Below are 70393 nucleotides of genomic sequence, written 5' to 3'. Positions count from 1 at the left end.
CCCGCGGGAGAGCCTCGGGAAGCACCGGGACTTGCCATAAACTGGGAGAGGCACACTCCGCAGCCGCCTTGCCTCCAACCTGGTTACCTTCCCACCCCCTAACCCGACTTCAGGGAAGCAAGGTATCACAGGGTTCCTGGGGGTGGAGGGTAGAGGACACAGGTTTTCCTAGCGCCCCATGCAGCTCCCTCATCTGTGGAGACCCCCACTCCCACCCCTGGGTAGCAGTGAATTCCATGGTGAACTCCCCTCCCTATCTGCTTTGGACAGAGGCTGGGTCAGGTGCTAGCAGGCCCAACCCCTGAGCATCCTGAGAGGGATACTGCCGGAAACTTCCCAACTGAGCCCAAGTCAGCATGGACTCCCCCTTACCCCTCCCCACCCACATGGCTCTGGATGGCTTAAATCCAGCCACGTGATGGATGCAAGAGGGTATGAGAACACTCTGAGCCTCCTAGCTGGGGCCTGGGCCTTCCAGATGTAGACAGCTGTTCCCAGAGCCCCAGAAGGCTCCATAAGGTTCCAGAAGCCCGTGCTTCAACTCAGACGAACTAACCATATAACTGTGTTAGGGGCTGGGGCACGATAGAGTGAGAGTCACTGACGACACTTCTGGGAGCTGTGGGGAGTGGGCAGGACCCTGTGGCCCCCAGGATGGTACACCAGGGTATCTCCTCCCTCAGCTGGAGAGTACATGGGCTCTGGACAGAAGTTCCAGAAACCTGAATATTTTCTAACTTTGCCCAGTGGGGGGCCGGCCAGCAGGGGGGCAGGACCACAGAGGGAGTCCTTCCTCGCTCACTTCAGAGAATGAGGATTGTGACACCCTAGCACAGCTCAGTCCCCCTGTTCCTTGTGGCTCCTTCGTGCTCCTGGCCAGTCCATGGTGGTGCTCACTGTCACATCTTGCTGTCTGGTAGGCCTAGGGGTTCTGGGATCCCAGAGGTGCCCTCCCCCACAGGTTTTCCTCCTTCAGCCCCCACACCAATACCCAGAGCCCAGCCTGCCCTGGGGAACTCATGGGCCCATCACCCTCCTCCCTCTACACCTGTGGGCTACTCGGGTGTTGTATTAAATATTAATTACTGAGTCCTTGGGGTGCATGGAGTGGATGGATGGATGGTGCCTGCAGCTCCTTTGGCAAGTGGGTCTGAGGATAATGCCAGGATAATGGCAAAGAAATGATCCATAGCAGTCAGATTTCAAGAGACACGAAGCTTTATTATTAGGCCCTAACCGTCAGGTGTGGCTTCTAAGCTAAACAGCTTCTCTAGCCATGCTGTCTCTCATTTCTCTGCTGCTTTTTCTTGCCGAGCCTCTCATCTCCAAGAGCCTCTGTCTTGTCTCACCCTACCCCTCAGGCAACCCCTTAAATTACAACCAACCACAGACCCCTCCCAGCTATGGGAGGGTCTCCTTCTCCAGGTGAGATAGGCAGGAAGTTGGGGGGAAGGTAACATGTGAGTTCCCCACTCTACCCTGGGCAGCTGGACACTGGTAGGTGAGGTCAGCTCAGGAGCACTGAGGAAGATGTTTCTCAGCCCCCACCTGCTCTGTGCAAGGACCACCAGTAGGAAGGAGGCAGGTAAGAGACAAGGCACTGGCCCTGCTCTCCAACACAAGCACAGCAGTCCCTGTACTGGCCCTGGTTCTCCGCACAAGATAGAGCCCCATAAGATAGAGCCCTAGCTCCTTCCTCTCCAGTGATGGGGCCCCAGCCAGAGCCTGGCTCTGGGCACATACAAGAAAGCCCACTGAGGAAGCTGAAGATTGTGTTTCTTGTTTGAGGGGTTCATGCCATGGATGACTGTGGGCAGCTGATGCCTCCAGAGAGGCCTTCCAGAGAGGCACCCCTGTATTGTTCCCTCATCTTCAACCATCATACCCCTCTTTCTGGCAGTAAATAGGCGGGAGGGAAAAAGACTGCCTCCCTTCCCTTTGAAGTTTCCCCAGAAAATAACTTGACTTCGCTGCTTACACTTCCTTGGCAGGAGTTGGGTCATATGACCACCCCTAGCAAAAGGCAGTGGGGAAATGTAGTTCTGAGCTAGTAGAGGGCTTAGTCAGGGGGCTTCTGACCACCGTGTCATCCTGTCACCCTCGCAGTGTCCTGGAAGACTCACCACCTACCTAAGTAATGAGAGAGCATCGGTTTGGGGGCTGGGGTGACAACTCAGGACAGTGCTCAGGCTGCCTGTTCCCAGCCCTAATGCAGCAGAGCTTTCCCTCAGAGGACCCTGAGGCTTGTCCAGAGCCATCATCCCAGGTCACAACCTCACAACATTCCCTCTGGCAGCCCCATCCTCTGCTTCAATGCCTTCTGCTCCTCCTCTTTGAGACCCATTTTTTTTTTTTTTTGGTTTTTGGGTCACACCCGGCAGTGCTCAGGGGTTATTCCTGGCTCCAGGCTCAGAAATTGCTCCTGGCAGGCACGGGGGACCATATGGGGTGCCGGGATTCGAACCGATGACCTCCTGCATGAAGGGCAAACGCCTTACCTCCATGCTATTTCTCCGGCCGAGACCCATTTTCTTAGAGAGCTGACCATACCTTGGTCCGTACCTCAGTGCCCAGCAGCCCTTTCCTGCCCTCCAGGCACTCTTTCCTGGAATGTGAGGGGCCAGAAGTCCAGGTCAGGCATTCAGAGGCAGGAAGGGGCTCTTTGGGGGCTCCCTCTGAGCACTTCTCACTCTGGGAGCAGAGAAAGCCTCCCCTATCCCCTCTAGTGTGCCCCCAGGCCCCTGAGCCTCCTCTGTGCCTCTTCCCTTCTGCCCGGCTGCCCTCACACCCCTCAGCAGCATGGGTTGAAGGTCCCATCCTGGATGGATGCTGTGATGTATCACAGTCACAGGGCCCTGGGTGGCTGGCATCTGTCAGGTATCTTTCAAATGAGGGCATGGGCGGGAGAGGTGGGGACAATGTGGCTACTCCCTGCTTTGGTGGCTCAGCCCTGCCACTGCCCACCTGTCCCTGGCAGCCCTGTAAAGGGCTCCCTGGGGCTCTCATGTACGGTGACCTGGGGTTCCAAGCACTGGTCCCCAGATGACACAGCAGCAGTTCCAACCTAGTACAGTCAAAGGATTCTGCCTGGAGCCCTAGTGGTAGCACAGCTGGGAGGGTATTTGCCTTGCACGTGGCCAACCCAGGTTTGATCTCTGGCATTCCATAGGGTCCCCCAAGCCTGCCAGGAGTAATTCCTGAATACAGAGCCAGGAGTAACCCCTGAGCATTGCTCGGTGTGCCCCCAAAAGAAAACAAAAACAAGCAAACAGAAATGGCTCTCAAGGTCCAGAGCACAGCCCGGGTTCGATCCTCAGTATCCTATATCCTGATCATCTCCAGGAATGACTCCAGGAATAAGCCCTGACTGCTGCTGGATGTGGCCCAAAAATAAGCAAACACACACAAGCAAATAAATAAAAGTCTCTCTCTCTTTTTTTTTTGTTTTTTTTTTTTTGGTGTGTGTGTGGTTTTTGGGTCACACACAGCAGTGCTCAGGGGTTATTCCTGACTCCAGGCTCAGAAATCGCTCCTGGCAGGCATGGGGACCATATGGGATGCCGGGATTCGAACCAATGACCTCCTGCGTGAAAGGCAAACGCCTTACCTCCATGCTATGTCTCCGGCCCCAAATAAAAGTCTCTCTAACAGCCGAAGAGTAAAGGGATAAGGTAGAGAAATTATGCTGGGGATAAAGTAAACATTTTTCTTGTATGCAGTTGACCACACATGGTCCCTGCCAGGAGTGATCCTTGAGCAGCATTGGGCACGCACGTCCCCAACACAAACAAAACCTCTCAGGGTCCTATCAAATAGATGGTTAGCTGGGGAGTGAGTGAGGGCATAGGGACAACTACAGGCCCATGTGGCCAGACTCAGCAGAGTTGGTTCCTGCACAGGGGTGAGGTCTGAACCAGCTATGAAAAAGGCTGGCACCCCAGCTTCCAAGCCCGTTTGATGTCAGGACCAGAGAAAAGTACAGCAAGAATCTACAGGTGAACACAATGTCCATAAAAGAGAACATGAGGGCAAGGTGATAGCACAGGGAGAAGGGAGATGGGCTTGCATGCAGATGACCCGGGTTTGATCCTGGGCATCTGATATGGTCCCCAAGCACTGCCAGAAATGACTCTGACCACCACTGGGAATGGCCAAAAAACAAAAATAAAAGAAGAGAACATGGAAGGAAGTCCTGTCCAATAGGGCTACTGCCAGACGTCACAACAAACTCGAGGCTTCCCAGTAATGCTAGCTCTGCGACTTTCACTCTACCTGGACCAGCAGGCATCACTTTGAATTTGGGAGAAGTCACAAAACACTAATTAAATGTCATGAAAAATCTACATGGCCAGCAAGCTCAGATGGAAGGTGAGAATTCCTTTGCAACTCACCACAGATATTTCCTGCACGAAGAACTACACTGGAAGAAGAAATAGAGCAGAACGCCAAGAGAAAGCAAACTATAACAAACTGTGCCTCACAGGGTGACAGGATAGAGGATGTGCTGGGCTGGGCCCTTCTATTAAGTCCATTCACCCACAGGAAGAAAGGTATGCTATTTGGGAAGGGCAACATGCCTGGGAAGATAAGGATACGTGAAGGGAGGAGCTGTATTCTTGTGACTACTGAAGAACAAAAACTGATTCCTGTTCTCAGAGCTCTCTGCCATACTCCCATGGTGACTAGTCCAGACACACCCTGAGAAGCTCATATCATGGTGGAAATAAGTGTGTCCCAGGTCTCTACTAGTGTGGTCAAAAAAGGAAGCTCAGGAGCCAGAGCAGTGGTACAAGCAACAGGGCGTCTGCCTTGCATGTGCTGACCTAGGATGGACTGCGGTTCGTTCCCCCAACGTCCCATATGGTCCCCCAAACCAGGAGCAATTTCTGAGTGCATAGCCCTGAGCATTATTGGGTGTGGCCCAAAAAGCAAAAAAAAAAAAAAGTTGAGAGAGAGCCCAAAAGACCAGCCATCATGTCAAGACATCGAATATAAATGCTGGTGCGCTACTCAGGGGTTGCTCCAGGCTCTGCACTCAGGAATCATACCTGGTGGTGCTCAGAGAAGCCTATAGGATGCCAGATTGAAACTAGGTGAGCCCTGTGCAAGACAAACACTTTACCTGCTGTACATAACTCTGACCCAATTCTTTTTTTTTGGGGGGGGGCACACCTGAAGGTGCTCAGAGATTACACCTGGATCTGCACTCAGAAATCAGGCACTGGCAGTGCATGGGGAGGGGGGGGACGGGGAACGGAGGTATATGGGATGCTGAGGAATGAAATCAGGTCACCCACATGCAAGGCAAATGACCTACCTGCTATCTACTATCTCTCCAGGCCCTGGCACCCATGCCAAGAAAAAAACTCAGAGGAAATGAAGAGTACAAATCAATGAAATAAAGGATGAAAAACAGAGAAAACAAAACCCAAAGTTGTGTCTTTGAATGCGTCAATAATTGACAGCCCTTTATCAGAAAGAGTCTCAACAGGAGAGGGACCCAGGTTTATCTCCAGGCAGTGCATGGTACCCTGAGCACCACCAGGAGCCACACCCAACATATGGGCAGGGGCAGCCTCCAAGCCGGATGTGGTCCCAAAGTAAATAATGTTATATCTGTATTACATATCTTATACATGTACAAACCTTTAGCTACTGACCAAGTAAAAAAAAGAGAAGGGGCCAGGGGCAGCAGCCATAGCACAGAGGGAGGGAAGAATGTTTGTCTCGCATGCGGCTGACCCAAGTTTGATCCAAGGCATCCCATATGGTCCCTTGAGGCCACCAGAAGTAATTCCTAAGCAGAGAGCCAGGAAGTAACCCTGAGCACCACTGAGTATTACCCCCTCAAAAAAAAAAATTCAATAGCACAGTGGGGGTGTGCATTTGCCTTTGCCTTGCACAATATCAATCCGGGTTTGATCTCTGGCTCCCTGTCTAGTCTCCCAACCAACCAGGAGAGATCCCTGAGTATAGAGCCCAGAGTTAGTCCTGAGCACTGCCAGGTGTGGCCCCAAATCTAAGTAAATAACCAAACAAATAAATAAGGGGGGGCCTGGAGAGAGCACAGGTGTTTGCATTGCAAGCAGCCGATCCAGGACCTAAGGTGGTTGGTTCGAATCCCGGTGTCTCATATGGTCCCCCGTGCCTGCCAGGAGCTATTTCTGAGCAGACAGCCAGGAGTAACCCCTGAGCACTGCCGGGTGTGGCCCAAAACCTAATAATAATAATAATAGTAATAATAATAATAATAAATAAGGGGGAGTGTCTTTTGGGGGGGGCATACCTGGCAGCACTCAGGAGTTATTCCTGGCTCTGAGCTCAGAAATTGCTCCTGGCAGGTTCAAGGAACCATATGGGAAGCTGGAGATAAAACCTGGGTCTTTCCTAGGTCGGCTGCATGCAAGGCAAATGTCCTACCATTGTGCTATAGCTCTGGTCCCTGGGAAGTGTCTTTTTAAAATTGGTATTGAGAAAAGATGCTTGACCATCAACCTCACAGAAGTAAGAAGGATCATGAAGGAACAAATACTACAAATAAACCTCAGAACAAATGACTAGGCCAGTGCTCAAACTGCGCAGGCTGACAAGTGACAAGTCTGAAAGGCACCAACCACAGGGATTGGGCTGCAGGGGAGGCTGAACAATGGCGGAGAGACCTATAGACCATAGAGACAGACCTAGAAACATGCATATTACCAAATGCACTAGGAGCCTAAACTGACCTGGATAAGTAAAGATAGTAAAAGTAAAAAGGTGGCCAGCAGGAAGGGTGTTAGCCTTACATGCTGCTGACCTGGGTTTCAATTACCAGTAAAATATATGGTCCCCAAGCCTAGCCAAGAGTGATCTCCAAGAACAAAGCCAGGAGAAACCCCTGGGCACCCAGGACAGATGGTGGTTCGATTCCCAGCATCTCATATGGTCCCCTGAGGCTGCCAGGAGTGATTTGAGCACAGAGCCAGAAGTAACCTCAGAGCACTACCGGGTGTGCCCCCGCCCAGGAAAAAAAATTGTTGCAGTGAAAATGACACTACATGCGGGTCATCACTATGTAGACAGCCAATTGTGTATAACAGAAAAGCTAAGAAATACTCACACACACACACACACACACAGTGACACAAGACCAACATCATGAAATCAGTTTATTTCTTCACATTAATTGATAATCAATCAACAATTTAAGGGTCAGAGTGGGTGGCACAGTGGTAGGGCATTGGCTTTGCAAGTGCTGACCTAGGACAGACCTCGGTTCGATCCCCTGGTGTCCCCAAACCAGGAGCGATTTCTGAAAGCACAGCCAGAAATAATCCCTGAGCATCACTGGGTGTGACCCTCCCCCAAATCAACAATTTAGGAAAATTCAGAGAATATATAATAGCATTAAAAAAGGAACATAACAGGCCCGGAGAGATAGCACAGTGGCGTTTGCCTTGCAAGCAGCCGATCCAGGACCAAAGGTGATTGGTTCGAATCCCGGTGTCCCATATGGTCTCCCCCCCCCCCCCCCCTTGCCTGCCAGGAGCTATTTCTGAGCAGACAGCCAGGAGTAACCCCTGAGCACCGCTGGGTGTGGCCCAAAAACCAAAAAAAAAAAAAAAAAGGAACATAACTAAGAAGAAAACGTTTTGGTAATTTTGGGGATGCACCTATTGGTGCTCAGGGTTTTTTCCTAACTGCATTTAGGGATCATGGGGATCAAATCCAGGTCATCTGTGTGCAAGGAAAGTTCTTGACTGATGTACTCTCAGGTGCCCCTGAAATGGAATACCACCCCCTAAAGGGTTGTGTTTAAGTCAAACCTGCTGGTGCTTAGGACTTAACCTGTGCTCTCGGATTATTCCTAGTGGGCTCAGGAGATTAGATGGAGTGCGAGGGAACTCCAAGTCAGTTGCATGCTATGCGAGTGCCCTACTCACTCACTCACACACTAGCTCTCTGGGCCCAGGAATAACTTGTTTTTCTGGGCCATACCTGGCATACTCAGGCATTGCTTTTGGCTCAGTACTCAGAAATTGCTCCAGGGGCTGGAGAGATAGCATGGAGGTAGGCTATTGGCTTTGCATACAGAAGTGGTTCGAATCCCTACATCCCATATGGGTCGTCCCCCCCCCCCCCAACAAGCTGCAGGAGCAATTTCTGAGCATAGAGCCAGGAGGAACCCCTGAGAGCTGCCAGGTGTGACCCAAAAACCCAAACCCCCCCCAACAAAAAAAAAAGAGAAAGAAAAGAGAAATTGCTCCTGGCAGTACTCAGGTGACCATACAGGGTGCTGGGGATCAAACCTGGGTTGGCTGCATGCAGGCAAGCGCCCCCCCACTACTGTACTATCACTCCAGCCCCAGGAATAAAATATTTTAAAGTGCAGGACTTGGGAATCCTGCCTAAGGAGACCCCTACAACATAGGAGCTCTCCTGCCTTCCTCTCATATAAGTATCTTCTGAATTGGGGGCAAAATAGTACAAGACTCAGACACAAATAATGACAAACACTATTGAAATCAATGGAAGACCCAACAAATGAAAAGGTATCACAAATTCAAACTAGAAGAATATACATTTAAATAAGGCTATGTTATTGTTGCTTTATTTGTTTTCTATTTTGGGACACACTTGTTGGTGCTCAGGGGTTACTCAGGGATCACTTTGGTGGGACGTAGGAGACCATATTGGGTGCCAGATCAAACCAAAACAAACACCCTACCCCTTTAAAAAAAAAAAAAGCCAAAAGCCTTGAGGGGACAGAGAGATAGCACAGTGGTAGGATGTTTGCCTTGCATGCATATGGGGACCCGGGTGGGACTGGTTCAATTCCAGCATCCCATATGGTCACCAGCCTGCCAGGGGCGATTTCTGAGTGCAAATCCAAGAGTAACCCGAGTACCACTGGGTGTAGCCCGAAGACTGATAGGTCAATCAATCAATCAATCAATCAAGTTTTAGAAAAAAAGCCTTGAAAAAAGAACCAGATTGGAAGACTCCCAACCTTTCATTTCAAAACTTACTATAAAGCTACATCAAAACACTATCCCTGGGGGCTGAAGAGATAGCATGGAGGTAGTGCATTTGCCTTTCATGCAGAAGGACGGTGGTTCGAATCCCGGCATCCCATGTGGTCCCCAGAGCCTGCCAGGAGCGATTTCTGAGTGCAGAGCCAGGAGTAACCTCTGAGTGCCGCTGGGTGTGACCCAAAAATAAAACAAAACAAACAAACAAACAAAAAAATGGTGTGAAGCTAGATAAACCAGTGGAGGCAGCTCAGACCCAGAAACAAGCTTACATTTATGATCAGCTGAGGATTAATACAGGTGCCAAGAAGTTCAATGGCGGAAAAAATAAAACCTGTCTTTTTGACAGTTGCTGCTTAGATAGCTGGATAAGAGCTCACAAAAGAATGGTGAGCTCACCACATACAAAAATAAACTGAACATGGATCAGACTTCAACCTAAGAGCTGGAAATCTAAAGCTTAAAGAAAACATAAGTACATTCCTTTCATGACCAGGCACTGGGAAGTGATCACCTGGGGGGAAAATACACTGGCATCATCAGAATTAACACTTCTGTGTTTCAAAAGATAATATCCTGGGCCCGGAGAGATAGCACAGGGGCGGAGACTTGCAAGCAGCCGATCCGGGATCAAAGGTGGTTGGTTCGAATCCCGGTGTCCCATAGGGTCCCCCGTGCCTGCCAGGAGCTATTTCTGAGCAGACAGCCAGGAGTAACCCCTGAACACTGCCAGGTGTGACCCAAAAACCAAAAAAAAAAAAAAAAAAAAAAAAAAAAAAGATAATAAATATCCTTTGAAAGTGAAAAGATAAAATGGGAAAAATTCCAGTCACAGATGGGCCCGGAGTCCAGAATAGGTGAAGTCTATCTACAACTGAAAATGACTGAACCAATTAAAAATACGCAAAACAGGGGCCGGGCCAGAGAGATAGCTTGGAGGTAGGACATTTGCCTTGCATTCAGAAGGATGGTGGTTCGAATCCTGGCATCCCATATGGTCCCCCGAGCCTGCCAAGAGCAATTTCTGAGTGTAGAGCCAGGAGTAACTCCTGAGTGCTGCCGGGTGTGACCCAAACACAAAAACAAAACAAAACAAAAATGCAAAACAGGCCGGAGAGATAGCACAGCAGTGAGGCATTTGCTTTGCACACAGCTGATTCAGGACAGACGGTGTTTCGAATTCCAGCATCCCATATGGTAAGCCTGCTGGGAGTGACCCCTGAGTGCTGTTGGGTGTGATCCAAAAACCCAACACCCCCCAAAAAAAAAGGCAAAACAGGGGCCAGAGCGATAGCACAATGGTAAGGCATTTGCCTTGCACACAGCTGATTCAGGACAGACGGTGTTTCGAATTCCAGCATCCCATATGGTAAGCCTGCCGGGAGTGACCCCTGAGTGCTGTTGGGTGTGATCCAAAAACCCAACACCCCCCAAAAAAAAAAGGCAAAACAGGGGCCAGAGTGATAGCACAATGGTAAGGCATTTGCCTTGCACATAGTCAACTCCAGATGGACCCTGGTTCAATTCCCGGCGTCCTACATGGTCTCCCGAGCCTGCCAGGGGCAATTTCTAAGTGCAGAGCCAGAAATAACCACTGATCACCACTGGGAGTGACCTAAATTCCCCCAACCCCAAATAGGCAAAACATTTGAACAGGTACATCTCAAAAGAAAAAAAACAGACATACAAATGGCCAACGAACACATGAGAAGATGTCAACACCCTGGGTCAGTAAGAAAACCCCAAGCAATGGACAGCACTAAAGACCATGGAATGGCCAATACTACAGGCAAGTGTGAGGTTGGCCAACCAGGAGAAACCAGAGCCCTGTACACTCATGACAGGGCCCTAAGAAGCACAGCTTTGGGGTCAGTGATCGCATAGTGGGGAGGGCATTTGCCTTGCAAAGCTAGGCTGACCTATGTTCTATCCCTGGCATCCCATATTGTTCCCCAAGCCTGCCAGGAGTCATTTCTGAGTGCAGAGTCAGGAGTAATCCCTGAGCACCACCATGTATAGCCCAAAAAACCAAAGTATGGCTTTGGGATGGAGTGATAGGACAGTGGGGAGGGCGCTTGCCTTGCACGTGGTTAACTTGGGTTTGATCCCTAGAATCCCATAGGGTTCCCTAAGCACCACAAGAAATGGTTCCAGAGTGCAGTCAGGAGTAAGCCGTGAGCATTGCCAGGTATGGATGGACTCCCCCAAAAAATCAAGAGGTGGGGCCAGAGAGAGCATGGAGGTAAGGTGTTTGCCTTTTATGCAGAAGGTCATCGGTTCGAATCGCGGAGTCCCATATGGTCCCCTGTGCCTGCCAGGAACAATTTCTAAGCCTGGAGCCAGGAGTAACCCCTGAGCACTGCCGGGTGTGACCTAAAAACCACACACACACACACACACACACACACACACACACACACACACACACACACAAAAAAAAATCAAGAGGTGTGGCTTCCTTGGAAGAGTCTTGTAGTTTATCAACGAGTTAAAAAATAGGGCTACCGTAGCAATACTCTATCAAAGATCAAGGTATAAACTGGAAACTAAAACAGAATCATATACAAACACATACACTCAACCTGGAGTATCAAAGAAACATTTATTGCATAGTGTATGAGGAAGCCCAGTTCCATTCAGTGGTCAAATGAAGTGTGTGGTGTCCACACACAGAAACATCACTGGACAGTTATGTGACAAGGAGGAAGCCAGAGCCCCACCCCTGGCCTGCACACAGACCTGTGAATACACTGTATCTGGTGGGGCACCCCACCATGCCACACTGCTTCCCCGACATCATCAGACACAGAAGAGAAGCTGGGGGAAAGGGAGGTGGAGCAGGCAGAGAGAGAATGGAGGAAGAAGTGGAGCAAGTGAGTTTATGCAAAACCAGGAAGGCATGTAACACTCCTGGGCAGATCTTAAGGACAAATGGGCATTCGTGAATAATGAACGGGCACGTATATTAGGATGAGCACTGAGAAGACAGACATCAGGACGAGCAAGCACTCAGCCATCTCGTTCTCTCTCTCTCTTTCTCTCACACACACACACTGGAGCACTCCCTTTATAGTACAGGGAACTGCTTGATGGGGCTGGAGCTACGGGTCCCTGTATGTAGCCTCCCAGAGGTGTTCAGGGAGTAAGTGTGGGCAGTGCGTCCTCTACTTCAGTGCGTAGTTAAATTGGTTGGCGAACTTCTCGTGCTTCTTCTCATCCATCCGGTTCATGGCTGCCGCCACCCTCTGCACGGATGCCCTTTAGGGGGAATCATGAGATTAGCTAAGGGCCCAGGGGCCGCATAATAGACCCTCCCAGGATAAGATGACGTGGGGACAGCAGGTGGTTCTGCTGACACAGTGCCCCGAGCCCTGACAGCAGCTCCCAGATGACTCATCTCGCCAGCAGAGAGCAAGGCAGGGAAAGCCCATGAGCGGGCAGGCAGTAGGGCCCTGGCTTCCTATACTGTCCAGGAATCCGCCTTCCAAGAGCGTGTCTCAGGCCCCAGAAGTCACTGTAACAATGCAGGTGCCTCTGCCTGGTGGTCCCCACGGTGCTGGACCCCAGAGGACACTTTAAACCAGTGGTTGGGAGCTGCCCCTTTGGCTCCAGGGTGGGCAACGAAGTCACCTGCCAGTCCCAGGAGAACAGGCTGAGACTGCAGGCTGGCCACTCTGGCACTGCCCAGTGGGTGCTGCCCACCACACTCCCTCTGGCCCACAGCCCCACAGCCAGGCCGTTCACCTCAATCATCTTGTGGGCGTCAGCTACTGGCTCTGGGCTCCCACCAAGGCTCCTCTGGGACCCCAGACCGAGGCACTTACTTGGCGAACACTTTCTTGGCGATGCGTGCACGGGGCGTGTCAGCCTGCTGCTTAAGGTCCATCAGGCCTGGGTGCTTCTTCCTCTTCTTACGCTTGCCTTTGCCACACCGCAATGAGCCAAGGTCAACCCCTGTGGCTGCCTCCACATCTCGCAGGAACTCAGGGTCCTTCCAGTCTGTGGACAGACCCTTAATGAGGGAGCACTCGGGCCCTACCCACCTGGACCAAGCCGGCCTTGGCTAGTTGGTTGGCAGGAAGGCAACCGGGGCTGCTAACAGACAAAGCCAAGCACAGAACACGTCCCCAAGTATCTTTAGGGATGGGAGGTCAGTCCAGAGGGTCTAGTTTCAGGCTCTGCTTCCTTTCAGAGCTCAGGACACTGCAGGATGCAGCCTCAGGCACAAGCTGTGAGTGTGGCAAGGTGCAGGTATAACTCCACTGCCGGGCTCCACCTCTGCTCCTGAGCCCTAGGGGACCAGTCAGGCTCTGAAAGGTTGGGGGGTCAGCCTGGTGGGAAGGGCACTGCACCCAAGGCAGCCAGGCCAGGGACAGGCCCCCAAGTGATTTTCTGGAGTGAAGGGTGATGTGACTGCACAGTTCAGATACAGGGCGATTAATCCAAGATTAAGGAAAACTGTCTAAACAGTTTATCTCCCAGTAATAAGAAAGCGTCACAGTTTAGGAACTCAGTGAATGGAGCGATTGTTTAAACACAACGGAAAAATGCGGCGCCCTGGAGAGATGGACCATGAGTCTCAGGAAAATGAAGGAGCAATTTAAAAGCTCTGAAGAAAATCAATAGCCGTGGGCGGGGGGGCCTTCCTGCCTGCTGAAGGGCTGGAGCCCCAGGCATTGTCCCGAGGTGAGTGGTGGGGAAAAGAAAATTGCCCGCAAGCGAAGGCGGGATCAATACATAGTTAGTAAGGCTGCGATTTCACATCTGACTGGTCAGCTGGCCCTGCCTGCTACCTGTGTGTTAACAAATCACCAGGCCACCGCCAGGCTCGACAGGGGGCAGAGCCCCACCCACCGCGGCTCAGGTGGGGCCACTGCCAGTGAAGGGCTCCCTTGAAAATCAGCAGCACAGGCATCCCAGCGAGTCAGACCTTGTTCTTAGATGAAACCCCCTTGTCTGGGACCCAGAGGAGCCGGGCTGCCAACCTGACGGCCCTCTGGTCTCTCCCCACTTCCAGCTCTGGCCACAGACCATAGGAGGCCAAGGTTGTCGGCCTGCGGGTCCAGACATAGGCACCTTCACGTTACGGCACCCCGAGACAGGCTGTGCGAGCCTGTGATTCTGGGGGAGCTGGGGCCTGGGGCAAGGAAACATGATACGGACCCAAAGACTCTCTGGAGACACCCAGGACTCAAGTGGAAACTCACCTTTCTGCAGACACTTCCTGCATAAACATGCACACGCAAATGCACGAGATACATGCTCACAAAGCACTATGTGCATGTGCCGCCACGTACATGTACACACGCTGTCAAAAAGGCGTGCTACATAACACACCATGCACAAACATGCATGTGTATAGCATCACACAGGTGTGCCTAGAACCCCCCATCCAGTGCATACATCTCCACAGATGCGTGAAACTACACGGTTATGCATACCTGCATATTTTCATGCTCTCACACATGTAAAACACATCACAGGTGAACATACAAAACACCATGTGCACACCTAGTATGCCTGCAACACTCAAGTATACACACAACACACCATGTGCCCAGGCATTTGCCACACCATGGTATGCACATGGTGTATGTTCATGGAGCTGTGTCCATGCCTGTGGCGTTTCATGTGTGTGTGGAGGCATGGACACATGCCAGGTACAAACACACAAGCATCATAAGCAATATATCTTGTATACATAACACCATTGTTCATTAGGCACACACAATATGCATGCTTATCGATGTAGGCATGCCATGTGGAACCTGCCCTTGCACCAGACCATTTGTGCATAAAGATACGCACACCGTGTGCACATCCAACATACCACCGCTAGCTTATTTGTGTGTAAACAGAAGAGGAATACTACATGCCCACACACAGGTCAACCCACACGTGCCCAGGCCCTACCTGGCCGCTGGGCCTCTTTCTGCAGCCGCTGCTGCTGCTCCCGTGCTCTGTCCTCCTCACGGAGGGGCTGTCCCGTGTTGTCTCTTGGGATGATCTTCCCATGAAAAGGACACTGCAGCAAACAGAAGGCAGCCTCATGCGAACTACCCCCAAGGAGCTGGCTGCACCTTCCTCTATGTCCTCCAGGCCTAGTGGCTGGCAGAGTCAGCTTAGATCCTCCTCCTGAGCACCTTGACCTTGGAAGGGCCCTTCCCCACCCCCAGTGGATGGGGGTCCCCAGGAAACTGGCAAGGCTCAGGCCCCATGTCTCTCACCTTCAGCCTGTCCTGGCGCTCACACAGCCGGCCGTCAGGCCGTGGGGCACGGCACCGGTGCTGCACTGGCTCAAATGTTCCTGCAAACGTGATGCGCCGAGTGCGCAGTGTCTCGGTCACAGCAGCACTGTCCACCTCCAACTCTGCTTCACTGGGCTTCCAGAAGCGGTGCTCAGAGTCAGCTCTGCAGCACAGACCAGAGCCTCAGTGCTGTGCCTGGGACACTCTGCTTGGTTGACTGTACACTAAGGCTGAGTCCTAGGAACCTGCCAGCTATGACAGTCATAGGGCACCAACAGTCACACCAATAGGTGGGGCACACAGGGCTGCTTCTTCTGAATTAGGCCGGGCCCCAGATCGGCCTCATGAAGCCAGACAGGGTTATATGGAAAGCAACAGCAGGACTCTGCTCCCGGATGTCCCACTTACCAGATAATACTGTGTGAGAGCAAGAGAGCCCTACCTGGAACCCAGAAAAATGATGGGCAAAACTAGGGGGCACCACCAGTTCCCACAGGCACATGCTTCTCACCTGAGAATCTTTCCCTGTGGAGGTTGCTCCTGTCCCCAGTAGCACAGATCTACACCAAAGGGCACCACAGGCGCTCGGGCCCGCTCTGCCGCCAGCCTCCTAGACTCTTCCGACTCTGGTGGTGTCCTAAAGGTCCCATAGGGGGATGATTTGAGCACTCCAGTCTGGCCACACAGCCATCTGCCCACCATCCAGCTCCCCCCAACCCCCCAGCTGATGTCCCCACAGCCCTTCTCCCAGGTCTCCTGAGTAGCGCCTGCAAGTGACACTACAGTGATAGGTTGAGAAGCCTATGTGGCCAGATTCAGCAGAGGTAGAGGTCACCTGGGTGGCAGGGGACGAGGGTGACAATATGGCTGAGCTGCAGCTGTGGTGGGGTCACACGACTCCTCCTCCCTGCTCATTCTTGTCCTTGCTGCTGGGCCCTGCGCCCTGGGCTCCTCCTCCAGCCCTGGAACAGAGATGAGATTGCTGTGGCTGGCCCTGGCCCCAGGTGCTCCCACATGCCACAGGACAGTGAGTGGCCCACGTACTTCAGCACGTCCTCGGAAGGTGGCCATTGCATAGAGCCCTTAATGGTGCCCAGGAGCTCTGATATAGGGCTGCCACACTGGGCTGCTCACTGCCTAGGAGACTGAATTGTTGGGGCTAGGCCAATGGTAGCATTCGGACATCCCCACGGCCCAGCTGCTGTCCCGAAAAGGAACAGGAACATGGGACCATTACCATTACACTGCCACAGAGCTGAGCAGATTGAGAAGAGGCACAAGGGCCAGTAGCTGAGAGAAGCACAAGAGATGCCTGTATCCTAGTGACGGTGGGAGAGGGACAGTGTGGGACTGAAGAAAGGGACAGCGTGGGGCTGGAGACAGAGACTGCATGCCTCGGGAGGTCCTACGGGATTGCCCTGTCAGGTGTCCATTGCGGGTACATCTGTGTGAATCCCCTGCACCTAGGAGCAGGCTCACTCCACAGCAAGGAAAGAACCTACAGAGGATGGGGAGCTAGAGACGGCCAGAAAAGAGACACTTATAGTCCTGAATGCACGCCACCATGGAGGGGAAGGGCACAGCTGGTGGTGCAGGCCCCAACCCCGAAGAATGGGACAGACCCCCTCCTACCAGGACACTCCTACAGATGATGAAAGGCCCAAGGCCACTTTCCAGCTCATCATGTTGACCTGACTTTCACATCTTTAATCGGCCAAACTTGGATTACCCTAATGTGACAGGGAGACCATAAAGGCAGATTAGCCTAGGGAAATTGGAGATTGTCTAGGAATGAATGGAACTGCCTTGGCACATACTTGGTCCAGAGTGGGCTAACATGCTAACCTAACTACAGCTTGCAAATCAGCAATGACTTGTTTTGAAGTCATATTCCTCTGCTTTGCACTATTGGAACCAGTCACAGGTTAGCTCAGGGAACCACTAGGAACCCACCAAGAAGGGACAGCGATGACCCAGAGCTTGACAGTGTTTGCCCCATACACATGTGATCAGCAACATGAGCAATGCACACATATGCTCAGATCCCTACACATTACATATGCATAGCCAGACAGACAGACAGACAGACACACACACACACACACACACACACACACACGTGGAGCACAGCTGATCCACCCCCACCTACATATGTGGTCAGACTTGTACAAACATAATGCACAGCTGACTTCACATGCACATATGGTCAGACCCACATGCACACAATGTGCAGTCGACCTCACATGCACACATACAAATGTACAACCGACCCATAAACATACACATGGTGTAGAGCTGGCCCAACATGCATACACATAACACAGAGTGCAGGTGGCCCAACATGCACGCACACGTAGTTAGACCCACACACAAATACCATGCTCAGTTGACTCTACTGTGGTCAGACCCACATGTAGAGCTGAGCACACACATGTATACACACATACATGTGTGTATGCAGCAAACCCAACACGCATACACACCCATCTGTGGTCACTCCCACATACAACCAGCCCCATAGTAGCAGGCAGTGCTGAGAAGCGGACCAGGTGAGATCCACATGGACAGCAAAAGCTGTCCTCCTGACCTCTAGAGATGGCTATGTGGCCAAGGACACTCCTGCTCTGGGCACAACAGCATCTATCCATGACTACAGAAACCCTGAACATACTGGACCGGGAAGAACGAGGTACGTGGGGAAGCCTGGCACCCACCCATGGCTCCTCTTGCCGAGGGGCCCAGACCACCATGCTCAGTCAGGCTGAGATCAATGGCAGGAAGCACAGGCAGAGTTAGACTGCCAGGCTGACACTATTGATTTTCCCTCGTTCAGCTGGCTTTGTAATTAAAATGTAAATTTGAGAAAGAGATTATGTCCTGACAGAAGTGGTAGGATTAAGGAAAAGATAAAAGCCCCTCTGAAAATTCGAAGCAGAGAGGAAGACTTGCATCCTAGCCCAGCACACCTGGTGGGTCCCTACAGGCACTGAGAAAGGTGCTGGCAGGCAGGGTATCCAGCCACACACCTCAGGGGTATGCCCAATGCCCTCCAGCTTATCTACTTCCCATGACAATCCCACAAGGGTGAGCACCCTGTGGCCCTCATGTGGGGCAAGGGGCCAATAAGAGGGATGACTTAATCCTGCAACACGAGCACCTGACCCCATTTGCAGAATGGATCGGGTTAGAGACCTCATAAAGAAGCTTCCAGTGAAGACAATGAGGGGCACTAACTGACTATGCAGGCCCTTTAACTTCAGACAGGCCAACCCATGACAGATTGGACAGGGCATTATCACCTAACCCAGGCACCACCTTTCACCACCCCCAGATCAGGACAGGGTTCCCAGGTCTCATGTGGTTTCCCAAGGTATCACCCTTAAGGGCAGGCGAAGACAGAGGGCACATAAATTCCAGGGGGTGAGGGCCATGTGCAGGAAGCAGGGAGGTTGGAGGCTTTCGTACAGAATAGGATGTGGCCAAGGGGGTGTGGCGGCTAGGAGAACCCTGCTGTCCCAGCTTGACAGTGGACCCAGGGCTGAGATACAGAAAAGAATAGACCCCCCCCACCCCACTCCATTTCCTTCACACTCCACTTCCCCCTGGCCCACATGTCTTTTCACACTCAATCGAAACCAACATGTACTGGCATAGAAAGGGGTGGCTATTCTCTCTCCCTCCCTTTCCCATACTCTCCTGGGCCATGTATGGCATCTTCCCCAAAAGGACTGGGCTCTGCAGGGGCCAGGGGCAATGGAGGAGCCCTGGCAGCCCAACAGGGTGCAGACAGCACCTGGGCTCTCTGCTCCTTCCTCAGGACCATCCGTGCCATTCACCGTATTCTTGCCGCAGATGCTCAGGGATGTGTGCCTCGTATCCCTCCTTCTCTGGGACATCTACAAAGTCCTCCTCTTCGTCTGTGTCCCCCGTGGCAGCCATCTGTGGAAACACCCCAGTGTTCTGAGAGGGAACCCAGACCTGGGAGAAGGCCCCAGCCTCCGGCACTCATATTCCATATAGCTCTGCCTGATGTGGCCCCGCACCATATACCGAGGCATAAGGGCCTAGAAACCTAGAAACCTAGCTATCACCTCATGCATGGTGTTGTTCACAGCCCAATGGCTAAATTGCAACCATGTGGCCTGGCACCCCTGGGACCAGTACTTCCAGGTGACAGTTACAGACATTGGAGGAGGCTACCTTCTTCCAGTGAGGGGTTGAGGGGCTTCCAGCATGTCAGAGGGGACCCCTCCCCACAGAGAATTTGCACATGAACTAGAAATTGCACACAAATGCTGGTGCCACATGTGGTATGTCAGACACATGCGTATATGTGACATACATCCTCACCTGTATCCACATGTAACCCCCCCAGATACCTCCTACACTCACATATACTTTTACCCCCCTCACATCTTCACACGTGCCCCCTCGAGCGCGAGCGCGCGCGTGCGCACACACACACACACACACACACACACACACACACACACACACACTTAAATAACCTCACCCCCTCACCTTACCTCCATGCTATCTCTCTGGCCCCCTCTCACCCCCTCACATCCTCACACATACCTCCTCAGAAACCCCCACTCATGGGACTGGAGAGATAGCACAGTGGTAGGGCGTTTGCCTTGCACGCAGCTGACCTGGGACAGACCCGTGTTCAATCCCCAGAGCCTGCCAGGAGCGATTTCTGAGCGCCGCTGGGTGTGACCCAAAAACCGAAAAAAGAACTCACCCCCCCCACACACACACACCACCCACTACAGCAGCAAGGATTCCAGGAAGAAGAGCCTAAAAGCCCGAGTCCCTCAACAAGGCGACCAGGCACAAGGAAACCACCCACTATCACTCTCCTGCTCACTCACCTCAGTCTACCTGAGCCCGGCGCCCTCAGAGCCCACAGAGGCATAATCAGATGCAAATGCACTTTGTTTGGGCCCTGGCTCACTGTACATCTGGGAAGCAAGGGGCATTAATCATGGGAAACGGTAATTTTTGTTATCAGTGCTAACACTGATCAAAAGGGAAGTCTGCCTCCACCACTGACCTGTGAAACGTCCCAATTATGCTCTTCGGAAATGACAGGGGCACTTAACTCCTGGGCTGCGCAAATGACGACCATCAATCACGTTTGAATAACAATGAGCCACAGACCTGAAAATTATTTTTGTGTAGAATCTCCCCAGGAATTTATGAAAGGTGGAAAGCACCCAAGGTTTCGGGCAGCACAGGCCTCGCTGGCACCGTGCGTATCCAACACTAAACAGAATTTATGTGTTTTAATTTCCTGAAAGGTGGAAGGGGATTGGGTGCTACAATGCAGAACACGCAATGCCAGCTTTAAATATGGGGTCATTTTCACAAAATACTGCACTTCCTGTGTACCCCAACTTCACGAGGGACCGTGCAGAAACTCTCACCGGCCCCTAGAGGGTTCATGCCGCCCTGCTCCCGAGCCCCAGTCCTTCCCAGAGTCTTTGTTGCTGCCTCAGTACAGATGTCTTGTGGCTTTAGCCTCAGGGGACACACCCAAGGACCCTGCACCAAATGTGTTCTCGGAGGACCTGCAGCAGGCCAGGTCCTCTGCACCCTTAGCTCTCTCAGAAGCATAAGGGAAAAAGAAAGAAAAAATTTTAAAAAGAAAAGAAAAAAAAGAAGCTGGTGAGCCAGAAAAAGACCTTGCTGGTTGGCTGGTATCCAAGGGGGAAGTCTGGACACCGGGGTGGTGACCAGTACAATGAGGAGGTAGACAGGCCACTTTAGGACTGACCTGAATGGGCCTGACAGAAAGTGCCCTTAGAGCCACATGACGCCCAGGGAGGGGACAGCTACCTCTTAATTCAAAGGTCACAGGTGACACCACCACAGTGTAAGCAGGGTGGGTGAGAGGCTGGGCAGCCCTGAAGAATCAGAAAGAGTCACCATGGCAAGCCCAGGACAGCTGAAGAACATCCTGTCTGGACAATGTGTCTTAGGTCCATCAGGTCCATCTTCCAAATGAAAGCTTCCAGAGGCCAGTTCCACAGGGACGCACAGGCGTGGGGAGGTGCAGGAAGACTCAGGACCAACTTCTGCTAGCTTTCTACAAATTGATTCTCACCCAGTTAAAAGGATTTAGAAAAATGAGCCTCGGCCATAATAATTAAACAAGCAATAAAACGGCTAAAATATACACCCCCATCGTTTACAGAAGTCGGGAGCGAGTTACTAATTATTCGAGGACAGGAGAGCGACCTCGCTTAGAGCACAGGCCGAAGGCAGCACCGAGATACAGCAGAAACCGTTAAATAAATTTTGTACCATCTAATTAACTGGGTGCACAATCTCAATTACTTTTCACCCAAGAAATCACTTTTGTTCAGTTTTATCTGTGTCTGTTTCCCTTTTTTTGAAAAGAAAAAAAAAATGATGTAAGGCCTCGTCAGACAAGTGAGCCGCGAGCTGCATTTGTCTCTCAGAGGCTTGATGGCTATGCATTTAAAACCCCATTCTCTCTTATAAACTAAAAATTAAACGTGCTCAGCTGTGAGGCCCTCATTGCATCTGCTATTTATATGCTAATGCCCTCCCTGGAAGGCCGTGCAAATTGCCCCCCAGGCCAGTATCTCACAGCATCTCTGGCTGCCAGGGGCACCCCTGCAGAGGACCACAGACATGTGGACAGAGGAGAGGAACATCCAACACCCAAGACAACCAAGTTCCTGCCTAGCCAAGCTGATGGGACCAGGGAGGTTCAGGGCTGCATCTCCTACCAAGGGCGGCAGGCGCAGTCCTATACTGGTCAGGCCAGGTGGACGGGTAAATGGCTGGTGTGTGACAGTCCTGGCCCTCACGAGAGGTTGTGCATGCTCTGCCAGGCTGCATGCACACACTCACACTCATACACACACACACATTTGCACTCACACTCAAGAGTGCGCACAAGCACACACAGACTGTTTGTAGTTTCTCTCAGGTCCGCAGGGAGGGCCCTCTTTGCTCCTGGCCCAGATGTCGAAAGGGCAGCAGGGGTGGCCATGGACTGGCAGGGTCCCCTTGGCAGGGTCATGGCTCAGACCCTGATCTGTGCATCAAGAGTTCCAGTGCAACCCTCATGTGTCAAACAGTGGAAACCATTGCTCTAACCTTAACAATGAGTTGTGCATTTAGGGCAGAGAGGCTGGGGAGAGGGCAGGAGGACCCAAGGACGAGCCGCCACAGGCAGAAGGGTGAGCCGGCACAGTGGCCCCTCCTCCAGCTCTGAGAGCCACAATGGCCTTCAGCATGATGGAGAGTTGTTTACTGGCCCCGAACACAAGGTCCCTCCTTGGCTGATTTAGTTTCCCGGGCTCCTCTGGGCACCTGATGGCCAACATTTCATCCCAGGGGCCTTGCTCTATCCTCTCAGCACCCAGCTAGCCCGGGGTGTCAGAAGACCCACCAGTTGTCATAATAAGCCAGTCCTGATATGCCCCAGGGGATGAAAACATTCATGGGGCCTGTGGTCATTTAAACATCCAAGCCAATCACCATCAAAGCCACAGCACTCAGAGGGCTTCAACAGACTGATGCTGAATATGATTTTCTCCAAATTCCTGGCTGGCGGAAATTAATATTTTCTTAATTATACAACGCTAGATAATTGGTGATCTTCGCCACATAATTAAATGGTGAACAATTTAAAAGTTTTCCAAGGATTTTGATCCACTTAAAGAATGTAGCAGCCACGGGTTATTACACCTCTCCTGTAACAGCCTGGCTGGAAACTAAATCTACCAAATGATGCTCTGTATCGATCGAGTTAAGATTTATCCCTGCCTGCTCCCAAACAGAGCCGAGACAGAGACACTCTATAAAACAAATACTTAAACATATTTAAACCGGCTGGAATATTTTTTAAAGACAGAATATCTAGGTCAGAAGGGAAGCGGCAAGTGAGCCTGGAGGAAGATGGAGCGACAGAGCAGAAAAGCAAGTCCCAGCGGCATGAGCCGGGCAAGGTGTCCAAGCGGCTCCAGCCCCCCATCCCATCCCCTCCGCCCTGCCCCCAAGGGTGATGCGCTCCAGCCACAGCAACGAGCAAGGAAGACGCTGAGACCAAGGAAGCGTGTCCTTTTACCCTTCCACAGAGAGACCTGACTACCTGGTCCCCACCCCCAGTCCTGTCTATTCTGGGAAGTGGTATTCACCTGAGCTGGAGCCCCAATCGCTTCATCTCCGTGAGCGAGTGAGCCAGCCAGCGAGAGCAGAGCAGGGCTCCAAGGTAGCAGTCTCCAAGGATTGCTGCAGCTCTGTGGACTCGGTGTGGGAAAGCACTGACAGGAGAGCTGCCTTCCCTTCTTCACAGCCCCAGCTCAGCCCCTGCTTCCCCTGCAGCCCCAAGTCTGTGCTGGCCTCCTCATCCCACTTTGCCTTTTGCCCCACCAAGCCCACCTAGCACAGGCCAGCCCTGTCACAGCACAAGCACTGGGTGGGAGGATCCATCCAGGGCAGGCGTCACCCCCACCCCACTCCTCCCATGTCAACAGCCCAGCCCTGCAACAAGTTTGTGCCTGGGGCCTAGGCAACCCAACCACCCACAGAAGCCACTCAGAGCAAGTAGGTAGCAGAGATGTGCTCAGACAGTGGCCCTGGGGAGGCTGTGCTGCAGGGCAAGGGACCAGAGAGCCATCTAGAAGGTTTGGTGTCCAGCTCTGGTCTGGCGTCCTATCAGGGTCACACCACTGCTGACCCAAAAAGCTTGCACAGGCAATCCCGGTCTGATGGACTTAGACTGCACTGAAGCAGCTCCCAGCCCTCCCAGTCCCAGCTGCCCCTGACACACAGCTCTGGAAAGGAGCTTTCCTAAGAGGGTTACAGGCACCCAGTCATACTCCCCTTGGAGCAAAGAGAAGCTGGAAGCTGGGCAGGAGGGGCCTTATCCCTGGATATGGGCTGCACATTCATTGGCCTGCAGGCAACATTGAAGCACAGCCCAGGGAGCTTATTCAGTCCTCAATCTGGGAAGTCTTCTCACTAAGGGGTTGGTGGGAAAAGACAAGGCTGCCCTCTGCTGGTCCTGTGGGTTGCACAGCCACAATGCAGCTCAGTGGGGCAGGGACACCAGTGGGACATCTCTGGGCTCTTCTGTCAGCAAAGGACATTTCCCCATGGCCTCTGGGGAAAAGGGCCAATCTCAGAAGACCAGAACCCCTTAAAATCCACAGGCTCCACAGGGCCTGGGGACAGAACAACAGTACAGCAGATAGGGAGCTTCCTTTGCACATGGCCAGGGGGCATCCCACAGAGTACCGGGAGCAACACTAGGATTAATTCTTGAGTGCAGAGTCAAGAGTAACCCCTGAGCTATGCTGGCCCCCCAAAAAACAACAAAATAAAACAAAAAATAAAACCAAAGGACCCTTAGATCTGTCCCAGGCACTGCTGGGGATCACTCGGGGCAGCTGGGAATAGCTCCCCTGCTCTTAGCCTAGAACAAATGAACCCAGAATGAAATATGAACATGGAGCTGGAGCGGTGACACAGGGTGTAAGGCATCTGCCTTGCACGCATTAGTCTAGGACGGATGAACCGCGGTTCAATCCCCCAGCGTCCCAAATGGTCCCCCAAGCCAGGGGCAATTTCTGAGCGCATAGCCAAGAGTAACCCCTGAGTGTCACCGGGTGTGGCCCAAAAACCAAAAAAAAATGTATAGCCCCTTTAAAGCTTTTGGTTGCATGCAGGTATGATGGAGGAATAGAAAGACAATGGTCAGACAGACAGCAATTCTCACATAGGTTGGTCTCAGACCCAAGTTCAACCCTGTGTACCTGGCTCAGGTCAGGGCAGTGTCTGAAACTTCCTTGAGGTGCTCTGAACTCACTGGAAGCTGCCACTCCACATTCTGAAGCATCAGAAGCTGCATGACTGGGTCCTGCTCATCGGGACATCTGGGCCCACTGCTGCCTAAAGGGGCCCTGGTCTCCTCTTCAACTAGAAGTTACCCCTAACCCTACTCACTGACCCCAGCAGGGTCATCGTGCACCTCCCTTCCACCCCCCTCCCAGTTCTGGACCTAGCTGGGAAACCCTGGAAAGAGAGAAAGAAAGCAGGGGCTGGTGCGATAGCACAGCAGTAGGGCTTTTATTTGCCTTGCACACAGCTAACCCAGGATGGACCAGGCTCAATCTCTGGTATCCCTTATGGTCCCTAGAGCCTGCCAGGAGTGATTTCTGATCGCAGAGCCCTAAGTAACCCCTGAGTACCGCTGGGCGTAGCCCAAAAATCAAACCATAAAAAAGGGCAGAATACTCCAGAGCCCATGGGCCCCTGCGACACTCACCTGGGGTAGTCCCTGGGGTTCAATGGCCAGAACCCTTCCCCTCTGCAGGGCTGTCTCCAACTCCACCTTCAGGCTGATGGCCTTCTGCAGGAGTCCGCCCTGGACCCCCGCCCGGGTGAAGAGCTGTACGGAGACAGAGGTACATGCTGCAACAGGCCATGCCACCCCGTGGGCAACCCATGGAATGACCACTATGCTCACGCTACCTGACCTGGACCCAAGAGCACACAGCTGGCAGGAATGTATTGCGGATCAGCTTGAGCGCATCCCTTGCAGAGTATATGACAGCACTGTTGTCCTCGTCCTCCTGTAACTTCAGGACATCTGGAACAAATGCCAGTCACTGAGGCAAGCATCATGGACCAAGATGCCCACATCTGCCCTCCCTGCCCAGTCATCACTATGGGCCTTGAGCCTGATTCTGAGGTCCCTGCATCGTGTGTTCCTTCAAGCCCTCAGAGGGCCCGACTCCAAGGACCACCTCACAAGGACAGGCCTGGACCTTCCACCTACTGCTCTTGGGAAGTGGCCACATCTGCACCCCAGCTCAGCCCTGCAAGTTGACATCTGGTATTCAGGGGCCCCAATCCCACCCACAGCACATGGAGAGAGCATTGGGGAGCCAGACTAAAAGCCAGGACAGTGTGAACCAAGTGTGGGGAGCTCGTGCTCCACAAGTTCCTTCCCTGCATGGCTGCCTCCAGCACACCTTGCTTCCAAACACAAGGGGGCACTGACTCTAAGGGACTTCTGGCCTGGCCCTGCTGTCAAACACTGAACAGGGGTCAGGAAAGGTGAAGCGGCCTCACCTGTGGACAGGTCCACCTGCAGTGTGTACTTGTGGGAGCCCAGTCCGTGGCACCGCACAAACTCATCCTGGTCACTATCTTCGTCCTCGGAGGAGGCCCGAGGGGTGGCTGCAGGGGGCTTCATTTCTGGCAGGCTCTTGCTGCAGCATGGCTGCTCCTCCTCCCCCTGGTGCTCTATAGTGTTCGATGCTACACCTGAAGCCTCAGTGAGGTCAAAGGGCAGCAGCAGCTCAAAGCAGTTTTCCAGTTCTGTGAGACAGCGCTGGATCTCCACAGACATTTCTAGGAGAGCCGTGTCATGCTTGTGAGGCCCTGGGCCAATGAACCTACAGGCTTGGGGGGATTCCAGGGTTGGGAGTGGGGGGAGCAAAGGTGTCCTGAGGCTCACCCTCCATGTGGCCTGCAGCCTGCTGGGTACGGTCCTGGTAGATTCGGTCCAAGTGCCTCTGCCTCTCTTCGTCCCGCCGCCGTTCTGCTGGAGTCCGCATATCTACATCCTGAAAGTCCACCTAAGAAACCAGATATCGACTGGCTGCTAGAGCACAGCATGGGTAATGCATCCTGTGGCCCAGAAGTCCTGAATAGGCCAAGCCAGGCACCTGGTATCAGAGATCCAGGAAGGCACAATATAACCATGCTTGCCCCTCAAGCATTTCCATGCCCAGCCCCCACAGACCCTGATGGGAGGACAGTGGGCTAGACGCAATTCTAAGGGAGGGGATGCTACAGTCAGACCCAGAAGCCCATCTTCCTGAGAGTGGAGCCAAAATGCCAGGGCAGACAGGGGCCACCCACAACATGTTTTCCACTGCCTGATGGGCAGGCATGGAGGGTATAGGATGATACCCAGCTATTAGCCCAAGACAACTTCTTCTTTCCTTAAACCTCTTTGATATGTAAAAGCCCAATGGATAGGTACTTTTGTCTCACTCTCAACCTTCCCCCTCATAGTGAATGGATATTGGTATAATAAAGGAAAAGTGAGAGGGCCCGGAGAGATAGCACAGCGGCGTTTGCCTTGCAAGCAGCCGATCCAGGACCAAAGGTGGTTGGTTCGAATCTTGTTGTCCCATAGGGTCCCCCGTGCCTGCCAGGAGCTATTTCTGAGCAGATAGCCAGGAGTAACCCCTGAGCAATGCCGGGTGTGGCCCAAAAACCAAAAAAAAAAAAAAAAAAGAAAAAGTGAGAGGCCGGGGCCAGAGAGATAGCATGGAGGTAAGGCGTTTGTCTTGCATGCAGAAGGTCGATGGTTCGAATCCCGGCATCCCATATGGTCCCCAGAGTCTGCCAGGAGCAATTTCTGAGCGTAGAGCCAGGAGTAACCCGAGTGCTGCCGGGTGTGACCCAAACCCCCTACCCACCAAAAAAAGAAAAAGTGAGAGGCTAAAGAGATGCACAGCAGCAGGGCATTTGCCTTGCAAGTGGCCAACCTTGGATGGACCTGGGTTCAATTCCTGGTATCTCATCTGGTTCCTTGAGCCTGCCAGGAAGGATTTCTGAGCGCTGAGCTAGGAGTAACCCCTGAGTGCTACCGGGTATGACCCCCCCCCCAAAAAAAAAAAAAACAAGAAAAAAATAAAAAAGAAAGTTGAGGGGCTGGAGAGATAGCATAGAGGTAGAGCGTTTGCCTTGCATGCAGAAGGACGGTGGTTCGAATCCTGACATCCCATATGGTCCCCTGAGCCTGACAGGAGCGATTTCTGAGTGCAGAGCCAGGAGTAACCCCTGAGCGCTGCTGGGTGTGACCCAAAAACCAAAAAAAAATAAGAAATTGAGTTTTGGCTTGGCACTCAGAGACACCACCAGGAAGAAGCCAGGAGAAGCCACTGATTCCTTGACTTTCCTGGCTGGCTTAGTATAATATTTCTTCACCACTACCCTGCTTCTTCAGACCCATCTGTGTGGGGTTTAGAAACACAGTGCCTGGAAACTGTGGGTTTTTATTTTACAGAGGATACTACCAGAGACACTGGTCCAAGGGTTTAGCTTCTGCCACACATAGAGCAGCCCCACTTGCTCTATCCTCCCCGTTGTATGCCCTTAGCCCTGAACTGTTGAGCAGCTCACCTGCTTGCTGTGCCTCAGGAAGTGGTAACCCAAGTCCAGCTTCTTGTAAGCTGCGCCATACTGAGCCGTCCACTCTTTGACAGCCTGCAGGGCTGCCTGTCGCAGCCGCTGGGCCACCTCTCGAGGTGGTGGCAGAGGCAGTGTGTGGTTCGTGCCCAAGGTGAGCTCCAGGAACTCCTGGAAGTCGGACACCAGTAGTGTTCTGAAGTGGTGCGACCTGGTAAAGAGCTGCTCCATGGCCTGGAAAGCAGAGAGGCGGACCTGGGCGTGCTCTTGGCTCAGCTGGGCCTTCAGCAGGTGGTAAGCGTGGCTCAGCTGTTCCACAGAGGACCTGGGGATGAGGACCAGCCTACTGAGGGCTTCGCATGAAAGGCAGGCATTCACTCAGGGTGAGAGCATTTACTTACTCCCTCCACAGCCAGAGCGATTCCAGCCCTGCCCCCCAGATCCAAAAGCCAGTAAGTTTTCACAATTTTAAACAGACGAAACAAACTAAAATGGTGTGATGCCATGACATAGAAAAAAAATTGCAAGGTTCAACATTGAATTTCAAAACTTGTTTTCAATGACAACCACACCCACTTGTGTTTTCTTGATAGAGCCTCACTTCCCCACCTCCCATGGAACTGCCATCACACTACCCAAGGAAAGGAACAGACTGGGTAATTTCTAAAAGCTGCCAGGCTGATTACCCCTGCCATCATCTCTTCCAAGATGCAATGCAAAAGTTTGAGCTTTCAGGGAAACCTCATTGGAGCCGAAAATGTTTTCATCCAAATGTAAATGCTCCATTAGTCTGCACAAGCAGTCGCTGACTTCTGACTGCGTACCCAGGTTGAGGCCCAATAAGCCTTCTTAGTGTGTGCAGAGCCTGCAGCCCTTCTGGAAGAGAAATGCCATGTCGCATGCACCTTCCCCTCTTGGACCCAATCATACACATGGTCACACTTATGTGTGTGAAGAGACACACAGAAGTATACTCTTGCTTTGAACTGACATCTTTTTAAAAAGTATTTAGTTTTGGGTTTTTGTTTTTGTTTTCTGGGGGGACCACAACCATTTGATGCTCAGGGGTTACTGCTGCTATAGACTTAGAAATCGCTCCTGGCTTGGTGGGGAAGCATATGGGATGACAGGGGATAGAACTGCAGTCCATCCTAGGCTAGCGCTTGCAAAGCCTTACCTGTAGCACCACCGCTCCGGCCCTTATTTTTGTTTTTTTAGGCCGCAGTGGGCAGTACTCAGGTGTTATTCCTGGCTCTGCACCCAGGAATCACTCCTGGCAGGGACCATACGGGTTTGATCCCCGGATCGGCCAGGTGCAAATACCCTACCTGTTGTGCCATCATGCCAGCCCCAAAAGTGACATCTTCATGTACTCTCAGATTCGTGCCCTATATATATATATATATATATATATATATATATATATATATATATATATATATATATACATATATATATATATATATATATATATTATATATAGGCACACTGGCATATGTATTTTCCTGGGTTATATCCCCAGCACCCCCCTACGGTCCCTAGAGGCTGCCAGGAATGATGCCCGAATGCAGAGCTGCACCCTTCCTTGCAAAAACCCATTTCCAAGACGCGCACAGGATGGCATGAAGACACCACCTCTCAGGCACACATAGGCACAGGTGCATGTCACGAGCACAAGTGGGACGGACACACACCCATGAGCACGCCTGCACCTGGCGCAGGGACAGCCCCAGGCCCACGGGCAGGCAGGCGTCCACCTGACTGACAGGACCCCGCGGGAGGCCCAGGGAGCCCGACTCCGGCTCCTGCGCGTACTTGCAGAGTTTCTTCAGCGCCTTCATCTTGCCCGCGTCCAGCTGCGGCTCCCCCGCGGTCGTGAGCTCCTCCACCAGCTCGGGCAGCCTCGGGGCCTCGGCCTCGGGCCCGCCCACGGCCGCTGCTTCCCGGCCCCGGCCCCGACCCCGGCCCGGACGGGACATGGCGAGGAGCGCGAGGCCCGAGCGACGCGGGGACCCGGAGGCGCCCGCGACCCGCCCCAGCGCGAGGCCAGGTCCTCCAGCTTCCGGCAGGGCGTGTCTCATCACGTGACCCGCCGTATTCGCCCATTGGCTGGCCCCGTGATGGCCCCGCCCCTTCCGGCGGAAGCGGCGTCGCGCTCGCCTCTCAGCCTGGGGCCCGGCCCACTGGGGACGGGGCCGGAGGAGCTAAGCGGGCTGAGGCGAGCGCTCTTCGGGAGCGGGTTTTCTCCCGTCCAAAGGAAATGGCATGTTGCATGGAAACCAAAAGAATGCGCTGTTTCTATTAGAAAAAGGGAAGGAGGGATGGAGAGAGAGCATGGCGGTAGAGCGGTGGCCTCGCTTGCAGAAGGACGGAGGTTCGAATCCCGGCTTCCCATAGGGTCCCCCGAGCCTGTCAGGAGCGATTTCTGAGCGTGGAGCCGGGAGTTAGTGACCCCTGAATGCTGCCAGGTGTGACCCAGAAACAACAACAAGAAAAATAAAAGGGAAGGGTCCAAACCAGTGATTAATTTAGAAGCTAGAACGAAACTGGAAAGGTTGGGGCCCAAGCAATAGCACACGCATCCAACCCAACCCGGGATGGACCCCGATATCCCCTAGGGCCCCCCAAGCCTGCCAGTCACCGGGTCTGATGCAAAACAAACAAAGGCAGAAGAGGGGGACAAAAAAAACAAACAAACCCGAATCATAGAAAACAAAAAGCAGTGAATGGTTCTTTGAAATAAGAGAAAACTGGTCAAGAAAACATCTGGACTGACAGGAACTATCAGTGCAAACTTACAGACAACAGAATAACGGTTTGTATGGACAACTTGTTTAGCACACCAGAACCAAGGAATTGATTTCAGGATTGCAAAGGTTAATTCAAAATCAATCAGTGTAATGCTGCACATCGACAGCCAAAGGGAAAACGTTACGCGGTGATTCCAATCATTGAAGAAAAGAATTTGGACCAAATCCAGAGTCTCCATTCACCATTCCTAGAAAGAGCATCCCTGTGAACCTTCAGAAACAACCCTGGCTTACAGGACAACAGGGATAAAACCAAAACATCCCTTCTCACTGCATCCATTCTGGCTAGTACATAAGGGCAAGGAAAGGCACAGGATTCAAAAAAGAAAAAGCGGGACCGCAGCAATAGCACAGCAGTAAAGTGGCCAACACAGAGCGAGCGGCTGGTGGTTCGAATCCCAGGCATCCCATGTGGTCCCCACGCCTGCCAGGAGCGATCTCTGAGCACAGAGCCAGAAATAACCTCTGAGCGCATCTGGGTGTGACCCCAAGACAAAACAAAATAAAAAGGCAAGAAATTTGGGACATTGATGATGGGAATGTTGCACTAGTGAAGGAGGGTATTCTTTACATGACTGAAACCCAAGTACAATTATATTTGTAATCAAGGTGTTTAAATAAAGATATTAATAAAGTTTTATTCTGTGATTTTAATTATTATTAATTCAGTAGCCTTTGCCCTATTTGCCCATTCACACATTTTATAAATAAAAAATATATATTGTCTTTCCTTGGGGCCAGAGCAGTGGTGCTAGAGGTAAGGCGTCTGCCTTGCAAGCAAGCACTAACCTAGGATGGTCCCCCGTCATCCTATCTGGTCCCTCCAAGTCAGGAGTGATTTCTGAGCTCATAGCCAGGAGTAACCCGAGTATCAAATGGGTGTGGCCCACAAAATTGTCTTTTCTTGGTGTCACAAGCACATGTATGCTTCCATTTTACTTCAAAGCCCCTAGAATTAAAGAGGAACTTTGGGGACCAGGTAGGGCATTTGCCTTGCACGCAGCCGACCCAGGGATGGACCTCGGCTCAATCCTCAATGTCCCATACGGTCAGGAGCAATTTCTGAGCACATAGCCAGAAGTAACCTGAGCGTCACCTGGTGTGGCCCCAAAACCAATATATATGTATTGCTAAGAAAAGATCCTGGAATAAACCCTGAGTACTGGGTATGGCCCCAAAACAAATGAAAACTAGGGCTGTACCCAGTGTTGTTGAGAGGGCAATGGTGCCAACAATCAACCTTAAGGTCCACATATATCAAGTGCGCACTACAAGCCTTTAAGCCACCTCCCAGTTTGGCTTTGCCCTGAATATTGAATGATTTTGTTTGGGACAACACTTGGCTGTGCTCAGGCCAATCACATAGGAGTGTCCTGGCATGACAGACTTAAGACCAGTTACAGAGGAGTGTCTTGATAGCCATCGGACCTAAGATCAGTCACACAGGAGCTTCCAGTTAGACACAAAATCCATGGCCAGGCACATAGGAGTGTCCTGACAGAACTAAGACCAGCCACAGAAGAATATCCCGATAGACTGTCAAACCTAAGAGAGGAGCACGTTGGCAGACTACCACACCTAAGGCCAGACACACAGGAGTGTTATGGGGACAGAAGGCCAGCATACTCCATGGGGATAACAGACTTCAGAACAAGTGATCGTTTCAGGTTGTGACTCGGCACTAGAGTACCTAACTTCTACGTGTGAGCCCCTTTGGCTCAATCCAAACCACAAGAAAGAAGAACAATAGGGCCAGAGAGAATATATGGTAAGGTCTTACACTTGGCCTACCAGGGTTTGATTCCTGGCACCCCATGTGGTCCTCCAAATCTGCCTCGTGTGGTACAAAATTTAAAAAAAAATGCTTTTAGGGGCCCTTAGAGATAGCACAGCGGCGTTTGCCTTGCAAGCAGCCGATCCAGGACCAAAGGTGGTTGGTTCAAATCCCGGTGTCCCATATGGTCCCCCGTGCCTGCCAGGAGCTATTTCTGAGCAGACAGCCAGGAGTCACCCCTGAGCACCGCCGGGTATGGCCCAAAAACCAAAAAAAAAAAAAAAAATGCTTTTAAATAAGCAGGGGGGGCTCCTCTGACCTAGTGGTTCCATAGACCTCAGGATACTGCTTAAGCTGAACCTAGAGACTATAAGAGCACAGTACTGGGGCTGGAGTGATAGCGCAGAGGTAGGACGTTTGCCTTGCACATGGCCAACTCAGGACAGACCTGGGTTCGATCCCTGGTGTCCCATATGGCCCCCCAATCCAGGAGCAATTTCTGAGCGCATAGCCAGGACTAACCCCTGAGCGCCCCCCAAAAAGGCACAGTACTGTGAACCCATGGCAGAACACAGGAGGCTCTAGCCATGTTGGGAAGACACTGGTTCCCTAACACAGCACCTGCTGATATGACATGGTTAGTGTGATGGTCCTACAGCCAGATATTCAGGCACCAGTAGGCATGTTGAGGGATGCACAATGGATCACCAGCATCTCCAGAGCCCTGATCACCATACAAGGTGTTTGGCATGTGACTCCTTCAGAAATAGTGTTGAACAGGTCTGACTGGAGCCCCCAGAGCCCAGCAGTGGGGATATCCGTAAGTTACTCTGTAATTCCATCTCCAGCCATGTCCTCAGATAACTGAAAACAGCCTGAGTCACTGCACCAATGCTCTCAGCAACTTTGTCAGAGAAGCAGAACCACTCCATGTCCATAGGAGAACATGGGCTACCTGCTTATGGTTCGTTCACATGGAGTGGATATGCATCAAGGACAGAAGGTGAATGCCATGTGGCTCATGGGCATTTGTCAAGTGAGGCAAAGCAGAAAAGGCAAGGCAGGGGCTGGAGAGAGAGCACAGCGGTAAGACATTTGCCTTAGGCGCAGAAGGATGGTGGTTCAAATCCCAGCGTCCCATATGGTCCCCCGAGTCTGCCAGGAGCAATTTCTGAGCATAGAGCCAGGAATAACTCCTGAGCACTGCCGGGTGTGAACTCCCCCCCCAAAAAAAAAGAGGCAAGGCAAAGCTGCATCTGGCCTGACCCAATGGCAAGATAGGCCTTAGGGAGGAGGGCCACATCATCTATGGAGGGTAGAAGTGGAGGGCTCTCCCAGGGCTGGAATCATACTGCCCCCTCCTGGGCACATTTGCAAACAGGTACTATAGGAAGTGTAGCTTTGGCACCACAGAGAGCCAGTGGCACTCAGGCCACATCTAAACTGCGCATCACGACAGGAGCAAGACCTGTTGTGTAATGGGCCCTGTTCACCGATAAGTGCCTGCCTAGAGGGAGGGCCAAGGCTTCAGGGAAATTGAAGGGGCTGATGGTTGTTGCTGTCATGCCTACTACCTGATACAGAAGGTGGAGGAAGTAGCTGGGACCCTGCTCAAAACCACCTTGCTACCATGATGACCACATCAGCTCAATCTGGCCCCAACTGCAGCCTCATCACAGCTTCTAACTTATGCTGGAGGGCAGAGCAAGGATAACTGCACATGTTCACAAGCACAAAGCTGCCTGGGGTGACTGAGGATCAACAACACAACGCAATTCTGGGCTCTGGCATGGGGTACCCTAAGCTTACTTATCAGTTGCCCCTACACCCCCAGGCCACAGCCTCCACAGTAGTGCAATCTGAGTATTTGCCAAGGGAGAGTGGCAAGCTGGGTATTCGATTAGGCCACCCTAACACAACCCAGAACAGATTGTGTAGTCCCTGCCACCACCCTATCTAGGTGCTAGGTACAGGGACACAGCTCCAGCTGTGTCCAGCTCAGGAAACAAGCTCTGTCCTGAGCTGTCAAGAGCCCAGAACTTCCCAAGGTCCCCCTACTCCCCATATTGCCAATAATTTAGCAGGGCAGCTGTGAAAGAAGTAAACCACATTACAGCCATGTTAGGGTTCAGGGTCTGGACAAGAGCTGGCTACCAGGAAGGCACAGAATGCTTGCTACACACACATACAGACACACACACACACAGACACACACATACACACAGACACACACAAAATGAGAAATAGAAAACCCTTTATTAACAGGTTTTACATTTACAGTTTATTAGCTAATCAACACCAACATGCAAAAATAGGTGCTAAATACTTCTACGATGTGGCTGTGTGTGGACTACAAAGACACTCATCTGATTGGAGTCAGTGGTGAGATTTCAAATGAAGATTTATTTCTGGCATGAGCAGTGTTTAGGTCTGAGTTGTGGACCTGCGTGGCAAAGCCTACAGAGGCTGGCCCAGTGGCCCTCCGCAGGAATCTCTTCTCCAGCAGGAAATAAGGCGCACGGATGACAGGAGCTCACAGCCACCCCAAGGCCCCTTGACCTTGGAAAGCAGCTACATAGCTCCAGGACTCTTGGGGCCACAGCCACCAAGGGCAGCTTCCCAGGTTTGTCATTAGCAAGAGGGGCAGCTATAGGGACACAGCAGTAGATTTCCATCTGTGAAATGTGTTACTTTCCCTCCTAGTTCAGTTTTTAAAGGAGTTTCTTTGAAAGGTGGAAGTTCATTTCAGAAGCAAGATGAAAGTTCATTTCAGAAGCATCAATAACTGACTTATGTTACAAAATCCTTCCAACCTACATGTTTTCCAGTACAAACTCGCTAGAGTTGATTTCCTCTCTTCCCAGAGCATTCTTTGTTGCTCACTGGTCTTTGGTTGCAAGAAGCAGGAAGGCGAGGCAGGGACAGGCCGGTGCCTCATGACCATGGCTGTCTGGCAAGCACCGTGCCTAGGCCTACATGATGTACACCTTCTCCGCCTGTGAGAAGTGGAACACTTCTTTGGTTCGTGGGCAAACAACCTTATCATCTTGACGAATAGAGAGCAGAGACTGAAAAGATACACAGAGGAGCATTAAGGCAAGCAAACAAGCTGGCCACGAAGGAACTATCAGGGGTGCCCCAAAGGTGCTGAGAGCCAGAGCACCTGCCTGCTCCAGGAAGAACAGGCAGTCTAGCAGGGATCCCATCACCCCCATAGCCCCTACCCTCCAGGCCTCTCACATTGTAGCCATAGACGTAGCCATTGGGCAGCATCATGGGTGGGTTGTTCTCATTCATCACATCGCCTGAGATCTTGCACACAAGGCGGGAATTGGCACAATGCGCCATGGGCAGTGGCTGGGCCAGCTGGTTCAGGGAGCGGCTGCACACAGGACAATCTGGGCTTCTGGAGCTGCCATCCTCCTTGTAGCACTGTCTGTGCTTGGGTCAAGGAGAGCCGCAAGGTGGTCCAGCTCAGGCAGAGGCTAGAGGCAAAATTGGTGACCCCACCGTCCTCCACCCATGTTCCAAGCCCTATAGGCAGGCATGAGTCCCAGAAACTGACCAGGGCCACCCATAATCCCATTTTCTCCGGAGTGTCCAGATGGTGTTCAGTCGCCCCAGGTAGCCCACCATGCCATAATTAACTCACAGTGCTCATCAACAACTGCCAAAGGACAGCCTGCCAGGGACCAGTGATAGAAAAACCCACTAACTAATACACAAGTGTGAAGGCAACAAGAGTGGCTGCTGCCAGACCCCATCCACCTTGGCTGGGGTCCTAGAACCACAGTCTGAGTTGTCAGAGGTACCATGACCTGCTTCCCCACCCACCGAGGGTGCTGGCCCCCACCTGACCAGCTCAGCCCCAGGAAGGATACGGGGTCTTGATAGCAGAGAGGCCAGCCTGCAAGGTGAGGGTGAACACAGAGCTGTTCCCCAGCTGGTGCAGGCGGTAATTGTCGTACCGAAACTGCTGCACCAACATTCGCCACCGGGCCAGGTCCAGAAGGTCCTGGAAGAGAGGCCAGGAGGAGGGCGCATAGTCACTGCAGTGCAAACAGGTGGTGATGGCACAGAAGCCAGGCTTGCAAACTAACTGCTGACCAGGAAACAGCATAGCTGACTGGGAGTTCTGGGGCCAGAAGGCTGGCTAGGCCAAGAAGATGCCAAACCTCCCAACTAAGAACATGGTCTGTCCAGAAAACATGAAGTAGAAAAAAGGTCTCCATTCTCCATTTGGAAGAGGGATCCTGAACCTGAGAGAGAGGCTATCTGCTAAGTTACTATCCCTGAAACTCCAGGATTTACGCTCAAAAAGGCGGGGAAGTGAAGACACTCAAGCAGAAAGAGAAAGGCTCCACATTCCAAAAGCCTCTAAGAGGCATGGCAGGGTCAGAGTGGCATGTTGCCAAATCTTCATGTTGCCAACAGGTCAAGTCGCTTTTTTCACAATCAAACCAGAAGGAGTCCAGCCAGGAGGGGGTCCACAAGCCTCCACTTAGGCTCATTCCTGGTTCTTCACTTAAGACTTACTGCTCAGAGAACCATTTGGGAAACCTGATCAACTACGTGCAAGATAAGAGCAGTTTGGATCTGCACTCAGAAATCACTTCTGGTAGTATACAGAAGACCATATGGAATGTTGGAGTGCTAATGGCTCTCTCCTTTCTCTGTGCTCAAGAGATCACTCCTCCTTGGGTTCCAAATACCTTATGCGAGTTAGACTAAATGAGCCAGGATTGGCTGCTTGCAAGTATAAGCACCTTAACCTTATCCTAGTACTATCTGGTCCTTTCTCCTCTTGACCCTTGGGACATGCCCATGACTTCTGCCTTTTTCTCAGACCACCCCAATGTTCTTCTGTTTCACATACATCCAATTCCCAACTGATCTGGACCTAACGCTGTTTTCTGCTGAGACCTGCACCCCCACCTCCTCAGTTCAAAGATGTGGGGCACTGTATGCTGAGTGCAGATATATCTGGCCAGAACCCCAAATCTGAGACACAGTTCACATGCCTGATCACCATACCTGGAGGATGAAGTGAGGCAAGCTTCTCCCCTCAGCCCCTTACCTTGTAAGGGGAAATGTGTGTATCCGGTGGAAAGGCCAGCATGCCCATCACCTGCCGAACCTCGTCCAGCTGACTGCCCTCGGCCTGGCTGAAGTGTTTCCTTGCGTGTCTAGGAAATGACAGACACATGACCCAAGTTTGGCTGAGCCTGGGCACCAAGTCTTTCTGCCTGTTAAACCTGTACCCCACCTACTCCCCACTGTCACTACTCAACCCTCCTCTAGGACACAGTGGGTGCCCTAAGTACCGTGTACAGAGGCCCCCCAGAAAACTCTTACCACCAGTCCCCCCTGGAACCACCCTATACCCCAGCACACCCCCAAAAGAGCCCCTTACTCAGAGGGAACCAGCCAGGTGGGCCTAACATTTCCCCCAACCTTGGAGCCAAATGCCCGGCACCCACAGCAGCAGAACAAGAGAAGACAGGACTCTGTCCCCTGGGAAGTGGTACCTGCCTCACTCACTCTTACTCACTCATACCCAGATCCTGACACCAAGCACTGTTCAAGGCACAGGAGACCCACATAGGCCCAGGGGCTCCCTTGTTTGAGGAATATGTAGCACAAGATAGATCAAGAGTACTGGCCTGGCCAGCCCTCCTCTACCTTCCCTGCAGGAGGCAAGTGTGGGGCCCACCCCCTACCTCACAGCGTCCAGTCTCTTGTTTTGGCGGATGAGTTCAATAAACTCCTGGATCCGGAGGCTGAACTCCAAGCAGCTCTGAGGAGAGACAAATGAAGGCTGAGACGGCCTGCAGGGTCCACCTGGCAGGAATAGCCCCTGGGGAGCCAGGTAATTTGGAGCTGCAGTGTATGCACCTCTCTCTCTGCTGTATCTACCCAACAAGATCTGAGTAGGTGCCTGCCTGGGGACACAGCCCAGCGAGTCCTCCATGCAGGACAGAGCCACCCCCAAATCTCATGAGTGTCAGCTCTACATCCTACAGCAAGTAGACATCTCCACCCAGGGAGCAGACCAGAAGGTGGAGCTCACATGGGATGTATGTGGGGGCACCAAACATGAGGGGCCCAGTATAGACTCTGAGGAGGATCTTCCCAGTCAAGGAGAATGCCCAGAAAGACTCTGGGAAGAAGGGTCTGGGGCAGGAGACACACACTGTTCGGCAGAGCTACTGTGGCCCGAGAGGTTCACTAGGCTGGAGTATGGGGATTTGGCTGGACAGGAAGGGGCAGGCAGGCACAGGATATCCTGGCCTGGGCACAGCTCCAGGAATCTGGAGGCATAAGAGCACGTAAGTCCAAACTTTCAAGCCTTCCTATGCCTCACTTGGGCTACTTCTTTGAGCCTAGCCCATGTTTTTGCTTGAACATACAGCTTACTCGCCCATCTCTTATGTTTCTCTGTGTGCTCATTTCTCCTCTGGGGAAGCCTATGTTCTCTCTTGAGCACATACTTCTCTTTCTCTCTCCTTCCACATTCCCAAGTAAGTTTTAATAAAAAAAACTACCTCCTCCTAAAATTCTTCTGTGAGAAAAGGCTCAGACCCAGAACTCCTGTACTGAGACTGGAACTAACTTGATCTAGGCCAGGCATCTCCCAAAGCATCAGTGGCCAGGGTGGGGCACGAATAGGAGAAAATATTCTTTCAAGTCAACCTCTCTTGCTCCCCACTTGACCCAAGCAACTGGTAAAATCAGGATAACAAAGTTGCCACAGAAGGTTAACAACAGCCCTAAGTTGAGGAGCACTGCTATAATTTCCCTTGCTGTTACAAAAGTCCAGAATCTGGGCTAGAGTGATAGCATAGTGGCTGGGCATTTGTCTTACAGGCATCCAACCCAGGACCAACCTGGTTAGATCCCCAACATCCCATATGGTCTCCCAAGCCTGCCTGGAGCTATTTCTGAGTGCAGAGCCAGGAGTAACCTCTGAGCACTGCCACGTATGGCCCCAATCACCTCCCCCACCCCTTCAAAAAAAAAAAAAAAAGAGTGCAGAATCAAGTCTTTTTTATTTTGGTTGGTTGGTTTTTTGGTTTGGGGGCTACACCCAGTGGTGCTCAGGGATCTTTCTTGGCAGTGCTCAAGGGGACCAAAAGGAACGCTGGGGATTAAACCCGATCGGCAAATGCCCTCCGCCCACTATGCTATCATTCCAGCTCCCCAAAATCAAGTCTTTTCTTTTTTTTTTTGGTTTTCGAGCCACACCCGTTTTGATGCTCAGGGGTTACTCCTGGCTAAGCGCTCATAAATTGTCCCTGGCTTGGGGGGACCATATGGGATGCCGGGGGATCGAACCGCAGTCCTTCCTTGGCTAGCGCTTGCAAGGCAGACACCTTACCTCTAGTGCCACCTCGCCGGCCCCCAGAATCAAGTCTTAACAGCAAGAATCTTTTTTTTTGGGGGGGGGGGGGTCACACGCGGTACTCAGGGGTTACTCCTGGCTCTGTGCTCCGAAGTTGCTCCTGGCAGGTTCAGGGGACCATATGGAATTCCAGGATTCGAACCGAGATCCATCCTGTGTTGGCTGTGTGCAAGGCAAATGCCCTACCACTGTGCTATCGCTCTAGCGTCCAACAGCAAGAATCTTAAGCTACTTTTGACTATCTAGTTTTTCTTTTTTTTTCTTTTTGTGTGGAGGATTTTGGGCCATACTTGGCAATGCTCTGGGGTTACTCCTGCTCTATGCTCAGCAATCACTCCTCGAGGGCTCATGGGATATTACAGGATGCCAGGGATCAAACTTTGGTCAACCGTATTGGCGGCAAGCACCTTAAGCACTGTGCTATTGCTCCAGTACCAACCTAGCTTTTCTTTTTTTGTTTTTGTTTTTGGGTCACACCCAGCAGAGCTCAAGGGTTACTCCTGGCCCTACACTCAGAAATCACTCCTGGCAGGCTCGGGGGACCATAAAGGATGCTGGAATTCGAACCACTGTCCTTCTGCATGTAAGGCAAACGCCTCACCTCCATGCTATCTCCCCAGCCCAACCTAGCTTTTCTTATTAAAAATAAACACACAGGAGCCAGAGCAGTGACACAGTGGTAGGGCGTTTGCCTTGTACACGGCTGACCTAGGACAGACAGCAGTTCGATCCCCCGGAGTCCCATATGGTCCCCCAAGCCAGGAGTGGTTTCTCAAGCACATAGCCAGGAGTCACTCGAGTGTCACCGGGTGTGACCCAAAAACTAAAAACAATCATACAAACAACGGGGGACAGAGGCCAAGGGGTCTCAGGTGCATTGGTGGAGTTAAGGACAAAACTAAATATCCAGCCACAGAGTCAACTACAATGAAATCCAGAGACCCAAACTTTAACAACCTGTTAAACAGGCCTGTTATGCTGGCAAACTGAAGTGGGGGTTAGTAGCATGGGACGGACTCTGGGAACATTGGTGGAGGGAGGCTAGCACTGGTGGTGAGATTGGTGTTAAAACATTGTATGTCAAAAACCCAACTAGGAATAACTTCATAAATCACATGATTTTTTTTTTTTTTTTTTTTTTTTTTGTGGTTTTTGGGTCACACCCGGCAGTGCTCAGGGGTTACTCCTGGCTCCATGCTCAGAAATTGCTCCTGGCAGGCACAGGGGACCATATGGGACGCTGGGATTCGAACCGATGACCTCTTGCATGAAAGGCAAACGCTTTACCTCCATGCTATCTCTCCAGCCCCAAATCACATGATTTAAATTAAAAAAATTGTTTAAAAAAAATCTTCCCTTGGGGCCGGAGAGATAGCATGGAGGTAAGGCGTTTGCCTTTCATGCAGAAGGTCATTGGTTTGAACCCTGGTGTCCCATATGGTCCCTCCGAGCCTGCCAGGAGCAATTTCTGAGCCTGGAGCCAAGAGTAACCCCTGAGCACTGCCGGGTGTGACCCAAAAACAAACAAACAAAAAAATCTTCCCATGGTTTCAGGAAACTGACCTAACCAACATGGCACAAGGAACCAGAATGGGCTGCAGCTCCAAATCCACATGGGGACTCAGGCACCACCAGGAGCGCATGGCTCCTAGAGGGCTCACTCTCATGCAGCCTTCTGCCTACTCCGGGCCTGAGCACACAAGGTGGGTCAGAGGCAGTCATTTGCCTGACGCATCCCTGAGCTTCCTCTGCCCCCACCATCCGGGGTGGTCCTACACATGCCTCAGCCCTGGAGCTGACAAGGTGTCCAGTGCGGGGGTGATACGAGGTGCATGAACCAAGTCTCTCGAAGAGTAAAGGCCCAATTGAGGGTTCTCAACCTCTGGGCTTGAGTTTATCCTAGGAGTGATGGGACCCAGGCAGCTACAGGCCACAGTATTCCAGGGAGGGTTTGGTCCAGCCTCTGTACCCTAAAGTGTCTTCAGAGACACGGTGGGGGGGGGAGTGTTTGGGGGTCGCACACATTGCACACAAAGACCACTCGTGAGTACTGCTCTTTTGCGGAAAGCACAAGATCCAAGTGAGCTCACCAATGTACCAGTGTGGGGCTGTCACCCAAGACCTAAGTCCAGACACAGAAATCCTCTTTCCCCAATTTCAGAGCAGTCCACCATGCAGCTGGGACAAGCTCCTTTCTCTTTGGCAATGCTCAGGGGCCCCTCCTGACAGGAATCGAACTCAGAGCTCTTACAAAAGCTTCTCTTCAGCCCTTACAGGGTGCTTTCACTTTGGCATGGTCCTGCCATTGTCCTTGGCCGAAGGGCTCCCTCTCACACCAGGTGTAGGGATAGAGGTCTCCTTGCTCAGGTTTGGGGACTTGCACAAAGCCTCAAGTACACCCTGTATTTGCAGACAGTGAGACCTCAGATCATCGGTGTCCACTCATGCGCCTGGGCCAGTGCCCTGCTCTCACCTTGCCAACTCCCAACCCCAAAGCAGCAACAGACCCCCCCACACACCCCGAAAAGGGCCCAGTGGCGAGTCTGCCTGAGAGTTACCTGCAGGGCTGTGCCTGGCCAGGGGGCGTGCAGGGCTGGAGCAAGAGAGTGGGCGTGTTACATACCAATTCAGGCTTTCCTTTTAGAGGCTCCATACCAAGATCCTCACTCTCTTTAGGGGAGCCACTGGCCGCTCTACCCCTGCGTCCCGTCTTCACATCCTGCTCGCCTTGGCGGCCCTGAGTGGCAGAGAGTGTCACCCTTGGCTGGGGACTATGCGCACCCGACAACTGCCCAGGAGCAGAACACTGGGCAGGACAACAAAGGCAAGCTAGGAATGGGGTTATGAGGCGCACTGTTTGCATGAGTTCCTGAGGCTGTTGTCTTGTTACAGCTATCAGAGGACACCCGCATGGACAGACCTCCAGGACCTCCGTGCCTCTGGCCCCATGTGACCTCAGAACCTAGCTTTCCCCTGCCTCCATTGGCTCAGGCCTGGATGCAGAAGATGGTTGCCCATCCAGGGGTTTCAGAAAGCTGATGACACTGCCCACAGCCCCCACACCATATTGGAAGCCCAGCTCTGCCACGCTGCCTGCCCGCCGCCCACCTTCATCTTGCGCAGCCGCGACTTGTTGTCATGGCACCAGGCAAGGCACGTGGCTGTCTCGCGGCGCTCCAGGGACTCCTCCACCTCTTTGGCCGTCAGGAACATCTCGATGTTAACTAAGTCCTTGGAGGAAGGGAGTGGGGTACTCAACATACTGGCCTGGGCCCTCCAGTGCCCTGTACCTCTACTAGATCACAGAGAGTGGAGGAAGGAGGCCAGGGTGCTCGCCTAACAGCCCTGGTCCACACCCGGTGCAGCTGCACCCTTGGAGAGTGGGTTCACCCCATCAGCCTTCCCTTGGGTCTGGACCTTCCATCTGGTTAGGAGCTGCGAGGCAGGGCCTCAGCGGGGGCAGGAAGCCAGCAAAAAAGAGCCCCTGAAGAGAAGCAGCAGCCACTGACTGCTGATTCAGGTTCGCTTCTCTCCATCTGGAAGGGATGCAGTGGGCACACCTGTCCTCAGGAGGGAGCCATAGTTCCCTGCCATATAGCAGGGTGGCATAGAATAGGCAGTGGGCAGGGCAAGGGCCAGGCTGCAACAGGGCAGTCTGAGAGCGTCCAAAGTGAGCAGCCACTGGAAGCCAGAGTCAGAAACAGCAGCAATGTGGTGCCACTGGGCCCTGACTTGGAGAGCATTGTAGTTCCCTGTTTGCAGGGTCCCCAAGCCTCATGCAAGTGAGGGAGGGAGAAAGTAGATGGAGCTGCTCCCACAGCTGCCCCCAGTGACCTGAGGACAGTAGGACTGTAGGAAGGGAAGGGAGAGACCCACAGACCCACAGGTGCTGAGCTCAGAGAAGCCAGACCCTGCAGAGGCTGCCTGGGGTGGGGCGCCAGCACCAAAAGGAAGAGGCAGTCAGGGCTTGGGCACCCCAATGCTACCTCCCTGGTGGCACATGACCAGTCTTAAGCCAGGTCTTGAATGACTGCATAAAAGCCCATGGAACCCTAGATAGAAGCCACCCTCCAGAGGGGTCAGGAGGACCAAACCAGACAGCAGGGGTGGGGAGGGCAAACTTACGAGCCCCCAAGAAAGGAGGAAGAGGTAGGTATTTCCAGGAATTAGGATTGGAGAGGGTAGGGAGGGACCTCCCTGACACAGAGTAGCCTCCTCCCTAAGCCCCCACAACCACAAACCAAAGGGCTCAAGCAGTACTGGGATTAGGAGGGACAAGAGCCAGGGAAGGAAGGATAGTCACAGGTCAGAATAGGGGGAACAGATACGGGGGCTGACAAAGGCTGGACTGCAGGGCAGGAAGGACCGTCATGGGGCAGGGCCCACCTCAATGCCGCTCTGGCGTGCCAGCTTGACGGCCGTGTTGTAGTAGCCACAGCGCAGCAGGTGCTCCACCATCATGCGGTCCATTCGCTTCCGCTTCCACATGCTGGCAGCAGCTGGCTGGTCACTGCTGTGCTCCTTCAGGTGCTCAATCCTGCGCTTACACAACTTGGCACTCTCGTCCTCAGCCTGGATGGACTCCACTGCCTGAGACACCGTGGATTGCGCTTGGGACCCCCCCTACTAACCAAGCTGCTCCCTCTCCTAATTTTGCTCTGGTCCCAGCAGGGCTGATGCAAACTTGTAGTTGGGGTTTAAGCTCTAATATGGTTCACATCCTGAAGCTTCACCTGGTTCATTTTTCAGACGCCATACAGCTATATTCAAGACCAAACTTCATTCTTCAATGCCGGAAGCACCAGAGATAATCAGGTCATTTCTCTCATGCCTGCTTCTCTGTTAGCCTTTGACCTTGCTAGTCGGCTGTTGTACCTGCAGCCCTATTTGAGACAGTCTGAGGCTAAGGCGCTCCAAGCCCACACAGGTAAAGATCCCTCCGAGCAAATGAGAGAACAGCAGTTCTGACCACCAGGTCCAGAGCTGTCAAACCCGTGGGCACATCTCAAGCATCTTGCCACTCCACCCCAGGTCCCATGGCACATCCCAACCCCAGACTCTCACAGGGGCTGCAGGGCTACTATGAGGGCAGTAGCAGCCTGAACCTGCATTGCTAGATGATTCTGTCTTCTGAGCCCTGGGCTGCCCAAAAGAAGCCAAGGGAGCACTTCTCTACACCTCTGGGTCTGCTCCCCATGAGAACACGAACATCAACACCCTGGCCAACCAGCCATAAATTGCACATATGCAGCTAAGAATAAAGTCTAAAGCTAATCCAGCCCCACAGGACCAGGCCCTTTTCAGGAGGGAGAGGAGCACTTTGGAGTCGGCATAGTGCCAACTCAAGTGCAGAGTCCCCCTGCCCACCCACCTCAGCCCAGTGACACCGACCTTCCGCTTGAGGACGCTGAGCTTTTCCACCACGCCATCCAGCAGGCTGACCACAGAATCTACAGCGGGGCAGCTGCCCAGGGTCTTCTCCAGCTCAGCCACTACCATGGTCACGTGGCTTGTCTCACGATCAATGTTCTTCTGCGCAGCTCGGAAACGCTTGTTCAGGGTCTCATAGGGCACCTGGGTAGACAGAATTGCTTTATGCCATAACCACACCCCTCCAAGCCCAGCCTTGCTGCACAGGGTTCCTCTAGCTCCTGGGAAGGCAGACTGTCCTATTTCCCAAGAAAAAAGAATGGACATGCTAAAGCGTCACCCCAGAGTCACCCAGAACAGCAACTCCAAGTGATAGTCCCTAAAGAACCCAAAAGGAGAGGCCAGAGTGACAGCACAGCAGGTAGGGTGTTTGCCTTGTATGTGGCCAACCTGGTACCAACCCAGGTTCAATCCCCAGCATCCCAGATGGTCCCTCAAGCCTGCCAGGAGCGATTTCTGAGCACAAAGTCAGGGTAACCCCTGAGGGCCACCAGGTATGGCACAACCCCGCCCGAAAAAGAACCCAAAAGGAGCCCAGAACCAGTAACCCACAACTTCCAATCAGAGCACACAGTGACCAAGCAGGCAAGCGGAAGCAAAGGCAACCCCAGCCACATCCCAGTATCAGGGGACGTCAAGAGAGAGGGGGCTCTCCATTCTCCCACAGTGTTGGGGGAGGGTCAGGAGAAGGGGACCCCAGATATCTTCCTACAGAATCAGGGCATATCAGAATGGGGTCCCAGACACTCTCCCACAGTGTTGCGGGGACAACAGAAGTGAAGGGCTCCTCAAATCATCTGAGCATAGCCACTGGGTTTCCAGTCAGACCTGTTATGTATCACTTCTGCACAGACTAAACAGACACCCAGGCCTGTTGTATCCTGTGACTGGACAGAGCTCATGCAAGCCATTCATTCTAATGGATTAACCACACAACAGCCAATAAGCCTCTGGCTTGCCCTAGGGCTGCCACCCCTGCAGCAGCAGCCCAGCCTCAATGGTAGGGCCACCGTCCCAAGGTCACAGGGCAGACTCCATGAACTATGTAGCATCTTCCTTCTTTCCTTCCTGCCAGTTGCCAAAGGCAGCTCCTTGGCATACCCATGGCCCCGCTGGGCACCCCAAATGAGTGTACCCTGCCCCAGTAACTCCTTCCCAAAGGGGAGATGACAAACAAGAGACAGAACTTCATCAAAGTCCCAGGCTATGCCTGCCTGCCTAACTGACAGGCAACCAGCATTCAAGGATGGGGCCTCTCAGAAAGGCCAGGCTCAGGGTCACAACACAGCAAGTACACAAGAAAGATGAATGCTAGTACCACAGGCATGACATAAAGACAGAGGAAGACAGCTGAAAAGGAAGGACCGCTCACCGTAAATGCACCGATTGTGTTGGGCTTCCAGAAGCAGCCAAGGCTGAAAGCAACACTCAGATAGCACAGGGTGGAAAAGGGAGCAAGACCCGGAAGCATATGGAGAACCCACAAGGACCCAGAGAGGTGGTGATGGGGAGTGTTACATTCCTGTTAGTGCCTGGCATGCCAACTCACCCTGACCCCAGCAAGCACAGAGCCCCATGAGGCTTCCTAGCCCAATGCCGGGTATATATTCCAGTTGAAGCTGGCTGCTCTCACAAGCAGACCCAGACAAGAATTCCTTCATGGGTGTAGGAAGAGCCAGAGAGAGCCAAGAGGTCCCAGCAAAGAGCACCACTCTAGGATGACCCTCAACAGGGACCGGAGGACAGGCAGCCTAGCCTGCGAGACCCAACTATGGTAGGCACAGGTTCAGGATAGGCACAAAGGGATGGCTGCTGCCCATGGAACCTGAGCAAGGGAGCACCACGCAGGACTCTGAGCCCAACACTGAGCAGGAGGGACACAGCGTCTCCACATATGATCTCTGGCAGATCGTCTATAGCACAGTAGGTCCGCACCCTGCACAGAACTGTGGGACATCAGACAAGTACTGTGAGAGACGGGACATCTGAGAGATATGACTTGTAGTGTGGAGGCATCTGAGGACATGGGCACATGACCCTGAACTCAGCAAGCAACACAGCCCATGGCACCCAGGGCTGACAGGGACTGGCCACTGGAAGAGTTTTCCACTAGGGACAACCCTCCCCTGGTAACATGGCAAACATCTGGAGTCATTTCTGAGCTGTCATAAGAACACAGTAAACCTGGAGCCGGAGTGATGGCACAACGGTAAGGGGTTTGCCTTGCACATGAATGATCAGGGACGAACCCAGTTTCAACCCTGGCATCCCATATGGTCCCCTGAGCCTGCCAGAAGCAATTTCTGAGTGCAAAAGCCAGGAGTAACCCCTGTATGGCGGTGGGTGTTGCCCCCCCCCAAAAAAAAACCAAACACAGTAAACCATAAAAGGAAATTAAGAAAACCTTACTGGTTCCCCCCCCCCCCAGAAAGGGAACAGCAAAAACAAAACTGGGAGAATGGAGAAGTGAGGAAATAGCACTCCCAGAAAGTCCTCTTAGCCTGACTGCCACAAGGGAAGGAAAGTTTCTCAGAGAACCTTAAGACTGGGAATGCCCAGGGCCTAATTCCTTCCCAGAAACTGGCAATTGGTCTGTTTACATCAAGAACCTGTTGCCTGAAATGACACTTTTGCATCTTCTCACTGTGCCAATTTTTTTTTTTTTTTGGTTTTTGGGCCACACCCAGTGACACTCAGGGGTTACTCCTGGCTATGTGCTCAGAAGTCGCTCCTGGCTTGGGGGGCCATATGGGACGCCGGGGGATCGAACCACGGTCCGTCCTAGGCTAGCGCTGGCAAGGCAGACACCTTACCTCTAGCGCCACCACACCGGCCCCACTGTGCCTATTTTTACAGCGTAGGAGGGATTTCCACAAACACCCAAGGTTTTTTATCTTTCACAATTAGAAAACCTCAGAAAGGGGCCGGAGAGATAGCATGGAGGTAAGGCGTTTGCCTCTCATGCAGGAGGTCATCGGTTCGAATCCCGGCGTCCCATATATGGTCCTCCCGTGCCTGCCAGGAGCAATTTCTGAGCCTGGAGCCAGGAATAACCCCTGAGCACTGCCGGGTGTGACCCAAAAACCACAAAAAAAAAAAAAAAAAAAAAAGAAAACCTCAGAAAGGTTTCAGGGCCAGAGAGATAGTACACTTGGTAGGGTGCTTGCTTTGCATGCGGCTATCCCAGGTTTGATCCCCACCATCCCATATGGTTCCCTGAGCACAGCCAGGAATGATCCCTGAATACAGGGACAGAAATAAGCCCCAAGTATTGCTAGATATAACCCCAAAATAAAAACATGTAGTCTCAAAAACATTTTCCTAAGCTAGTGGAAGTGTTGGGAAGACCTGAAGAGCAGCAGAAGCCTCCACTTTCTGCAGTTCTGGTGATGGTCTAGTGCTTGCAAATCTCAGTCACTCCATCCTGGACTCAAATGCATGCCGGGAGAGGCTCTCAAAGACAGAACAGAGATTTCCTACTCCTACTGCTCCCCAAAGAATGATGTGTTCCTAGTCTACTTGGAGGGAGGGGGAGGCAATGAGCAGTACATGGCAGGCATGAGGTGATTGATTGAGCTGAAGGTGGGGAGAAGCTGTTGATCTGCTCCCCCACTTCCATGGGCCTGCACACTGTCTCCTCTGCTGTCTTTCAGTTCCAACCAAAACCGTTCCCTTTTTGAGCTGCCTCAAAAAGGGCTGTGGAAGCCCAGCAATATGGGCATGGGCACCAAACCAAGTCTGCAACATGCACAGGCCATGGCTCCTGGTAGCAAGTACTCTCATCCCTCAGGAAGACTCAGTGACGAAACAAGCACTCAAGTGGGGACACAAGCACAAGCACACTAGCTGGAAGGAGTTACAGTTCCTCAGGCTGGCGAGATAGCATGGAGGTAAGGCATTTGCCTTGCATGCAGAGGGTCGGTGGCTCGAATCCCGGCATCCCATACGGTCCCCCGAGCCTGCTGGAGGGATTTCTGAGCATAGAGCCAGGAGTAACCCCTGAGCGCTGTCGGGTTGACAAAAAAAAAACAAAAAAACAAACAAACAAACAAAGAGTTACAGTTCCTCCCTTTCCCACATGAGACACATCTACTGAAAGAAACCAGCCATTTCCACCTGGCTTTATGTGGCCCGAGTCCAGTGGCATCTCACACCTGGTTCTGCGTGGCCCAGAGTCCAGCACCATCTCAAACTTAGTTTTGTGTAGTAAACCCGAGTCCTGCACCTGGTTTTGTATTAGCCAGAGTCCAGTGCCATCTCACACTTGGTTCTGTATCAGATGTTCTGGTTCTGAGAATCCATATCTCACCTAGCTAGCTGTGGACCAGAGTCCTGCACCATCACACACTTGGCTATACTGTGATCCAGAGTCCAGCCCTCCTGGTGCTTCCTCCACCTAGTGAGACCACTGGGTGCACCACCAGGACACAGTGCTGCAACATCTTTGGGAGAACACCCTGACACATGCTGCTGCTGCAAAGTCTACATCAAGTCTCCACAGTACCCCACACCCATCATTGTGGGTGAAGACCTGACAATTCCCTTCTGTTGCTGGGTTTCCAAAACAGGCTTGGTAACTGCAGTCACTGAAGCTGTCTTTCTGGTCTGCTGTGACCACCCTTACAGTGTTCCTGCAGTTTAGTTTTTGTTTGCATTTTTTGTTTGTTTTTGCGCTGGCATTTTAAAATAGTTCTCCAGCTTTGAGCCATATCCAACAGTACCCAGGAATATAGTATATCTCGTCCCAGTCTACTGACTTCTGCTTCAATTCATACTACTTTGGATCAAGAGTCAAAATCATATTTGGGTATAACCTCAAAACAAAAAAATGTAGTCTCAAAAATGTTTTCCCAAGCTAGTGGAAGTGCTGAGCAGTCCTGAAGAGCAGCAGAAGCCTCCACTTCCAGTGATGGTCTAATGTTTGCAAATCTCAGCCACTCTGTCCTGGACTGAAAATGCATGACGGGAGAGGCTCTCAAAGACAGGACAGAGTCTAACTGCTGGAGCCAGAGAAATAGTATATGCTGGTAGGGCATTTGATTTATGCGCAGCGGACCTGGGTCTGATCCCCAGCTTCCTATGCCAAGCCTGCCAGGAATTTCTGAGTATAGAGTCAGGATTAACCCTGAGCACTGCCAGATGTGCGCCTCCCCCAAATAAAAATCTATTTGCTAGGGGCCGGAGAGATAGCTTGGAGGTGAGGCGTTTGCCTTTCATGCAGAAGGTCATCGGTTCAAATCCCTGCATCCCATATGGTCCCCGGTCATTGGTTCAAATCCCTGCATCCCATATGGTCCCCGGTGCCTGCCAGGAGCAATTTCTGAGCCTGGAGCCAGGAGTATCCCCTGAGCTCTGCCGGGTGTGACCCAAAAACCACAAAAAAAAAAAAATCTATTTGCTAACTGAAGAATGATTTCTGGGCTGCGCAGAATCCCAATGGTTAAATTTGCAGAGATGGTACAATGGGTAAGGCATTTGCCTTGTACTCAGCTGACCCAGGTTCAATCTGATACCTCGAATGGTTTCTGAGCCTGCCAGAAGTAATTCCTGAATACAGAGATAGGAATAGGTCCTGAGTACAATCAGATGTGGCTTACCATCAAAAAATAAAAAAGTGGGGCCGGAGCATAGCACAGTGGTAGGGCGTTTGCCTTGCACGCGGCCAACACAGGACAGACACCAGTTCGAAACCTGGCATCCCATATGGTCCTCTGAGCCTGCCAGGAATGGTTTCTGAGTGCAGAGTCAGGAGTAACCCCTGAGAGCCACCAGATATGGCCCATTGAATTAATAAAAAATAAAATAAAATAAAAAAGAAGCAAAGGAAGTTTGTCAGGGAGATAGTACAGCAGGGAAAAATACTTGATGTAATATACTGAAGTTCAATCTCCAGTACTACATATCCACTATGGTCTCCCAAGCACCATCAAGAGTGATCACAGAACAAGGAATAAGCCCTGAACACAGAAAAGAAACAAAGGAAATACAATAGAGAATACAGAGAAATAAAATGCAGAGAGAAAGCAGACAAGTAGGAGGGCAGGGCCTGGTGTTTGACAAGGTGAAGGGAGAGAGACAGCAGACACAGCCATCAGGCAAGTAGCCCAGACAAAGGCACCACGTACACACCCCCTAACAGCAGTGGGATGCCATGGGAGGTAGAGGGTGAAGAAGAGGAGGAGATGGAGGCAGAGCTGAGTCTCGAAGGCCCTAAAATTCATTCCCTCCCTTCCTCCTTCCATCATCAGTGAACATGAGTCAGTGCTGTCCCGTCCCAGCCAAGGGAGGGCAATCAGGAGGCCAAGGGAGCTGCAAGGGGAAGCTGTGCTTGTATTGTGGAAGAAAACATGTGGCAGGCCAACCGGGCTATCTTGTCTGACCAGACAGAGGGAACAGGTTTGAGAAGAAACTTGGATGCACAAGGTGAAGGAAGACCAGACCTGTGGGTAGGCTTCTGGGCTCCAGAAGGCCCTGGTCCGGTCATGAACATGCCAGTGAATGAACAGGAGCCCAGGGCAAAGGGAGTTCTGCATTCCTGAAGTCAGAAATAACAAGAAAGGGTGGGGCCACAGGAAGGCAACACCTAGGACCCCCTCACAGGCCCTCAAAGAGCCACCAGGAGGGGCTGAAGAGATAGCACAGACTTAGGGTGTTTGCCTGGCATGCAGCCAAGGCAAACCAGGGACCCGGATTCCCATATGGTATCCAAGCCTGCCAGGAGGGATTTCTGAATGGAGAGCCAAGTAACCCCTGAGCCGGGTATGCCCCCACACACAAAAAAGAGTCACAAGGAAGTGGCAAAAAGAGTATCACCCAGAGATAGGTACACATACCCTGAGCACAGCTCTGTGTCAGGGAAGCTCAGGAGCACTGCAGGATAGAGTGGGGATGGAATGAAGAGTTACAAGGCCCAGTTCATCCCAGCCACCATCAGCCCCATGCTCTAGCCATTGGCCTCAAGAATCCCGGCACCGGGGCCGGAGAGATAGCATGGAGGTAAGGCGTTTGCCTTTCATGCAGGAGGTCATCGGTTCGAATCCCAGCGCCCCATATGGTCCCCTGTGCCTGCCAGGAGCAATTTCTGAGCCTGGAGCCAGGAATAACCCCTGAGCACTGCCGGGTGTGACCCAAAAACCAAAAAAAAAAAAAAAAAAAAGAATCCCAGCACCCAGGCCGAGAGATAGCACAGCCGTAGGGTGTTTGCCTTGCACGCAGATGGACAGTGGGGTGAATCCCTGCATCCCATATGGTCCCCTGAGCCTGCCGGGAGCCATTTCTGAGTGCAGAGCCAGGAGTAACCCCTGGGTGCCGCTGGGTGTGACCCCAAAACAACAATATAAAAAAAAATCCCAGCACCCCACAGATATGACAAGAAAGACGGATAGCAGAAAACAGAAGACAGAGGGCCAAGAGGAGGTGCAACCAGGAGCAGCAGCCAGAGGGTGAGGACTGGGGGCTGGAAGAGCACAGAGGAAGCCACAGTGCCAGGAACATTGAGTTAGTTTCAGGAACAGAAGGGGAATGAACGGGGCCGGGCGGTGGCGCTAAAGGTAAGGTGCCTGCCTTGCCTGTGCTAGCCTTGGACGGACCGCGGTTCGATCCCCCGGTGTCCCATGTGGTCCCCCAAGCCAGGAGCAACTTCTGAGCACATAGCCAGGAGTAACCCCTGAGCGTTACCGGGTGTGGCCCAAAAACCAAAAAAAAAAAAAAGAAGGGGAATGAACAAGGGGAAAGGAACCCTACGGAGGAGTGGGGCTCAGGGGGCCTGCAGGGTGTGGGGAGGCCAAAGGAGGCACAGCAGGAAAGGGTAGCAAAGTATCATCCACACCAGCAAAGGCTCTGAGCTGGTGAGCCATAAGAAGCCTTCAATCATAATGTAAGTAGCTCACCAGGGTAGTATGGGGTAGTATCTAGGGAACAGTCTATAACATTCCAGGGACTGGGGCAGAGGCTCCCTGAGAGCTAGAGGCATTGGTTCAGGGTGGTCTTCAGGAGGTCGATGGCACAGTAGTACACAGCTTTCTCAGCCCTGGAGACATACATGGCTGAGTTGTGAGTAGTGGTGGGGTGCAGAGTGCAGAGCCCAGCTGGCAAAGGTGCTATAGACCCTCCCCTGGTCAGAGAACCAGACTTCAGAAAGTCCCTCATAATGAAAACACACAAGCTGCAATAGACCCATGGAAATGGGAAGCTACAACCTGAAAAGGCACCCACCAGGACCATCAGACTTCTCATTTGAGACATGGGAGACATGAAGAAAGGGGCAGGCCTGGCTCTTCAGAGAAGCACACTCCAGAAGGCCCAGGGCCAAGAAGGGGCAAGAATCAGGAGGAAGGAAGAGGGGGCAGGAGAGGGCTGGGACTTTTAGAGGCAGTAACAAAGGGGAGATTTAGGACCTCAAAGCGAGAGAGAGGAGGGGTGGGACCTCAGAGCAGGGGAGAGGGGAGGAATGTTTTTTTTTTGTTTTTGTTTTTGTTTTTGGGCCACACGCATCGGTGCTCAGGGGTGACTCCTGGCTGTCTGCTCAGAAATAACTCCTGGCAGGCACAGGGGACCATATGGGACACCGGGATTCGAAACAACCACCTTTGGTCCTGGACCGGCTGCTTCCAAGGCAAACGCCGCTGTGCTATCTCTCCGGGCCCGGGAGGAATGTTTTAAAGGTTGCAGCATTCTGGAGTCTCCCTTTTAAATCCAACAGGATGGTTGAAAGGCTGGAGCCCAGCCTGCATGAGAGCAGGAGCAGCTAGCTCCTCACACCGAGTCTGTGCTAAGATGGAGCTGGCAGGGTATCCAGATATCCCAAAAGGAAGCAGGCCTGAATTATCACCACACAGGGTTGGTTTTACACAGAGCATATGCTGGCACGCCCCATGTTCCCCTATGCAAAGCTGGACCTCACTGACAGGACAATAGAAGTGGGCCTGAAGGGCCAGAGCAAAAGTACTGTGGTAGGGCGTTTGCCTTGCATATGGCTGACCCAGGACAGACCTGGGTTCAATTCCCCGCATTCCATATGGTCCCCTGAGCCTGCCAGGAGTGATTTCTGAGCACAGTGCCAGGAGTAACCCCTGAGCACTGCCAGGTGTGGCCCAAAAACCAAAAAAAAAAAAAAAAAACCCGAAATACAGAGTAAGAAGAAAAAGAAAAAAGAAGTGGGTCTGGACTTGGCTGAAGAGCCAGGGCCAGGGACCAATGCCAAGTCCTTCTGACTGAGGCCCCCAGCTGCTCTAGGTGATGATCAAGGAGACAGATATATGGCTGGGTTACTCGTTATTTAAGACAAAATAGAGAGGGGCTGGAGTGATAGCACAGCGGTAAGATGCATTTGCCTTGTACTTGACCAACATAGGACAGAGCCTGTTTTGAATCCCTGCATCCCATATGGTCCCACAAGCTTGCCAGGAGTAACCCCTGAAGCACCACTGGTGTGACCCAAAAGCGAATAAACAAAGACAGAATAGAATGAACAAGTATTAGCATTTAGGCCAGAGAAGGCTTCTAGTTGTAAATGACCACCCTGGATAAGAACTGGGTGCTGAAATAATATAAAGTGATAAACATGATACCCTTTCAGGAACAATATTGCAAACCACAGTGCCTAGAAGGAAATTAAGGGAGAAAGAAATATGCCTGCATAGAGGCTGACCAGTGAGAGTCAGGAGGTCAGGAGGGTCAGGAGGTAAACTGGAAACATGAGTGGCCTAAATACAAGGAGACCCTACCCCTGAAGTTTCCTGGCATAAGACCAACTCTAGGCTCCACGCAATCTAGTTTGTTCAATCCAAGTAATTGTCTGTAGTGCCAATACAGTTTTATTTTTCATGCAGTCTCTATTGTTGGCATCAGGTTTCTGTATTAATGATCCATGTCCCCCATATTTTGGTGGGCCTATGCAAACAATAGTTGCCACTCTACCACCATTTTTACTGTGCTCCTTTGACTCTAAACCTTAAAAAAAAAAAACCACTTAAACTTTTGATGTCAACTTAAACTAATATGCATGTGCATGAAAATGTAAAAAAAAAAAAACTATGCCTTCAATGTTTAAGGAGTCACATAAATTTCATGGCCTTATATTGCTTTGTGTACTGCTAAGAAAAGTTACAATGTACTACAATCTGGGGACTTGTGGACAAAGTAATTGTACATGGGTTCTGTTTTATTTTTCTTAATGTTCTTTGACTGTAAGTTCAAAATTTAGGCATCAGCAAGGGGATTTCTTCTGAGAACTCTGTTTATGGGTGATTGTCCTTCTAACTTTACCTTGTCCTCTTTCTTTGCATCATTGTTCTCATAAAAAACTTAAAAAACAAAAGAAAATGTATACTGCTGAAGTGATGGGTATGAAATTCAATCATGAACAACCTTGTAACTATTTCACAATAATTCAAATAAAAATTATTAAAAACAAATAAAGAGCCCCTCCTCATCCAACTTCTGATCAATGAGAAATTTCTAGGTAATGCCTCTAGAGAGGTAGTACTGAAGTTAGGGAAGTGTGCCTTGCACCACGTATTACCCAAGAACTGTGACAGGTATAACCCCAGAAGCAGCACAGCCTTCTAGACACCTAACACTTGGCAAATTACTGTCAGGAATGAGTGACTCCCTGCTCAGCACCAGCTGGAAGTTGTCCCTCTCCCCATACAACAGATTCTGTCTGTGAAGAGATAGTATAACCAATAGGAGTGCATGCTTTGAATGCAAGAGGTCTGAGTTTGACTCCCAATACTAACATTGCATGTCTCCCAAGAAGTCAAGCAATCTCTGAATAAGTCTGGGATAGTAAATGGACATGACCCAAAATTCAAAGAAAATAAAGGGTTAGTTCATGGTGATATAGAGAAATATAGAAAAATATAGGGGCCGGCAAGGTGGCGTTAGAGGTAAGGTGTCTGCCTTGTGAGCGCTAGCCAAGGAAGGAACGCGGCTCGATCCCCCGGTGTCCCATATGGTCCTCCCAAGCCAGGGGCAATTTCTGAGCGCTTAGCCAGGAGTGACCCCTGAGCATCAAATGGGTGTGGCCTGAAAAACCAAAAAAAAAAAAAAAAGAGAGAAAAATACATACATACATACATACATATATATATTCTTTCTATAGAGAGAGAGAAAAATAGAGAAGAGAAATTATGAAGAACAAAAAATATATATACAGAGAGAAAATATATATATATTTCACATATATATATAAATAGAGAAAAATAGAGAATAGAGAACTTATGATGTGGTTCTGCATGACAGAGGGGAAATGGAGAAGTAGTACCTCTACTTGCAAAACGTCTACTTCTCTAGTGCCTAAAAGCAGTCAGACTCCAGTCTGAAGACTGACTTATATTATAATATGCAGTGGCAAGCCCTCCCCCCCCAGCCTCTCAAGCTACCTGGAACAAACAACAGTAATAATGCCACCACCACAAGCAGGCTTGTAAAGAGGTTTCCAATTCCCTATCTCCATGCTCCCCAGGCAGCCTGGAGAAAGACCAGGTGCCCACATGCTGATGAGTAACGTCCAGACCCCGCAGCCTTTCAAAGAATAGTTCCAAAGGCAGGTGAGGGGTGTGGGTCTGAGCACCATCCCAAAGGTGTTAGCTGGACGTCTCAGGCACATTGTGGGGTGATCTTGCACCACAAGGCACGCCCTCTCTGCCCTCTGTCTCCCAAGGTGGGGCTCGGCTGGCTGGCCACAAAGGGACAGGACCTGACCCACTGGGCCTGTCGCAGGAAAGCCTTCACTGGAGGGTCACAGACACCATGCCCTCCGTGTCCAGGCTGGAGCAAATAAGTCCTAGCCAGTGTGGCACAGGGAAAGATGGTCACCAGCACACACTGCAGCAGCAACCTGTCACCCCCCACCCCCCAAGTTCAAAAGCAAGCCGGCACGGGAAGCTCCCAAGTGGGGCGGTTGCGACCTGGGCCCAAACGCAAATGGTCGATGGGCCTGAAAAGCCCTTTCGTCCGTGGTGGGGCGCCCCAGCCAACACCCACTCTGCTAACCTGGTGAAGAGCCCGCTCGGCTGTCTTGTAATCAAGCCTCACTCGCCTTAGGCCCCCTCAAAGCCCTCTTGTGAGGCGTGGCTCCCCTCAGGTCCCCCCCTGAGCGGAGGAGAAGCCCCTCAGAGCCTCTCCGGTCACAGGACTCTGCTGGCCAGTCGAGGTCAGCTGCAGAGCCCCCCTGGAGGCGGCTGCGGCCCAGCCGGGGCGCGCGTGGCGAGGCCCCGCCAAGGTCACAGGCTGCGCTCGGGGCGCAGCTCCCAGGAGGGACCCGGCCGGGCGCTGCCCGAAGCAGAGGCCGGGCCGCGGCTGTCAGGCCCAGGCGCCGGGGCCGGCGCGACGGCGAGGCGAGGCGAGGCGAGGCGAGGCGAGGCTCGGCCCGGCCCGGCCCGGCCCGCCCCGCCCGGCCGCCCCCGCCGCGTCCGTCCGCCGGGCCCGGGCGCGCACCTTGAGCGTCGGGTACTCCTGCACCTTGAGGGTCATGGACAGCTGGGCCGCCGACTCCTGCACCGCCATCTTGCGCCGCGACTGGGCGGCCGAGGCGGGGCCGGCGAGGAGAGGCGAGGCGAGGCGAGGCGAGGCGAGGCGAGGCGAGGCGAGGCGAGGCGAGGCGAGGCGAGGCTGGACGGGGCCGGGGAGGCGAGGCCGGGCGAGGCGAGGGGAGGCGCGCCGGTAGTGACGGCGGCGGGGGCGGGACGCGCGCCCGACGCCGACCAGGCCCAGCGGCCCAGAGGCCCAGGGGACCGGGGGACCAGGGGACACGACCGTCGCCGCCCAGGCCGCCCCGCGCCTGCCTCTCGGACCCGAGGCCCAGCGCGGGCCAGGCGACCACCCCAAACGGACACTGACCCTCTAGGTCATAGGGTCCATAGGGCCCCAGGCATCTATGGGTATGACTTCAAAAGCTCCACTCCAAGAAAAACACCAAGCAAGCCCTATTCTCTCTATGGATCTAGAAAATAAACAACACAGAATTCAAAAAATTCAAAAAATCAAGGATAGAATAGTATATTTTATATATATATATATATATATATATAGAGAGAGAGAGAGAGAGAGAGAGAGAGAGGAGAGAGAGAGAGAGAGAGAGGAGAGAGAGAGAGAGAGAGAGAGAGAGAGAGAGAGAGAGAGAGAGAGAGAGAGAGAGAGAGAGAGAGAGAGAGTAAAACCCATATCTAGGAAACTGCTGCCCGCAGCTTCTGGACAGCAGCGCCAGAGGATTTCAACATGCAATTTCAATGAACTTTCAAATTCACACAGAACACACACATTGACAAACGGTATAAGAATGAGTAACAGGGGGCTGGAGATAGAGCATGGAGGTAAGGTGTTTGGCCTTGCATACAGAAGGACAGTAGTTTGAATCCCAGTATCCCATATAATCCCCCCCCAAGTCTGCCAGGAGTGATTTCTGAGCCTAGAGCCAGGAGTAACCCCTGAGCACAGCCAGGTGTGACCCTAAAACCAAAAAAAAAAAAAATAAAATAAAAATGAGTTGTTAGTTGTTACTTTTATGAGTTTGTTACTAAAAAAAAAAACATAGAAGAGGGGCCGGAGAGATAGCATGGACGTAAGGCGTTTGCCTTGCATGCAGAAGGTCATTGGCTCAAATCCGGGCATCCCATATGGTCTCCCGTGCCTGCCAGGAGTGATGAGCATGGAGCCAGGAGCATGGAGCCTGAGCACTGCCAGCCGTGACCCAAAAAAGAAAGAAAAAAAAGTAGAAGAAAGAGGAGAAAAATGTGGGAAATGCGGATGTTTCCAAAATTTCCTGCCTGTTTTTGTTGGCCTTATATATCAGAAAATAAAAATAAGAAGGCCTTTTTAGAAGAATAAGAGCCGTTTCTAATTAATAATATATAGTAGCTTTGGAAGAAAATGGGAATAGAAGAAATAATTAAGTGCATTTATTTATTTCTTTAAATTCTTAGTTGTCAAATCCCTATATATTTTGTTGCATCAGATATTTATTACATGCAATTTACTATAGATACACAACAAGAATATTATTTTCTGCATAAAATTGAGGACAGACTTCTAGTAAAACTTTACTCATTTCTTTAGCATATCTCTTCCCTACAAGGTATATGCTAAGGTAGGTAATATATAGGGCTGGAAAGTTCTGTTGCTTACACCATTATCTCAAGTTAAAATATTTGTACTTAAAAAAATATATATATTTGTACTTATATTAGTAGCCAATTTTAAGACCATCAAAAAAAGAGGAAGCATTTTTTTTTTTTTTGGTTTTTCAGGCCACACCCAGTTGATGCTCAGGGGTTACTCCTGGCTAAGCGCTCAGAAATCGCCCCTGGCTTCCGGGGACCATATAGGACACCACCTCGCGGGCCCCGAGGAAGCATTTTTAATAGACCATGAATAAGAGCCAGCTCTTATTCTTCTAAAAAGGCCTTTTTTTTTTTTTTTTTTTTTTTTTTGATATATAAAGCCAGCAAAAACTGGCAGGGAATTTTGGAGACGTCCGAATTTCCCACATTTTTCTCCTCTCTCCTACCTTTTTATCTGTTACTAATTTTTATACTGTTTGTCAATTTGTGTTCTGTGTGAATCTGAAAGTTCATTTGAGTTGTGTGTTGAAGTTGCATGTTGAAATCCTCTGGTGCTGCCGGACAGAAGCTGCCGGCAGCAACTGGTGCTCAACATTTGAGGGCATCAAGGGAAGTAAGCTGTTTCTCTCTTTCTCTTCCTTTTTTTTCCCTCTCATTTCTATTTTTCAGGTGCACAGAACAGGACCTCACCAAGAGTACCTAGAACACCCTGGTACATCAGACCAGGTTAAAAAGACAAGAAGGGTAAAATGGTAACTTGAAATGAAGTTACTCTAAAAAAACAGATTTTCTCTAATGTTTTAAGGTATAAGTTTAGAACTACAATAACTAAACAAGTACAGGAATTTCTTCAGGTTGTATATAAAGTTACTCCCTGGTTCCTTAAGGAAAGCATTCTGTCCCTAATAGACTGGAACATGATGGACCAGGACATTCAGGAGTCTCATGAACAAAACGACTCAAAAGATGCCCATCTGGTAATGTCCTCTTCTATATGGAGACAAATTAGGAATCGATGATAGACCTGAATTAGAATGTATGGCTCAAAAGGCTAAATTAGAAAAACATGAACCTTCTAATGATATAATTGCGAGGAAGACTCAGAATTGGAGAAAAAGGCCTTCAAAAATGGAGATCTGGGCCCGGAGAGATAGCACAGCGGTGTTTGCCTTGCAAGCAGCTGATCCAGGACCAAAGGTGTTTGGTTCGAATCCCGGTGTCCCATAGGGTCCCCCGTGCCTGCCAGGAGCTATTTCTGAGCAGACAGCCAGGAGTAACCCCTGAGCACCGCCGGGTGTGACCCAAAAAAAAAAAAATGGAGACCTGTTAGCTTTGACTATATCCCCCTCCTATACAAAAGATTAGAAATTGTATAGAACTAACTAGTCTAAATATAGCACTTTCTGGTGCTGGAGAGTTTTGTTCTCCTGTGATGTTTGAGGAATATGAGGATGCCTTAGGGCAGTGGTCGGCAACCTTTTTTTTCAACTGAGCCAAATCTTGCCAAAAGCACGATTGAAATTTATTTTGAGAGCCACATTTTTTTGTTTTTGGGGTGTTTGTTTTTTTGTTTTTGTTTTTGTTTGTTTTGTTTGTTTGTTTTTTGTTTGTTTGTTTTTTGAACGCTCAGGGGTTACCCCTGGCTCTATGCTCAGAAATCGCTCCTGGCAGGCTCAGGGGACCATATAGGATACTGGGATTCGAGCCACCAATCTTCTGCATGAGAGGCAAATGCCTTACCTCCATGCTATCTCTCCGGCCCTGAGAGCCACATTTTTAAAACCAAAATTACATAGGATGGTACACTGTTTTTAGTTTCAATAAGTTTTTATTGAGAATATTCTGCATACAAGTATCCACATAGGTCAGGAGGATACAAATAACACAACTAATAAAACAAAAACTTTAGAATGATATTATTTATTGATAACATTAAATTCCATAAAATTTGCCTTCCGATGTAGAGAAAATTACATCCTGACAATGACTGGCAAAGTCACAAACACTAATGTGAACATTGGCCTTGCATTTCCTTGGATAGTTTGAGTAAGTCATGTTTGTATGTTGTTTTTTATTTTAGGCATGATTCCAGGTTCTCATCAATGAGACAATTTTTAAATTTACACTTGATAAGATTCATGCTTGAAAGTGATTGTTAGCATAAATATTTAGACCTGAACAAGGAAACACTAGCATTTTTAGTTGATTATATGAGTCAGGAATACTATTCCAGGTGTTAAAAATCAACATATCTTCCTTCTCCAGGTCTTTCAAAGCGGACCACTTGTGCTGTGAACTAAGTTCACATTTGTTTCTCCAATCTTTCTTAATTAGCACAAAGACGTTCAAATGTTGAGCTCCACAGTTCTTCGTTTTTTTAATTCAGCAATTGCATTTCAAAGTTGCCAATGTCGATATTAAAGGGAGAAAAAATTTAATTTTATTACAGCGGCATCCAGAGGTTTTTTTAACAAAGGCCAACGTCACTTTGCTGTTTCTGAAATCCTGAAACCTCTTGAGAAAAGCTTCCTCATATTTAAAAGTGCTGTTTTAAAATAGGTAATGTCAATATCAGAATTATTTTCTTGGCGATGTTTCAATGGGCTTGGAAGGTGAATCAAAGTTTCTCTGTCAAAATATTGAGCAAAAACAAATAATTTGTTTTCAAACAAAATAACTTCTAACATCGAAAAACTTGTGTTTCCTTTCCCCTGTAGTTTATGATTAAGCTGATTTAGATGTGAAGTAACATCCACCATGAATACAGCTTTTGAATCCACTGATCTGATCGTTTGTTAATTCTGGATAGTGAACCCCCTTCTCGAGGAAAAATGCTTTGATTTCTAATAAGGAAGCAAAACGTTTCAAAACGTTTTCTCTTGATAACCAAAATGTGCTGAAAATTTGAAACCCTACAACATAGAGATGAAACAAGTAAAAGAGAAAAACCTTTTAACAACCTTCAAAAGCAAGGACAGTGTTCCAGAGAAAAGTAGTGATTTCACTGAAAGGAAAAAAAATCTATTGACACTTTAGTGTGTGCTACAAGAAACCAAACTAAAATACACACACAAATGGCACTTTGTTAAAGGCATATGATATATCCTAAAGGAATTACGATAGAGTGCCTGAAACATTTTAAAAATAATTTTTTATTTAAGCATACTTGTTACAAAATTATTCATACTTGAGTTTCAATCATAGAATGTACACCACCCTTCACCAATGCACTTTCCCCACCACCAATGTCCCATGTTTCCTTCCCCTTTCGCCCTCCTCTGCCTATGTCAAGAGCAGGCATTTTGCTTTTTTCTCTCTCTCTTTTCCTTTATGACACTGAGGTTTGCAAAATTTCCTTTATGACACCGTGGTTTGCAATATTGTTAATTAAAGGATACCATGCATGCCACTTACCATTTTCAGCATCCAGTTCTTGTCCAGAGTGATAAGTTCCAATTGTCAATGTCATAATGCACCTTTCTCTATTCTAACTGAACTCACCACTTTTTATGGCCAGCTTCCTATCATGGACTATCCCTCATCCCTATTTTCTCTAGATATTATTACCATATTGCCATTTATTATTCTTATATGCCACAAATGATTATCCTGTGTCTACACCTCTCCTTCTGACTCATTTCACTCAGAATAATAATTTGATGTGTTGATGTATGTACAGATGATGCACTGTGCATGGCTCAGTGTTTTTGTGTAGTCACAAGAAACAGAAGTGGCACACCCGTACATTGTATCTACTCATTGCATGATAAACTGGATTCAAAAAGACTCCCTGCTGAACTAAACTCTGTGACAGATGACACAGTAAAGATAATTTGTGAAATTCACAATTGTGATCAAATCCAGGCTATTCACCACCCTGGGTGAGAGTATGGATGCCCACTACTAGCATCTTCTCCATGAAGAAATGAAGTGGCTGTTCAGGGGAAGAGTGCTCTCTCGCCTTATTGGCAAGAGGGAAGAATTAGTGTAGTTCCTATGAGAGCAGAACTCTGACTTTGTACAGCCCCCGTTGGACAAGGAATGGGTGGGTAGCTAAGCTTGTGTATTTGGCAGACATTGTTCATTTTCTCTATGAATTAATATTCCTCTGCAGGGGAGTTTCATAAGTAGAATTTTTTTTGTTTTGTTTTGTTTTTGGGTCACACCTGGTGGTGCTCAGGGGTTACTCCTGGCTATCTGCTCAGAAATAGCTTTTGGCAGGCACGGGGGACCCTATGGGACACCAGGATTCGAACCAACCACCTTTGGTCCTGGATCGGCTGCTTGCAAGGCAAACGCCGCTGTGCTATCTCTCTGGGCCCCAGAGTTTCACAAGTAGTTTTTACAGTGAGACATAAGATGGATGTGTTCAAAAAAGAATCTGATTGTGGGATAGCTGTGTCTGAGAAGGAGATATTAAAATGTTTCCACTCATGCAAAAAATTTCTGATTGGCACTTATATTATGCAGAAAGTCATAATCAATATAAAAACAGCATTTAAGGGCATTAGCTCACAACTTTAATCATGAGTACTCTGAACATGAGAATCCACAGAAAAGAAAACTCTGGGTTGAGAATCCCTTCATGGAAGATGCCCACTCTTGTGCAAAATAAAATATGTATGTATTTTAAAATCACTCCAGGCACTGTATTTCTTTTGTGTGTGTGTGTGTGTGTGTGTGTGTGTGTGTGTGTGTGTGTGTGTGTGTGTGTGTGTGTGGCTTTTGGGTCACACCCGGCAGTGCTCAGGGGTTATTTCTGGCTCCAGGCTCAGAAATTGCTCCTGGCAGGCACAGAGGACCATATGGGGTTGCCGGGATTCGAACTGATGACCTCCTGCATGAAAGGCAAACGCCTTACCTCCATGCTATCTCTCCGGCCCCTGGGCACTGTATTTCTAACCCTCAGCCAAAGTGATCTGAAGAAGCAGGGTAGCAATAAACCAAGAAATGATAAATAATAATAAACCAAACTAGCCAGGAAAGGATGATCATGGAGTCCATGGCCCTTTACCTTGTACTCTCTGCCTGGAGCCAAAAAGCTAGAACACCACTTTATTAAAACCAATTTCCAATACCAGGAGACTTCAGGGCAAGAGAGAGAAAGAGAGACAAAAGTACATATTCAGTGGGCTTTTACATATCAAAGGAAGAGGTTTAAGAAAGGATGACGTTGAGGGAACACCATCTTTGTTTAGGTATCGTCTTACGCTCTTGGAGCCGGAGGCGCGGGGGCTGCACACACAGGACGCGCACTGACAGAGGCTGGGAGCAGAGTCTTGACTCCGGGAGCAGCCGCCTGGCACACAGAAGAGCCAAATTAAAAGTGTAAAGAGCCACAGGTTGCCGACCACTGCCTTAGGGCAACCTTTGCCTTATAAAACTCAAGAACTAGAAAGCCTTTAAGATGGGGAGAAAGAGATAGCATGCAGAAGGACAGTGGTTCGAACCCCTGAGCGCTGCCAGGTGTGACCAAAAAAAAAAAAAAAAAAAAGCCTTTTAAGATCTATAAGAGTTCAGGGAGGGGGCAGGAGAAATAGCATGGAGGTAGGGCATTTGCCTTGCATGCAGAAGGACGGTGGTTCGAATCCCAGCATCCCATAGGGTCCCCTGTGCCTGCCAGGAGAGATTTCTGAGCTCTGCCGGGTGTGACCCAAAAAAAAAAAACTCAACAAAAAATAAATAAATAAATAAAAATAAAGAATTTAAATAAATAAATAAATAAATAAATGCATTTAATTATTTTTTCTGTTCCTTTTATTTTTTCTTTTATTTTGGGGGGGGGGAGTCACACCTGGCAGTGCTTAGGGTTACTCCTGGCTCTAGGCTCAGAAATTGCTCCTGGCAGGCTCTAGGGACCATATGGAATGCTAGGATTCGAACTACTGTCCTTCTGCATGCAAGGCAAACACCTTACCTCCATGCTATCTCTCTGGTCCTTTTTTTGTTTTGTTTTTGTTTTTTTTTTGGGTCACACCCGTTTGATGCTCAGGGGTTTACTCCTGGCTAAGTGCTCAGAAACTGCCCATGGCTTGGGGGGACCATATGGGACGCTGGGGGATCGAACCGCGGTCCTTCCTTGGCTAGCATTTGCAAGGCAGACACCTTACCTCTAGCGCCACCTCACTGGCCCCTGTTTTGTTTTTTTATTCCCTTTTTCTTCCAAAGCTACTATATATTATTAATTAGATGGGGCCGGAGAGATAGCACAGTGGTGTTTGCCTTGCAAGCAGCCGATGCAAGACCTAAGGTGGTTGGTTTGAATCCCGGCGTCCCAATGGTCCCCTGTGCCTGCCAGGAGCTATTTCTGAGCAGATAATTTTGTAAATCAAGGTGCCTCAGTAAAATAAAATCCTTTGTTTATTTTTGTTTTGGGGCCACCCCCGTTGACACTCAGGGGTTACTCCTGGCTATGTGTTCAGAAATCGCTCCTGGCTTGGGGGGACCATATGGGATGTGGGGGGATCGAACCATGGTCCATCCTAGGCTAGCACTTGCCTTACCTCTAGAGCCACCACTCCGGCTCCCTGTAACATAAAATTCTTAACAAAAATGAACTTGGGGGCTGAAGAGATAGTGGATTAGGCACTTGCCTGTGTGCAACAAAAGAGGCTCTATCTCCAACATCCCACAGCACTACCAGGAGTTATCCCACAGCACTACCAGGATTTATCCCTCCTGGGGATTGAATGTTGCCAGGTGTTGCCCCAAACTAAAAATAATAGTAAATAAATTAAAAGTAGAAATAAAAAAAAAAAAAGGAACTAAATGGAAGAGCTATCAAATCTTTAGAAGAAAACAAGAGGCCGGAGAGATAGTACAGTAGTAGGGCATGCCTTGACATAGCCAAATTGAGGTAGATCTCTGGCAACCCAAATGGTCTTGAGTCCACCAGGTTTGGCCAAAAAAAAAAAAAAAGAAAGAAAGAAAAGAGAAATTCTTCATGTGGGATTCAACAATGCCTGACCCTACTCACGGTGGGTTCCAGGAGGCAAATCTCAGAGGCAAGTAAGGGAGGAGGCCCAAAATGGGAGGGGCAGGAGTGACTTCAATGAGAGCTGAGGGTGCAGAGAACACTAAGTGCTTGGCATGGTGAGGCAAAGCCTGAAAAAGTCCTACCTATAGTTATGCCTTGGAGCACCAGGCCTGCAGCCCCACCTCTGCCTGATCTCCTCCCCTGCTGCCATATCCAAAGAGGCCCAGCCCTCCAGCAATCCTTCATACCTTGTCCTTCCTGGGACTTTACATCAATAATTGTCAGTCTTTGGTTTTGTTAAATTTTTGTGTAAGTTTCAGCCCCACTGTTCTTCCTGCTTTTGGGGGTTCTCTCTCTTTGTCTGTTGGGGTTATTTTGGGGAGAGGGGGCACACACTGGGGAGAGGTGGCGCTCAGGGGTTATTCCTGTCTCTGAACTCAGAAATTATTTCTGGCAGGCTGGGGGACCCTCTGGGATGTCAGGGATCATGGCCGAGTTGGCCATGTTGCAGCATCTTTTGATCTTTTGTACCACTATAACAAGCTCCTGAAAAGAAAATAACTCTCATGTGATGTGCTGCCAGGACACTGAGCTGATGTAGACCAGGTCCCAGATTCTTCAGATCAGTGATTAGCCAGCAGCTGGGTGAAGTGATCCAGCAGAGGAGCAGCAGAACAGTGAGTGGCTCCAGATCTTAACTGCACACCAAGTTTTAGCTTGGGTTATCTGGGCTTCCCCCAAGCTTGAGCTCTGGAGGTCCTAGCTGCCACCCCAGGTTGGGCTCAGAGCCTCTGAGCAACTCTTGCTGGAAATTTCTGTCCAGAACGTTAATAGGGGACCAGAGAATCAGATACCTGGATCTGGAATCGGCTCTTTTGGCACTGCCTGTACCTGCAGGGCTTGCAGGTCCTGAGGTCTGGTGAGGCAGTTGTGTATATAAGATGCTGGGTGTGAGATATTTCTCTCCCACCAGCTTGTGCCCACCAGGTGAGCAGCAGTCTAGAGGCAGACAAGGCTCTTTCTCTTGCCATCTCAGACTCCACATCTGGCTCTGAAAGTTGTTAGAAAATCCTGTGCAGAAGGCATTGCTGGAGTGGGGCTTGGCTACCGTTTACTACAGCCCCTGCAGAGCGAGTGCTGAGGCTCTTAATGTTTCCATAGTTCGTCTGGTGAGTAGTTCCTTTCAGTCAATGAAGGTCCTGAGTGAGGTGGATCACACTGCCAGTAAGTTCAGGGTCAGATGAGGAGGTAGCCCTTGCAGAGTGGGCACTGAAAGGTAGAGTACTGAAGTGGAGGGAGTGCAGGCAGGGGACCTTTAAGCCAGAGGCACCCAACCAGCAGTTTGGCAGGAGGTGACAGAGATATCTGTGTGGTGAAGCTGAGCCCCCATCCAAGAGAGTGTGTCTACTCAGGTGTCCAGTGCTCAGTGTGGTGATACCGTTGTGGAGCTGCAGGGTTGCTAGGAGACTGGCTGGGGGTTGAAGACTTGGACATAACCTGCCCTGGCACCCCACTGTCATAGCACCTCACTGCTAGAGAGGGGAGCTAGACAAAGTTAAAGATCTGAACTCCTTGGGGTCAGAGCAATAGCACAGAGGATAAGGATAAGAGGAACTCGGTTAACCCAGTTCAAACCCTGGCTTTCCATATGGTTCCCCAGCACCATCAGGAATGGCCCCTGAGCACAAAGTCAGGAGTTAGCTCTGAGGGCCAGCAAATGTGGTCCCCCCCCCAAAAAAAAAAAAAAAAAAACCTGAATCTCTATCACCATCTCTCAAAGGAGGCCTTGGGACTGTGCACAGCCTTATAAAGCCACCCAACATTGTGCCCTTACAGGGCCCACAGCATTGTAACCTCTGGCCAGTTATCAGGCAGTTATCACATGCTAGTTAGCCAGTTGCAGATGTGCCTCAATTTATTCTAGTTTTAGAAGCATCTTATCAGCCAATTAACAGGAGACTCTCAAATCATTAGCCTGTCACCAGGAAGGACTCTGCTCAGCCTGTGGTAAGTGGCTCATGCTGGAATTATACCCCTTTCCCAGTTCCATGATGACTTGCAGAACTTTAAAAGGCTGGGTCTCTGGGAGAGAGCGAATGCAGGATGGGCAGACTGTTTGGTGGGCAGAGGGGGCCACTAAAAAGATCTCAGCTCTCCACTGGCCCTGTTGCTGGCCCCATTCTCCCAGGGCTGCTGTTTTGTTTATTCATACATTCTACCCAGGACTGCAGAATTATTGATTATTGGTACACTCTCAGTAGCCATTCTTCTACTGAATAAGCATTTGTTCATGTAAACAAATAGTTTCTGGTTGTTGGAACACCCTGCTTTTACTCAAAACAAAGGTGTTTCCCAGCTTCCTCTTTCCTTTTCACCAAATCCTTTGACATGTAAAAGTTACCTAGACTAGATTAACTTTTGTCTCTCCAATCCTCCCCTTCTGGTTGAATCTGAACTGGTAAACTGTTTCTGTTTGGTGGGCCTGGAGACCATGAGGAGAGAAGCCACCCGACTCCAGGATTCTCTACCTCATGACTGTCTTGGTTTATTAATTTGCATAGCAACTCTGCATCAGATCCCCTCACCCAGGGTTGGAAATACAGTGTGTGGATTTATTTATACCTGGCCCCTGAACAAGGACTAGAGAACAAAGACCACCATGATGGCCTCCTTGAGCTGGACTGAATGTGCCATGCTCTTACCGGATCAGTACACATAGTCCACCTTCTGAACGACTTCAAGTTGTTCTGGTCTATTTATCTGTATTTCTTGCTTTGGACTGTACATGCCAGTACAGTCCAAAAAATCTCTAGAGATTCCTGTGCACATGCCCCAGTTGGGAAGGGGTACCTTCCCAGTGGTGATGAGTTTTTTGTTTTGTTTTGTTTTGGGGTCACTCTGTGGGGCGACGCTCAGGTGTTAAGTCCTAGCTCTGCACTCAGAAATCACTCCTGACAGGCTCAGGGGACCATATGGGATGCCAGGAATCGAAGCAGAAGTCGATCCCAGGATTAGCATGAACAAAGCAAACACCCTACCACTGTGCTATCACTCTGGCCCCGAGTTCTTGATCTAAAGGCCTTCCCGGGGCTGATAATTTATTTTTCACTACTGGCACTAAACCAGAGAGACCCCCATCTCCCATGAATGATGAGCTGGTTACCACTTTTTCAGACTCAGAGTCTGAAAATGACTTAACCAGAGATACCGCTGCATCCTAACCTGTAGATAGGTGCACAAACAGATGCTGGCAATCCAAGTTGTGGGCACTGTCAAACGACCAGAATCATTGCAGATTTATCAACAGAAATGACATCAAAGAAGATATTTTGGGGGCCAGAGAGGTAGCACAGCGGTAAGGCATTTGCCTTACAAGCAGCTGATCCAGGATGGATAGTGGTTTGAATCCCGGCATCCCATATGGTCCCTTGAGCCTGCCAGGAGCGATTTCTGACACAGAGCTAGGAGTAACCCTGAGCGCCAATTGG

General features: G+C 50.7%; 2 protein-coding genes across 4 annotated transcripts; both read right to left on the bottom strand.

Moving 5' to 3' along the window:
* Window positions 1-12156: 12156 nt before the first annotated feature.
* On the bottom strand, window positions 12157-33966 carry UVSSA (UV stimulated scaffold protein A). Its single transcript, XM_049789896.1, has 14 exons — window positions 33919-33966; window positions 30266-30633; window positions 28445-28775; window positions 26766-26886; window positions 26378-26659; window positions 25780-25892; window positions 25569-25691; window positions 19096-19198; window positions 16095-16221; window positions 15771-15896; window positions 15239-15422; window positions 14925-15036; window positions 12836-13010; window positions 12157-12269 (listed from the first exon to the last, which is right to left on the bottom strand). The coding sequence occupies exons 1-14, from the start codon at window positions 33964-33966 to the stop codon at window positions 12176-12178; spliced, it is 2307 nt and encodes a 768-aa protein (XP_049645853.1). The 3' UTR covers window positions 12157-12175.
* Window positions 33967-35288: 1322 nt separating this feature from the next.
* Window positions 35289-58399, bottom strand: MAEA (macrophage erythroblast attacher, E3 ubiquitin ligase). 3 transcript variants are annotated; one of them, XM_049789735.1, is made up of 10 exons: window positions 58308-58399; window positions 45828-46010; window positions 44823-45026; window positions 43545-43667; window positions 43060-43173; window positions 38755-38831; window positions 38112-38220; window positions 36916-37049; window positions 36275-36470; window positions 35289-36102 (listed from the first exon to the last, which is right to left on the bottom strand). In XM_049789735.1, exons 1-10 carry the CDS (start codon window positions 58374-58376, stop codon window positions 36007-36009), a joined length of 1305 nt encoding a protein of 434 aa, XP_049645692.1. In that variant the 5' UTR covers window positions 58377-58399; the 3' UTR covers window positions 35289-36006. The 3 variants fall into 3 exon arrangements, with proteins under 3 accessions (XP_049645692.1, XP_049645693.1, XP_049645694.1); XM_049789736.1 differs by lacking the exon at window positions 43060-43173; XM_049789737.1 differs by lacking the exons at window positions 38755-38831; window positions 43060-43173; window positions 43545-43667 and having other exon boundaries at window positions 36275-36466.
* Window positions 58400-70393: the final 11994 nt, after the last annotated feature.

This window comes from Suncus etruscus, chromosome 16 (genome assembly GCF_024139225.1).
Source record: "Suncus etruscus isolate mSunEtr1 chromosome 16, mSunEtr1.pri.cur, whole genome shotgun sequence".
Lineage (NCBI taxonomy): Eukaryota > Metazoa > Chordata > Mammalia > Eulipotyphla > Soricidae > Suncus > Suncus etruscus.
Note: the sequence above shows the minus strand (reverse complement) of the source record. Positions and strands in the feature narration are given on the sequence as shown.

Excerpts from the sequence above, each read along its gene's own strand:
- MAEA (XM_049789735.1), bottom strand. The coding sequence starts at position 58,376 with ATGGCGGTGCAGGAGTCGGCGGCCCAGCTGTCCATGACCCTCAAGGTG. Across the intron at positions 36,471-36,915 it reads CTCTCTGCTATCAAGACCCC|ACAGTGCTACAAGGAGGATG; the intron begins GTATCCTTCCTG and ends ACCCAAGCACAG. Across the intron at positions 36,103-36,274 it reads GCTACGTCTATGGCTACAAT|TCTCTGCTCTCTATTCGTCA; the intron begins GTGAGAGGCCTG and ends GTATCTTTTCAG.
- UVSSA (XM_049789896.1), bottom strand. The coding sequence starts at position 33,966 with ATGGAGTGGTTCTGCTTCTCTGACAAAGTTGCTGAGAGCATTGGTGCA. Across the intron at positions 16,222-19,095 it reads GCATCTGCGGCAAGAATACG|GGCTGGAGGAGGAGCCCAGG; the intron begins GTGAATGGCACG and ends TCTCTGTTCCAG. Across the intron at positions 13,011-14,924 it reads GAAAGAGGCCCAGCGGCCAG|ACTGGAAGGACCCTGAGTTC; the intron begins GTAGGGCCTGGG and ends GTCTGTCCACAG.